This window comes from Dendronephthya gigantea, unplaced genomic scaffold, assembly GCF_004324835.1.
Source record: "Dendronephthya gigantea isolate DGI-Jeju-01 unplaced genomic scaffold, DenGig_1.0 000004F, whole genome shotgun sequence".
NCBI lineage: Eukaryota > Metazoa > Cnidaria > Anthozoa > Malacalcyonacea > Nephtheidae > Dendronephthya > Dendronephthya gigantea.
This window is the reverse complement of record NW_021163014.1, coordinates 2,945,908-3,010,401: the sequence shown is the minus strand read 5'-3', so window position 1 is coordinate 3,010,401 and position 64,494 is coordinate 2,945,908. Positions and strand designations below refer to the sequence as shown.

At 37.3% G+C, this 64,494-nt stretch overlaps 3 protein-coding genes and 1 long non-coding RNA gene across 4 annotated transcripts; 1 reads left to right on the top strand and 3 right to left on the bottom strand.

The window, feature by feature from the left end:
- Window positions 1–7,307: 7,307 nt before the first annotated feature.
- On the bottom strand, window positions 7,308–9,100 carry LOC114515661 (potassium voltage-gated channel subfamily A member 2-like). Its single transcript, XM_028534958.1, has one exon. It carries the CDS (start codon window positions 8,879–8,881, stop codon window positions 7,487–7,489), a length of 1,395 nt encoding a protein of 464 aa, XP_028390759.1. The 5' UTR covers window positions 8,882–9,100; the 3' UTR covers window positions 7,308–7,486.
- A 9,775-nt stretch (window positions 9,101–18,875) lies between these two features.
- On the bottom strand, window positions 18,876–19,684 carry LOC114515536. Its single transcript, XR_003686198.1, has 3 exons — window positions 19,662–19,684; window positions 19,392–19,449; window positions 18,876–18,898 (listed from the first exon to the last, which is right to left on the bottom strand). It is a non-coding gene; the product is annotated as an uncharacterized LOC114515536 (long non-coding RNA).
- Window positions 19,685–24,975: 5,291 nt separating this feature from the next.
- Window positions 24,976–44,795, top strand: LOC114515529 (IgGFc-binding protein-like). Its single transcript, XM_028534792.1, has 20 exons — window positions 24,976–25,057; window positions 26,504–26,584; window positions 32,797–33,016; window positions 33,417–33,706; window positions 34,636–34,911; window positions 35,440–35,955; window positions 36,761–36,874; window positions 37,229–37,504; window positions 37,584–38,105; window positions 38,402–38,515; window positions 38,608–38,877; window positions 39,292–39,813; window positions 40,200–40,313; window positions 40,710–41,026; window positions 41,556–41,697; window positions 42,042–42,155; window positions 42,454–42,779; window positions 43,277–43,418; window positions 43,966–44,082; window positions 44,585–44,795. The coding sequence occupies exons 2-20, from the start codon at window positions 26,524–26,526 to the stop codon at window positions 44,605–44,607; spliced, it is 4,476 nt and encodes a 1,491-aa protein (XP_028390593.1). The 5' UTR covers window positions 24,976–25,057; window positions 26,504–26,523; the 3' UTR covers window positions 44,608–44,795.
- Window positions 44,796–52,889: 8,094 nt separating this feature from the next.
- On the bottom strand, window positions 52,890–54,051 carry LOC114515531 (adrenocorticotropic hormone receptor-like). Its single transcript, XM_028534794.1, has one exon. It carries the CDS (start codon window positions 53,876–53,878, stop codon window positions 53,021–53,023), a length of 858 nt encoding a protein of 285 aa, XP_028390595.1. The 5' UTR covers window positions 53,879–54,051; the 3' UTR covers window positions 52,890–53,020.
- Window positions 54,052–64,494: the final 10,443 nt, after the last annotated feature.

Genomic DNA, 64,494 nt, shown 5'->3' with positions numbered 1-64,494 from the left:
TACCGCTTGTTGATGTGTCCATGCATTTAGACAAAATTCATTTATATAATACTTTTCAATGTCTAACACAGCTTTTTAATTACCAAATGTTGAATAAAATAATATAAATTTTGCTCTTGTTAATAATGTATGTATAATAAAGGAATATTGAAACTTAAACGACTTTTTTAACATAAATATTAATGCATGCATTATAGTTTTGCAAACCCGTGCTGATTGCATGCAAACAATTAAGTAAGTACTGTATTTACTCGTTCGAGTATGTGGCTCATTTAAAATTTTTAAAACTTCAGATGAAGCGCTTAACCCGGGGCTGCGCTCTTGAAAAAATATTTGTTCCCCATTTTGACAGCGAGCATTTGGACATATCACAGAAAACATATAATATATACTAAATATTTTTGTAATTATTGACTAAATCTTTAGCTTCTTTAAAAGAAGAATTTTCACAGGATTTTTTTGAAACAAGAAATAAAATCCTTGTGTTGTGAAGGAAACATTTAGTGGCCAAGCATGGAAAAACGTACCGCTTGTTGATGTGTTCATGCATGTAGATAAAATGAAATTCATTTATATATTATTTTTCAATATCTAAGGCGGCTTTTTAATTACCAAATATTGTATAAAATAATATGGATTTTCCTCTTGTTAATAATGTATAAAGAAATAATGAAACTTAAACGACTTTTTTAATATGAACATCACTGCATGCATTAGTTTTGTGGCCTCATGCTGATTGCATGCAAACAATTAAGTATAGTACTGTATTTACCAATTGCAAAAACCAATAGATTTTTAAGATCTTTTATTTTTGCTGGTATCAGAGAATTCTCTATCAAATAAATTTGTAGCTATATAGTTTTTATATTGTATTCTACTTAGGTTTTAAAATGTACATGTAACACATAATTCAGCTGTAATAGCTGCAAAGTGTTCATTTTATTAAATATCTATCTACTTATCCACTCGTTTGAGTGCGCGGCGCTCTTTAAATTTTTAAAACTTAATATGAAGCGTTTGATCGATGGCAGCGATCAATTGGGGGCGGCACTCCTTAAAAAAAATATTTGTAAAAAGTAACAAGAACTTTAAACAAAATAATCAAAATCTTAAATGTAGCTAAATGTCCCCACTTTGACTGAACCTTTCACAGAAAACAAACTCCTCGCACAAGTCACTGCATCGAATCTCTGCCTTCATGACTGACCTGCGCCTTACGAGAATTCTAAAGACCGATTTAACAATAGCGTCTTCAACAATTCTGACAGTGTATCGATTAAGCGCCGAATTTAAAATAATTGGTGCTGCGCTCATTCGCACTTAAACGAGTAAATTCGGTATTGCTACCCAAAAACCGTACACTAATACAGTCTGTTTCATGATTCCTATACATGGATGAAACAGACTTTAGTGGACGATTTTTGGTAAGCAAGATTTTCAGGTGGTAGACAGATAACAATGCATTCCTAAGATTTTTCTTTAGACTTATGACGTAATTAATTGGCCTGAAACATTATTTTATGGTTGCATGAGTGAATGTAGAAACTAAAAATAACTATACAGCCTAATGCTACTCATAGAACAAAATCCTGTTCATTTCCATGACATAATGCACATTAGTCAAAAGTATGCTGATTGCCTAGGAGACAATAGATTTTTAATTACAAGTAACAAATAATTAAAGTGGCTCCCTAGCATCTTTTTGAAAGAAGCTGAAGATTTAGTTAATAATTATAAAGGATTTTGACTTTATTGACGAACTCTTTAGCTTCTTTAAAAGACGAATTTTCTTAGGATTTTTTGAATCAAATAATAAAACCCCGAATTTTTGTTGAATATTTTTGTCCTATAATTTCACATGCGTGTGCAGGCCACCTGTCACTGATTAGCCCTTTATGATTATTACAGGTGGCCTGCACTGTCTGTATGTTTTGATCTCTCTCTATCTCTGTACATGGGTATAAAAAGCGCAAAAGTAGAATTGAGCAGTCTTTATCCCCGAGCGGGCGCGGAGCGCCTGCGAGAGTACTAATTCCGCTCGGAGATTAGGAATTACACCCGGAGCCCGGTAGAACATAGGCGAATCCAAAGTTGTCCAAATTCTATGTCATGGACGGTCGACGTTGGGTGGTTTTGTAAGTTATGCGCATGCGCGAGTAACGTCTGGTAATCAACGTTCTGATTGGCTAAGACAGAAAATTTGTATTTAAATGAGAACGTCAGATATTTAACTGTCATTTCGTAAACATTTTTGTAAATGCGTTTCATAAACTTCGTGCAAAGAAAGTAAAACGAGAAGAAACAAGATATATGAAGCATGACAGATAGCAAAGATGAACGTGGATACGGTCAAGACAAAGCCGTGTAAGAGGAATAATTCATAATCTGCAAGCTTATAAATGTTTTCAAAGACAAAGGGTACGTGTTTACTTTGTTTATTTCGTATTTGTTTCGCGGTAAGAATGAGCCGTATTTGTATACTTTTCAGCTTTGTATGCCGCTTATTTGTTAAATTTTCAGCTTTTTATGCAAACGCATAAACCTGTGAAAAGCTATTACACCTTTGCTTTAACTTCAAAAAGTGTTTTTGAAAGTGTAATTTGAATTTCGGTATCAAAAATACACACTAATTTATAAAGTAAAAAACTTTTAGCCGCCGGCGTCGATTGCAAATACAGAATAAAATAACATTTGAAGTTTTTTCTTTGTCTGTGAAGATTTTGTATTGTTTTATTCGCTTGTAACTTCGATTTTAAACCGTTACTTAATTGCTGGCATGGTATGCAGCAAAATTGAACGGGCAATGTTTACACTAGCTTTATGATTATTTTTGTATTAAATGATGGAAACATTATCTATAATATACTCGGTAAAATATAAAAAGACTGATTTGGGTTTTGTGTCATTTTAGTTTAGGTCATAAGTTTAGGGCAGGTTAACTCAGGAAATCTGTACTTGGTTTGAAATAGCGAGGGGTTGCTGCATGCATGTATTTCTAGTAATAGTGATGCACGTACGAATAGGCAGGTTAAATTTTAAAATCATTTAAATAATACTTATATGAAATCAACCATTGAATAGATGCATATTATAGGGTTGCATTCTTTTGATGTTTTGGTGTTTTTCTGGCATAAAGTTAATTATACAACAATTTACAAGGTTTTAAAATTTTACGCGCGTGAATGTTGGTGCAAAAAACGCAACAGTGGAAAGCATCCTTTATTATCGCTAGCCTCCGGCGCATTTCAACAAACAGCACAGTGTAGTAATAACGTCAGTTGTTTTCCACCTCTTAGAAAAAAAGGTTTGGTTTGCACCAGCGATGTGGAAACCTTGCTAAAGTGTTACGAAATGCGAATATAAAATTAGAATGTATAATAGCATTGCGAAAAATAATAGGTCAATATTGATGAAGAAATTACATGTGAAAAATGTCACATAACATGACGTGTAAAGTTTAATATTTCTATGGCCCTTCGCAATGACAAAATTACTTTTCCTGTCATGAGGTGACAGCCCATGGGATTTCCTGCCAAGCAATAGTACTCTTGTACAAATTTCAAGTGTCACGATTCAAGTCTACAGGGTGTCTCAAAAAAAACCGAAAAATATTGAAATCACTCATTGTTAAAATTTGAATGCTGTGTTCACAAATTTTAGCCAGTGGGGATTTAATATGATTAAATTTCAATTAGTTATTGCTTCAGAAGAAAATGGTGCTAATCTATCTATAAGTAGGTTATTCCCCGGAGGTTGATATAGGCACTTTTACATAGCGGTATGATTTATTAGCAAGATTCTGATTTCCCTTCCGATATCTTTCAAGGGACATGAACAAACTCTATCAGATTAAATCAATTTTTTGTTGGCGTCTGTGAAGTCACATAATCAGCGGTAAAATACCCGAGGACACGTTCCAGACCAACGTGCATCCAATCAGTATATGTACATGCTTTGTGGCCGTTGATTAAACGCGTCAACTGCGTAATGGGGGGAGCGACGGCTGTATATTCATATATTCGAGTATACCATAAGGAACGCCACTTTTGAATTTTGAAAGAAACCAATGAGCACCCCCCCCCACACACTCTATTAGGCTCTCGCTACGGCTGAGCCGTTTATAGATCTCCTTTTATGATTTATTCTTCTCGCATTAATTTAGTTTGTTAAGCATAGTGTGATAACTCATAATGTATCGAGCCATTTTGCAAAGGAACATTGGTTTTCGTTGTTGCAGCCTTTGCCGTCCTTGGGTGAGCAGAAATACCATCGGTTGAAAGTGAAACATAATTAAAACAAACATGAGATAAAAATGTGATTGTAGTAAAAGCCTATTTTTTCAGTTACAATTGCAAAGGCCAATGCATTAATTTTATGGTATTTCAAAATCTTTTCTTCTATAAACTATTCTGTTAATTTAATAAAAACTCTAAGTCTCTAATCGCTTCTAATAGCTCATTTTGTGCACAGGAATCGATTCGATCATGTTTCGCATCTATACACTTATAAGTATGACACACAGCATTTACATTATATAAATAGAAATTACTTTATGCATGTTGGCGAGTGCGTACGATTTTTATGCACGAGTTGTGAAGGATCGTAAAACGAACGGGTGAGCGTCGTGAAAGAGTGAGTCTGCGATCTTTCACAACGAGTTCATGATGAAAATCGTACAAACGAGCCAACCACGAAGTAATTTGTTAATTGAAATTAATGTGTATAGAGATCAGTTTGACCACGACACGCTTTTAATATACAAAAGCACAGTCAGCAACAAAAATCGATAATTTATGCATTAAAACATATTTATTGCCGTCCAGTTCCTTAATTTCCTTTGTAATTTTGTTCAATAGAAGTTAGATATTCTTTCCGAAAGATTTGAGAATGTGCGAATGTGAAAATATCTTGAATATGAGAATTGTAATATATTTTCACTGGTCGCTCTGCCACACAATGCCCTGAGCCGATTATTGCTAAGTATGGGGAGAAAAATTTTCAGCCCAAAGCAGAACGTGGCGGAGCAACCGTTGTGTCGCAGCCGAGGGGAGGGGGGTGGGTGAAAAAACAAACAAAACCAAAAAAGCCTGTCTCCAACGCTATTCTTATGTGTCTTCGTGGCAAATGACGAAAAAACTTCCGTGTCACTGGATTTTATACAGTTGGTATTGTCACACGTGTTTTTACATCCATATTAATTAACTTCCGGCTGAAAAATCGGGCTTTTCCGGCATTGTGTCGCATAACTCTCAGTGAAAATAGTAATATATTTTCACTGGTCGCTCTGCCACACAATGCCCTGAGCCGATTATTGCTAAGTATGGGGAGAAAAATTTTCAGCCCAGCCCCCGAGGCGCCGACGCACTAAAGACTGTTGTACCTTTAATTGAAGTAATACAAATAAACTATTATACAAATAAGGATTATCTCTTCAATTCTCAGAATTAGGTTAAGGGAAGGCTACACAAACCTACAACGGTAAAAGTCTACATCGCCTCATGCACCGAAGGCATATATATCAAAATTAATTAAGATTAGCTGCACCGACAGCGAATTCGATAATAAACCTCCACCTGGCCTCATGCACCAAAGTCGTATGCAAGTTAATAAAATTTAGCTGCACCCACAGCGGATAATAAACATGCATCCATTTAGCCTCATGCACCAAGGCGTATCACAGTAACAAGGTTCGCTGCACCGACAGCAAGATCGTGTAAATCCAGATAGCCTCATGCACCAAAGGCATATCAAACTTAATATACATTTACTGCACCCACAGCGGATTCGATAATAAACATGCAAGCATCTAGCCTCATGCACCAAAGGCGTATCGAAGTTAATAAAAATTAGCTGCACCTACAGCAGATCCGATAATAAACATGCACCCATCTAGCCTCGTGCACCAAAGGCATATCAAACTTAATATACAGTTACTGCACCTACAGCAGATCCGATAATAAACATGCAGCCATCTAGCCTCATACATGCACCAAAGACGTATCGAAGTTTACAAGGTCTGCTGCACCCACAGCGGATTCGATAATAAACATGCAAGCATCTAGCCTCATGCACCAAAGACGTATCGAAGTTTTCAAGGTCCGCTGCACCCACAGCGGATTCGATAATAAACATGCAGCCATTTAGCCTCATGCACCAAAGGCATATCTAAAAGCGAATTGGGTTCGCTGATTCTACGCTATCATACACGAAAGGTGTATAAAAGTTTACAAAGCGGACACAGAAGCATGCTCGAGCCATATGTATAGCATAGAAAAACATAGATAAAAGAATCAGGCGATTACACCAGCACTGGGGCGTTAAATAAATACATACGAGCCATCTAATATGTGTCAGATGAGCGATAGTGGGAGAATAACGAGTGTAAAAGTGTAAAGCGCACTTAACCATCCCACTACAAGTAACTGGTAAACGAGAACGCCGTCGTAGACAGTGTATAAGGCGTACTAAGTTTGCCCCTCTCGAGAATCAGTACAAGCAAGAGATATTGGTCAGTCCAACAATAAGGATATACGAAAATAAGGTATTGTAAAAAGAATATAAAACATATAAGAAAACTGTCACGGTAAAATAAGTCGGCACTGACATGCCACGCATGCAAGCAAGCGGATCCGAGACGAACGACGATGGTATAAAAAGTAGCTATATGGCGTAAATGTCTAGGCATGGTTTGAAAAGGCTTTGAAAGGTTGGCTAATAAGAGGTATCTAACCTGAGGCTCTACGGGTTGTACGGCGACTGCTACATTTTGCCGATTGGGCGGCACTTGCTGATCGACCGCAGGCGGCTGGTGCACATGAGGAGGTTGAGGAGCGACATGCATGCAAGTCATCCACATCAATAGGTTGCGGCTGAACGGCTTCTGCTATAATTCTTGCGGCTCGGCTGCGACAAGGAAAGACTGCCGGTGACAAAACCAAAAAAGCCTGTCTTCAACGCTATTCTTATGTGTCTTCGTGGCAAATGACGAAAAAACTTCCGTGTCACTGGATTTTATACAGTTGGTATTGTCACACGTGTTTTTACATCCATATTAATTAACTTCCGGCTGAAAAATCGGGCTTTTCCGGCATTGTGTCGCATAACTCTCAGTGAAAATAATGTTTTGAATCTTACTCCTATATTTCGACGCCATCATGAAAGAAAATGTAAATTACAGTTCGGATTAGATATTTGGAATTAAAATTTCTCGCTTACGTTACTTTAGTTAAATTGCCCCCAAAATGAAATGCGACAATTTTTCACGTGTGAAGAATATCGTACGTCCAATCAAATTGCATGAAATTAATTTACACAATGAAATACGATTTTTATTTCATCATTCTGCTTTGCAAAAATCTCTATACGCATATTATAATTACATATATCAAGGTTTTAAGACCATTCCTCGCTTTCTTTCCCTACAACCGATACATCAATAAATACATAAATCAATAAATAATTAAATATGAAATAAACTATTGTTTGTTCAAGTCACGACAACTTCCGCGAGTTCAATTTCTTCTATCTTTTTTGATTCAATTTTGGGGCTGTGCTGTTGCAACTCATTATAACCCTCGCTGATGCATGGTGCTCCAGGAGTGTTACATACCTTCACTCCACAAAAATCTGCAGTACCATCCAATTCCTTGGTATCCTCTTTGTTTTCCTCCCATTTATCAGACATCGCTTCGAATTCTCTGTATTCATGTTCACTCTGGTAGAAATACGTGAAATTTGAAACGATGACGGGGACTGGGAGGGCAATGGTTAGTACACCTGACAGAGCGCATATCGAGCCTACGAGCTTGCCTTGCCAAGTTTTTGGATACTTGTCGCCATATCCCACCGTTGTCATGGTAACTACGGACCACCAGAATGCCCCAGGGATGGATGAGAAGTTGTTTCCTTCAGCATAATATATAGCACTGGAGAAGAGGACTACCACGATGATCATGAAGAATATCAGCATTCCGAGCTCTCGCATACTTGCGCGAAGCGTTTGGCCAAGTATCTGCAGACCTTTGGAATGACGCGACAATTTGAAAATTCGGAACACGCGGACCAATCTGAAAACACGAAGAACGGCAAACGAACCACCAGTAGCGTTATCTAGCGGTAATGTGATATAGTAAGGCAATATAGCAACCAGGTCGATTATGTTGAGGAATGACCTGATGAATTTCATCTTTTCGGGGGCAGAGAGCAGCCGAGCGAGGTACTCAATTGTAAACCAGGCAATGCAAACGATCTCTATTGAATGCCAGGGCTCATCTTTCTTATTTGAGCACTTGTCTTCCTGGCAGCTGAACATGGGCATGCTTTCCAAGCAGAATGTTACTATGGATACCATGATGACAGTCAGCGAGAAAAATGCTAGAATCCTAGCATACACTGAACTGTCCGGATGCTCAAACAACAGCCAAACGCGACGCTGTAGTTTGTTCTTTGGCAACACAGTCTCCGCAGCAGGCGTATGGCCTGGAATCTCGAACAATTGATTCATGGCAACCGAACCCAACTCAAAGAATATTATTTCCCCAGCGATTATTTTCACAGGTACGTTTTCGGGTCGGAATATACAGCCGTCGTTTTGATAGTAGCTAAGAATCGCTTCGAACGCTGAACGATTTCTATCGAAGAACAATTCGGATAACTCCGGATCGTAGAATCGCTGACGTTTCTCGGCCGAGCCGAGCAATGTGTCGGGAAATTTTTCGAGGGTGCTAACATACGTTTGGAATCGTAGACCGCTAACATTAATGATGATTTTAGCGTCTTGGTTCGGTTGGATTTGGTTTTCAATGTTTGAGTTCATCGTATTCGTTATCATCGGGCACAAAGGATTTGGTTCAATGTTTGGCAGCAGCGGTGTGTCTGTCATCGTTGTTGACAATACTAGCCACGTCCAATTTAAAAAACATATACCTCTCGATACGTGTTTGAGCAAAGTTTGCGAGTCTCCCGTGCGTAAATGTCGTCCCAGGCCGTTCTTTGGAACAAATCTTGTAGTATTTCAATAAGCAACAGTATCTAGCTCTCAACTCGTCTAGGCTAAGACCCAAACGGCTGTTCGGAGCAATATCTACACCTGCATGTAAATACTGAAGTTAAAAGGTCGTGGGCGATCTGGTTTTGAATTGCAAATGAGTGTTTTGCTTGAGCATTTGAATATATAAGTACTGTACATGCAATTATATTCTACACCTTTCCATCGGTTCAAATGACAAGTTCGAAAACTGCTTCGTTTTAAATGCTTACACAAGATATCCAAGCATGTAACCTATAATTATACTGTTGTATCTAGTGGTAGGGCGGTATATTTCCTCGGTGAAAGACAAATTTATAGAAACAAACAACTCCACTGGCAACATTAACTATTCATATTTAATTTGTAATTTTCTCTACTACAATAAAGTGATTAAATTATTCATCGCTCTCTAAAGCGAAGCTTGTAAAAAGTTGCAGGGAAGCAGGGCATTTCAAAACAAAGCTGAAGTCAATACAAACAATACGCATAAAATAACTAAAAAGTAAAAAAAAAATTATTGCCAATAATATGTCATTTAATTATAATAATATGTCATTTGTTGTTGTAAGCGATATTAGCAGACGTTGTTCTACAGTATAACTACAAAGACGAGAAATCTAATTATGCGGTGAGAACACGGCACTGTGAAAGATTATCTGTAATTTTAAGCGCTAAGCCTCGGCTCCCGTTTTCACTCGTTTTAAATCAAAGGAAGCGGGACTTTTTAATGAAAGCGTTTGAAAAGGAAACCATCTGTAACGATAGCGTTGAGCACTTGTCTCAGCTGTCAGGCTTAGTATCATCCTTCTGGTAGGAAAAGAGCGGTTTAATGACAGAGTGCAAAATATAATAATGCTAATCCATCCATACATTAATTATTCAGCGATAGCATACTCTACACAGGCAGGAGAAAACAATACCCCAGCATCCATGAGTAAAATATATCTGGGGATGCTTGAGCTATACGAGCAGCTGCCGTCGCTTGTCTTTACGTACGTGTCATACGTGGTTGGCTTTCTTCACTTTGTATACTTCGAAAACTTTGTATACTTTTTTTACTTTGTATATACTTCGTTTATATACATAGGGCCAGTTATACGGGGGAAAATAAGAATGATGACTTGAACAAGACACGAGCTGTTCGTTTCTACGAGCCTAACAAGCCCGTCTTGCATACTAGGGAGGGTCTTATCTTAGACGGGAATGAACGAGCATTGTGTATCGTCTATACGACGAGGTCGCTTCTTATTTAAGCTGCGACTTATTTTCCCTCGTTTAAATGGCCATATTGAATATGGGCAACCGAAGTGTTGAATTTGCCAATGCAATGTTTTTTTTGCAGTGATATATAGATCGCCTCAATCGTGTAACAAATATTAGAATAACTGGTCAATTTAAACTCACTTTTCAAATTCAATCTTCCTTTAGATATCTGACAGGAATTTGACGATGAATTAAACCGGTCATACGTACCTTCTTTTTATCTATATTTTTTCAGGGCTAAAAATTTAAAGCCTAAAGCCCGCCACACACGTGAGCTATTAGCTGAGCTAAAGACCTGGGACCGGTTGTTCGAAAGGTGTTTAGCTTCAACTGTGGATAAGTTAAAAATAAAAAACCAAATTATCTATTTATCGAACAACTGAGCTAAAATATTTCGATGTAAAAGGTTTAATTGTCAACGGAAGTACATATTAAATGCATAAGATGCAGGTTAAGTCATTCACAAGACCTATGAGAGTATTTTTAAACTTTGGCTTATCCACCGTTTAAGCTAAACGCCTTTCGAACAACCGGCCCCTGACGTGACTGTTAGCTCAGCAAGTTACTTTCGTGTGCGGATAGGTTTTCGTGAGAAATTTGCCTCGAGAGGCAAGTTTCTCACGTGTGCGGATGGTTTTCGGGCAACCCTGTTGAACCTTACAACCCATAACCTATGGTATGTTATCATATTTCCAGAAACATTCACTCTCCAAAACAAACGAATACCTGCTACACAGCGTGTTCTTCTTCGAATCGCCATGGCGCCCTAAAACAAAAGCTATAAATCTTCTCAACTCTTTTATATTTTAATAACTTATACAACTTTTAATTTACTCTTTAAATTCGGGTAAACTGGAACGGTACCTTTGTCCTTGATAGGTAGGTATAGATAGGTAAGTAGATAGGTAGGTAGGTAGGTAGGTAGGCAGGTAGGCAGGTAGGCAGGTAGGCAGGCAGGTAGGTAGGTAGGTAGGTAGGTAGGTAGGTAGGTAGGTAGGTAGGTAGGTAGGTAGGTAGGTAGGTAGGTAGGTAGGTAGGTAGGTAGGTAGGTAGGTAGGTAGGTAGGTAGGCAGGTAGGCAGGCAGGTAGGCAGGTAGGTAGGTAGGTAGGTAGGTTAGGCAAGGTAGGTAGGTAGGTAGGTAGGTAGGTAGGTAGGTAGGAAGGTAGGTAGGAAGGTAGGTAGGTAGGTAGGTAGGTAGGTAGGTAGGTAGGTAAGTAGGTAGGTAGGTAGGTAGGTAGTTAGATAGGTAGATAGGCAGGTAGGCAGGTAGGCAGGCAGGTAGGTAGGTAGGTAGGCAGGTAGGCAGGTAGGCAGGCAGGTAGAAAGGTAGGTAGGTAGGTAGGTAGGTAGGTAGGAAGGTAGGTAGGTAGGTAGGTAGGTAGGTAGGTAGGTAGGTAGGTAGGTAGGTAGGTAGGTAGGTAGGTAGGTAGGTAGGTAGGTAGGTAGGTAGGTAGGTAGGTAGGTAGGTAGGTAGGTAGGTAGGTAGGTAGGTAGATAGGTAGATAGGCAGGTAGGAAGGTAGGCAGGCAGGTAGGTAGGTAGGTAGGTAGGTAGGTAGGCAGGTAGGCAGGTAGGCAGGTAGGCAGGCAGGTAGGTTGGTAGGTAGGTAGGTAGGTAGGTAGGAAGGTAGGTAGGTAGGTAGGTAGGTAGGTAGGTAGGTAGGTAGGTAGGTAGGTAGTTAGGTAGGTAGGTAGGTAGGTAGGTAGGTAGGTAGGTAGGTAGGTAGGTAGGTAGGTAGGTAGGTAGGTAGGTAGGTAGGTAGGTAGGTAGGTAGGTAGGTAGGTAGGTAGGTAGGTTGGTAGGTAGGTAGGTAGGTAGGTAGGTAGGTAGGTAGGTAGGTAGGTAGGTAGGTAGGTAGGTAGGTAGGTAGGTAGGTAGGTAGGTAGGCAGGTAGGTTGGTAGGTAGGTAGGTAGTTAGGCAAGAAGGTAGGTAGGTAGGTAGGTAGGTAGGTAGGTAGATAGGTAGATATAGATAGATAAGTAGGTTGGTAGGTAGGTAGGTAGGTAGGTAGGTAGGTAGGTAGGTAGGTAGGTAGGTAGGTAGGTAAGCAGGTAGGTAGGTAGGTAAGTAGGTAGGTATAGGTAGGTAGGTAGGTAGGTAGAAAGGTAGTTAGGTAAAACTTTATTTAAAACCAAGAAACACTCTAGCTGGTTTCCATGAGGGGCGTGTTTAAATTATTAAAAAAAGTTAATAAGACTATAAAACAGGACAATATACACATAGACAGTTTCACACATAGATAGATTATATGAATATAAGTAGGATACGTTTTAGTGTCCAACAACAATTGATTTAAACAAACGAAGTAACTCGGCTGATTTTGCTTCGTTTGGGAGCCGATTCCAAAGCATATAGCGCCGCTATATTTGAAACTTTTTAAGGTACTCTCGATTCAGCCTAAGGAAACTTAGGTTTGTTGTAAAGTTTTGGAGATGATAATTAGTTTGATCCATTTCTCTTCTCACAAAAGACTCCCGGAGAGCCGGCGCAGTGTGTTCATTAAGTATCTTGTACATCAATACTGACTTGACACCAGGCCATCTAGTTTCAAGCGTGTCCCAAGAAAGATTGCTAAGAGGATCGATTGATGAAGTATCATCAATTTGCATCTGTTGCACAGTGAAATCTTGAAATTGAAAAACGTGACGTTAAGCCCACCGCACACGAGAACTATTTATTAACTGAGCTGAAGACTTGGCAAGGATACTGATTAACTCAGCAAGTTGTCGTGAGGAATTCGCCTCGAGAGGCAAATTGCTCTTGTGTGCGGATGGCTTAAGCTCGCTGAAAACAAGAACTATCAGCTGAGCCAACGACCTGGGTTACCTCAGCTTGAAAAGCATCCGCACACGTGAAAAACTTGCCTCTCGAGGCGAACTCCTCACGAAAAACTATCCGCACACGAGAGTAACTTATCACTCCACATAAATTTAAATATTCATTTATTCCACTTATTTTTCCACAAAACGCAACAATATTCCTGAGCGTTGCTTAGTAGGCAGGAAGAAGCAGTTTGACAAAAACGCATAATTATATTGCCTTTATTTGAAAAAATGCGTCCAACAGATGCTTTTTTTGGTTTGTCGGATATATTTTTTTAAAAATCAGTAATAATTATATACGCATTTATGGTCTACCCAAAAGCCAGAATTAGATTACATTCATTATTTGTTACAAAGAGACGTATATTATCTCTGGAAATGATGCCTTTCTTTAAGCTAATTACAAAGATGAATATAATTTTTAACGAGCAACTGACCATTAAAGCCTACCGCATACGAGAACTATCAGCTGAGCTAACGACATCACGTGGCAGTTCGCTCAGCCCGAAAACACAAGTGGATTTCTCACGAAAACTATCCGCACAATAGAGAAACCTTCGGAGGTATTAACAGCCTAGCGAGTTGTTTAGTTCAACTGATAGCTCTCGTGTGCGGTGGGTTTAAGCGACTCGTAGACGACGTCCGTAATCTTATCAACTTAATAAATTAGTGAAAAATTATTTATTAGTGAAAAATAGAGATGGTAAATTATTTCATCATTTTAGGAAATATTTCGCCCAATCTCCTTAATTGACAAGTATACATACATAATGAACGTATATAATTTATTAAACACTAAAATTACTTTTGCTGGATTTGTTACTATGGGCAGTAACGTTAGTCAGTTGAAATTTTCCACATTTATTGTTTTCCTGTAGTTATAAGTCCAACACATTCGTGCAGTGTCGCTACGCGAGAGCAGTTGCCACTCTCCGCTGTTTTTATTGTAATCAGACTGGACATATTATTGCACGATGTATGTTGCGAAAATTGGAGTCTCAGACGCCAGGCCCCTCCCACAACCTGGCCACAGCAAGCCAAGTGACAAGTGAACTGAAAGCTATTGAAAGGCGATTTGTAGTGTATGACCTAATCGGACTTTAGTGTGTTTTCTCTTCGAATAAGGATATGCCATTCTGGTGGATTGTCTGCGTATTAAACCATTATGTATTGGTACTAGCTGCTTAATTAGTCCGATTTAATATACCTTATTGCATCTACACTGGTATAGAACTGGGTATAAATGAAATCACTTAAAAAAAATATTTCGAATGAAAATCTATAGACAAAGTTTACGTTTGACCCCCTTTCTGCGATATGTCACAGTGGGTCGATGGCTTTGAAAGCGGGGTATCTAAACAAAACCCTCCCGGTTATGCTGGGTCAAAGTTGTTGTCTCTCTGTTGGCTGATAGGGGATCCTCCTATTGATTCCTCATGTAATTTGTCTTCTAGCGCTCATTACTGTACTGGTGGGAAAGGTCGACCTCGTTAGATAGGGAACAATTTGATTCCGATCTCCTACTATAGTGGACCAGGAACTGCGTGAACGAGTTTCTGAACTGCATTGTATTTACAACAATAGAGAGGACAATGTATGTCTAATCGTTTGCGTAGAAGAAGAAGAAGAAGAAGAAGAAGAAGAAGAAGAAGAAGAAGAAGAAGAAGAAGAAGAAGAAGAAGAAGAAGAAGAAGAAGAAGAAGAAGATTAGCAGCGGTTAGGGACCAGTTCCTGGTCCAAAAACAATGTCTCCTGTGCATTATTTGTCGACTTTATCCGCTAGACTCTTTTACAAGGCTTGGGAACTGGCCAATTTCCGTGCTTGGTAAAGTAGTACTTATTTCGGCATACAAGGGGGGGTGTTAGGATTTCATTCCGTGGGTGTTAATGCTTTCTTTTCTCTCTTTTCTTGCTTTTTCTCCAGGCGAATAGTAAGCACGAGAGTGTTGGAGATTTGGGGATTAGTTTTGGGGTAAAGGTTTGGGAAATTTGAGGGAAGTGAAAGGGCATTCCTTTGGTGGGTTAGTCCATGAGACAGAAGGCGTTATGTGGGGCTGACCAACGTTTTTTCCCATGACTGAATTTGACTGAGCATGAACAGAGTGTTGTGAAATAGTATACTAAGCTGGAATCAAAGGCCACTCCCTTCTTGCTCAGTGGCACAGGTTGGCACGAGTTTGAGAACGACCCACTGAACACCCGCCTATCAGCCGTCGGGGTCGTACTCGGACTTCCCATCTGAGCCAAACTGTTCCACTCTGGCTGAGAGGACGCTGACCAACGTTTTTTCCCATAACTGAAATTGATGGAGCATGAATAAAGTGTTGTGAAATAGTATACTGTAATGTGATACTAGTCGATTTCGTTACGTGCCCGGTATGACGTCAAAACCGTAATTAGTTCTCAGATCATTTTTACATTTTTCAAAAAATTGGCATTATAGAATTTTTATATTTTATATTTTTTTATAAGTAAAATAATGCACGAAAAAAAAATTGGGGGTCACCGTTTTTGTTTTCCAACTATCCGAGGCAATCGGCCATTTTGGAGTGAATTTTGTACACGTATGTCGCCATAGCAACGGACGATTTTTTACTAAAACTAATATGATTCAAAAGCAAAAACTTCAAATATATAAAAACCTCAATATCTCTAGAATAAATCATAAAAATGCGTTGTTTGAACGTGTCAAAGTGATGAACGATGGAATTTTTGAAAACTGTAACGAGCCACAATAATAATGGGAAAGTCGTGCATGACCTGATGAAAAATGCAGGCTAAATGATAATATCTCGTGTTGTCAAGTCAATACAAATAAGCAAAGAAGTGCCCTGAGTAAGAAGTTCTTTTCAGAAGCGTGCACTGGACAAACCTGTTCGTTTATACCTCCCAGTATAACAATGCAGGTTCGGGGGAGGGCGGCAGCTCTTTCAGGCTTACTTACAATATACCTCAGTCGTTAGTATCGGAACGTCCAGAAGTGTTTTTGCCCATGTCAGGCAGTGGCTATACCACATTTGATGCAAAGTGTTTATATTAAATGTATACTAGCTACTATACTACATTATAATTTTGGAATTTATTTGGAAAGCGTATCCTGCTATCCCCTATAATGAAAATCAAGTTGGTGTATACGTAAAAATTAAATGGATTTTTCTATATGTATTTTAGATACTTAGGCCCATAATTTTGTTCTCAAGGGATTGGGGTGATAAGAGAGTAAGCCGTCATATACCAAGCAATCAGATGAGATAGACATAAAAAAAACAATTAACCATGCAAGAATATAGAACTATCCCTCAATCAAAACTTTCGTTAAAACGTCTTTATTTATAATTCAATACAATGCTTGAAAAACATATAACCTATAACATCAATTGATTTTACCTGTAAAAAGCTGTAATGTTCACAAATGTAATTATCTTAGCTTTTCAAATGCTCACCATGCGTAATTATTCTTAAGAAGTTTTAATTGATGTAAAACACTGAAAACCGAGCTCCTATCCAAGTGAAAAGACCGTCATAGAATCGTTACGACTTGATTAAAATATCCCATTCAACAAGTTTGAGTGTCAGTCAGCTTTCAAAACACAGGCGACGGTGGTTTTACAAGCATTCCATACATATAAAATTATATAGACTTAAAACTGTATTAATGCGATTACCATAACACTTCATGTATTTAGCAATATAGTGCAAAAACAGATCGTTATCAATTAAACGTGAGATTACTATAAGCAACTTGCAAATGTTCCCCCAGTCAGGGAATTATGCATGACTAAAAACAGTCACTATAATCCCCTGTTTATTCACATTATTCAGTTCAGCCCGATGGGTTTCTTTCGTAAATTCAATTGCTCACAAAAAACCGTCAAACAGAACTGAATATATGAATAAACATTCCAACAATCAACGTTGATACCTCTCGAACGTTTGCACCAACGATGTTGTCGAGGAGAATCCAAAATTATGCACCACCATGTAACAGACCTTAGCCGGTCATCTAGGCTATGCAGATGTGCATTCGTGAGATGTTTCGTAACTCCTAAGCTTAGATCGGCAAGGAAAATTCATCTAACACATGCACGTTGATCCATCATCGAGGGCGTAGACGGGCCGGATAAATACTGGCTTTGAAAAGCATGAGAATAAATTATCAAAACAAGAATAATATAAATCGTAGTTTTATAGTTTTAAAAAAAATTATTCAAATGATCTTGTGATTAATCGGTTTTAAAATTGATAATTTAAAATTGAAATTTATTAAAATTGAAATTTATTAATTGAAAGTTATTAAAATTAGGGAAAATATAAAACCAAACAAAATACCCGTCTAGAAAGTGAACGAGAATATTGAAAACGAATGTGCATTGCAGATCTAGAGAGAATGCTAACAGTCATTACGTTCAGGTAAATCTATATAGGGCTTAATAACATAATTTTTTTATTCAATCTTGCTAATGAACAGCCTCATTTCATCCTAACGAGGTACTCTAACGAAGCGTGCAGCGCAGCTAGAGTTAGCTATTAGTCATTATTATGCGACTCAGCTTTCGGCTTCGGTTGATAACTACAAACTTCGGCTTGATAATTCTTCATAATGTTCAACCTCATTCAATAATTGTTAATTATGAGATTCGGATATACCACTTATTAATCCCCTCCCCCAATCTGAATGCTCTCGATACGGCCCTGATTATGCATGACTCTTAAATACAGACTACACGCAGTGGAACTTATCAACACACAAAGTGCTCTATGCAAAAACATATCGATAATTACACCAATCAGTACATAACATATTCAAAATATAATTTACCATCTTATAATGTTAATTTATGGTTATACACGGAACATAAAGGAAAAATGTTTTTGCAGATTAAACAATTCGAATGTGTTACTACCGATATGCAATAATTAATACAGTCGTATATAACACACATACTTTCATAATTATGGTGTGTGTGTGGATAACAAATGATAAATATCGCATGATAAGGCATGTACAAAACTTCTGTCTTCCATCTTTTGACACTGCTCAAATCACTGCACAAATTAGTTAGCATTGCAACTTTATACAAATCTCTCACAAACGCACAACATGGTCACAAACAAGCGATAATTAAGTCATGCACTCGACGTCATGTGTCAAACACAACAGCCCACCATTCAAGTTTTTGTCCGACATTGGCAATTTAAAGTAGCACTTAATTAAGTAGCTAATCACCCTAATGCAAAAATTATCGCCACATTCGCAAGTGCAAAATAATATTTACTTAATTTTATTCTAACTAGATTTAAACGACAAGAGGCATTCACAAATTGCCAGTGGTAATGATTAATATGCTTTCTGTCCGTCGCATAACAATTATTTTCACATTATGTGTGCACTTAGCCTCGATTTCAACCCGACTTTAAATTCGTTCCTACGCCTCTGTATAATACCGATAGTAAAATAGATAATATCCACCTTATTTTTCCCTCTTCGTCACAATCTATATACTTGACTGTCCTCCGTGTTATCGGAATTGCGTAACAATCATTTTCGTATTATGCGTAGGCTATACTTCGCGATCATAGTTTTTTTGTTTGTTTGCTTTTTTCAAAAACATATTTCGCCTCGCCAAGTGATTTCAACTCTTCCTTCTATCGATTTTAATTTAATTAGGATAATTTATACTATTGAGATTAAGTTGATGAAGCTAGACCTACCATACCATATTTATTAATCAATTGTAAACTACCTACCTCAGTAACTTGCCGTAAATGTAAATGGTTTCATTCTAAAATCAATTTTGTAAATATTTTTGTAAGATTTATTTAATAAAGTAGTTGTAAACTTTGTTGTCGCAGGAAATGTGAAAGACACAAATATTCAGATGTAATTCCTCTATCACACTTGTTTAAGTTCTAGTGGTTTGATGCCCATACAAATTAATAGCTATCTCAGGTCAACAAACTATAAACATCGAACAGAAGTTTAGGAACTGAATCCAACAAAAATGGATCGTTTGAAAAGACCCTTACTGACATTGAGAAAGCATGTGACAAGCAGATAATCTAGTCCAGTTGACAAAAATATGTCGCTGAGAAGTCTTTTCAAGAAGGTTTATTTTATTCCACGGGTATGTAGGACGTGGTGTGGGCGTGTCATAGGCTTGAGTCTAATACCTAATTTTATAGTCATTTACTCGAAAACATATATTATCATGAGATATCACCAAATTTTGTGTTATTTCGTATTTTTATCGATTTATTTTTAAAATTGTATGTTACCTCTACCATAAGCGTAGAAAGCTTCCAACCCCCTAACTTTAAATTCGTTCCTACACCTCTGTAGGTAAAATAAATAATAATCGATTGGTAAGTTCTTTCTTGTAATGATTTATGTGGAAAACTGAAACTGAAATAGACTCAGTTTGAAAAGACTGTCCAACGCGAACCGATTTGTCGGGGCAATTTTGGTAGTCGATGCAGCGGTAGTAGTTAAACTTTATAATTACGATGCTTTCTTCATACTATTCAGTGCTATTGATGTTTGCTAACCTTTTACTTTCCATGGCTTTTGGTGTTCACGTTGTGATGACGAGTAGGTAAAAGGTTTTACTCAATATTAGGAACCTCAAGGGGCGACGACGACGCGGCTGAGACGCTGTTTAAAAAATTAATATAATAATGCTATGGTAAATAGTTGTTGTAAATTGTTATTCGAATAAATTTACAAGTACATGTAGCGCTTGATGCGTCTTAGATGCTGACGTGAAAGCCAGAGATTTCCAGTTGTGAACAGAATACATGTGGACGACGTCTGAAACTCGAAATATAATTCTTCATTTCTTTACAATGGCGATTATATTGATAACTTCCGTCAACGTATTCCCTTCTCACATGTTTAAGGTCCTTACTCGTGCATCAGTACCCCACTTGAAAATTGAGTATGTTTAAACCAGAGTTGTTTTACCTGAAATATGTGTCATAAACGCAATTTAATGCAAGGTTTTCGTTCACAACGTAACTTGAGTGTTATTTTTCAATTAAAGTACTATTGATCTTGCCTACTGGAGTGATAATTATTGACACCATGAAATGGCACATGACATTATATTTACTTTACCTTGTTTCCATATAAAAAAGTTCATTGTCTTCCACTTGACTAAGCTAATATGTACCAGAACCTGGGGTGGGAATGTACATAAAATTATATAATCTACTGAAGTTTCACAATAAGAGAATTTGGACTTAAAAACTACTCCGGATTTCGGAACCAAAGAAACAACATAGCTACATATACCTTTATTTAGAGAGAGATCAAGTTTTCTCGGTTCGGCCGGGTTATATAACTTGTACGCATTATCTTTTTTAATTTCCGTCAATAGCTGAGGTATTTTTTTGTGCTTCAAGGCGACAATCATTTACAGTACTGTCCAGAAATTAACTAACAAAACCAGTAATTGACTTTGGTCAGACCGAGGTTGAACCGCAGTGAGCCCGCGATGTTGAACCTCGGTCGAACTCGGTGTGACAGGCATTTCTTAGGATGTTTTCGAGTTGATTATTGTGTTGTCGTTCTCAGCTGTTCATAATAGGGCGATTTAGCATCAGGACGTGAACGTCAAAGACGACGTGAAAATAGCGAATAAATGGCGTGATGCGCCCAAATATTGACATGCCACGCCATTTACTCGTTATTTTCACGTCGTCTTTGACGTTCACGTCCTCATGCTAAATCTCTTTAATACTCCGTTCGCAACCGGGATCGTATTTTCCCCTTGCGGTCGTCTGCGGTTACCATCGTTGATCGTTCGACCGTCACCGAACCGCAATCGCGGTGTGCAGATTGGGACGCAGAAAGCTTCGCACAGCTGGTTTTCCATAGCGATATTTTTCAGCGATATTTTTGAGCAATTTGTTCCAGATGATTGCTGTTGACAGCTTTAGAATAAAAGTAATTATCCCTAGTGGAAAACTGGCCTAAACTGTGTGGTAATTAGCAATTGATTGGGGTTGACCTTAGAAAACTCGTACTACCCTGCTACTACCTATAAGTTACTTAGAGGTCGCGGTCAATATGGATTGTATTAACATCCTTAAATGTGCTAATTATTGATTGATGCACAATGATGTACAAAAACGTTTGTTGAAACCTTCTGCCAAGAGAGTCTGCTCCTCACCTAAACATGCCATAAAACATAGGTTCGTTCACTACACCAGCCTCAATTTCAACCCTCTGAACTCTCCGTTCTTTCCTACGCCTCTGTATAATACTGTTGGTAAAATTGATAATAATCATTCGTAATAATTATTCTTTCTTTTCAATACATGCAGTTGGAAAAAGCTGTCCAACGCGAAGCGGTTTGTCCGGGAAATTTTGGTAGTCGATGTAGTGGTAGCAGTTAAACTTTATAATTATGATTTAGTCTTTATATGAAGGGTCCTTTTACTTTTCATGGCTTTTGCGAGTAGGTATAAGTTTTTAATGGTTATTAGGGACCTTAAGGTTGTAGTCAGAAAGTGACGACGAATAATATATACTATGGTAAAGAGTTGTTGTAGAATTATCGTAATTCGTGTGAATTTTACGGGTACGTGTAGCGCTTCCTGCGTCTCGACATGCAGATTTGTCGGCTTCTAAAAAACTAAAGCTCCCATGAATACTTTGTGCATCAGTACCCACACTTGAAAATTGAGTACCGTTAAACCAGAACAATTTTACCTAAAATCTGTGCCATGAACGTATATAGTTTAAAGCAAGGTTTTCGTCCACATTAACTTGAGTACTATTTGTCCATGAAAGTACTAATTATCTTGCCCAATGGAAGGATAATTGACATCATGACACAAATCCGAAATGATATAAGTCTTGTTAAAGTTGTTAAGTAATTACATTTTTTGCAGAAAAACACACACAAAATCTTAACACTTTATCCAACCCTATGCATCTTATGCAATTGCAGCTTTTTGATTTATCATTTGAATTATTTTAAACCATTTGTCTTTGGATCGCTAGGTTTGTCTTAGAAAACAGAGTTACCTAAACTGGTTTAAAAAGCTGCAATTCGTTTATCTTTATTTCACGGTGAGTATCTGCATGACAACTATATAGTGCTTTGCCGTATAACATAATAAATAGCTGCTGTGAATTAATAATTTCTTCAGCATGCATGTGATTAAACTGTTAAAATCCGTCATTCCTGCATGTTAATAATCACATGCATGTGGATCGCCATTACGAAGGCGTTCGCTGAGTGCACCACAAGTTCTTTCTGGTTTCTGCCGAAAGTTGGCAAATTTAGCACTGTCAAACTTTCGTAATACACTGGCAGTAAAAAAACTGCTCAAAACAAGTTAAATGCTCTCAACTGTCCCTCTAACAATATGTACGAGCGAATATAGACTAGATTACATGCTAAACTATATGAAATATTAATAGAATTATTTTGTTGTCCCTCCTTTGGCCTTGATGACGGCCTTACACCAGCGTGGCATACTTTCTGTTAAGGTGGTAATCTTCACGGTGATCAAAAGAAACTATGGACAGTCTTTACAGCAACGCATAAATCATGGACGCTTTATGAATGAATTCCTTTCTTGCACTATATCCCCTTGACATTGTCCCACAGATTTTCAATAAAGCTTTAAGATCTTTTGACTGTGCAGGCCAATCCATTTCTGTCACTCCCTCTTTCTGAAACCATTGTTTGACAATATCTTGGAAGTGTGGCAGGTTGCATTACATTATTGAAATATTGTTTGGAATAAAAGAATTATACAAAATGCCTATGAAGCCCTCTCATATATTCGCTTCTTTTTTATGAATTTGTATCTAAACAGTTCTTTTTCACCGCTAGTGTACAATAAAAGATATATTGTCACGATTCCTGTTATATACGATAATAGCAACATTTGAGCAGTTCTTTTTTACCGCCAGTGTACTATCACGAACATTTGCCTCAACTTGTGTCCAGTGCCTCGCACGCTGTGAATGATGTGCAATATGACATGCACTCATGGTCAAAACTAAACCTTACGTCAACCGATACGTTTTGCCAAACAATACGGTGACTGCACTTTTAGGCCTTTGTCTAAATGCTGCAAAAAGTCCGCAAATGATAAAAGTAAATAAGAGATTGAGGTACGAGTATCGAAGTACAGATCGTGATAGAAACTTGTTTCGCATTCACTACAAGGGATACAGCGACAAGCATTTGAGTACATAATGAGCAGCCAAACAACATCCAATTAGAGAAAAAATCGTTTTAGCTGACACGTGCACTACCAAAATCTTTGAAACTGTTCAAATTACCATATATATATAGCCCCCTACTTTTTTACCATTTTTTCTATGCATTCAGCATTCATCGAAGAATCTTTGCAAAGATATTTTTTTTTTTAATATTCTTCCCAATATTATAAAGTGAATTCTATACTGAGCCATAATCATTGCACATGCATTAATGCATGCATGAATATACAGCGTGTATAAAAAAAATTCCAATGCAAGTTTGGCGTATATTTACGCAGAATATATGTGACAAAATTGGTGGATTTTTACACCATTTTTTTAATTTTTTTACTTGCTTTTCAAATTAAATCCATGTACACGTCATTCTGTTAAAAATGAACCTATATTCGGGCGACAAAAAAGTTGTTAAAATTGCATTCTTCCGCCGTTGGGAATTGGACATTTTTCTTTTGAAAATTTGTCAAACAAAGCTTTGAAATGCTAATTATCACTGTGAACAGAAATACAAATTTATCGCATCTTACGCAAAAAACAGTGTAATTGTCCTTCTGATAGGTATTCTGTGGTATATATGGGTTTTCTTATTTGGATATCCGCGCGTAACTTATTAACTGATTCGCATGCATCATTCTATCAAAAGGAGAAAATCACACACAAAATCCGAGCAACTAAAATCGCAAGTTATATAGGCTCGTTTATACTTGCAATTTATGCTGAGATTTTATGTTTGATTTTCTTCTTTCGATAGATGTTAACGAGTAATAAGTTACCAATGTTCTGATGTATAAGAGCTCTTATTTGAACATCAACAACTAATTCATTTGTTCACATCTATCAAAAGACGAAAATCACATATAAATTCGGGTAAAAGGGCCTTTAAGGTCGCGATTTTGGTTTTCAAAACACCACTTGTATTAATTCCATTAATATTCGTTCGTTCTCGTTCTACGGTGGAAATTAAATATTACGAGGAATTAGGGAAATTATGACACATAAAAGCCTGCCTTTAATGATTGCCGTCATTTTATTACATAACGGCAAAGAATTATTTGAGCTAAAATGGATTATATACCAGACGTATTATTGTGTACATTTGCAGTGTCCTTGTTATATACTATCGTATCCTGGCAGCAGGAAAATAGCCAGTGCATGATCAGAAGAGAATGGTAGTTATTCCTTGATAAGTTTATAATTATTGTTCCAAAGCATTTAGGTATTTGCATTAGTTGTCGTTTAGAGATAATAATATGTATAAAATTAGGAACACTCACAGCTGGAATATTCTGTAATATATCTGTTATGACGACTATCAAAAGAATTTGACCGAGTTTGCCTTCGACATTTTTGTGTCGCTATGCTTGATCTAACCTTGTGTGGGAAACGTGCCGGCAAAATCGCAGTTTTTCGAAGGAATTGTTTAAGTACATAAAATATTCAATTACCTTTTTTCAAATTTCCACGCAATGTCAATATGTCACGAAATTGTGTACAAAATTAGAATATTTTTAATCAGTTTACTTATTAGTAATTTTTCTAGATTAAGTTAAATCAGCTAGACTGGAACCAAGCGTGTCTATTTAAACATAACCCAGCATTAGCAATTATCATTTGTGCTCGGACCTGAGCACCGAAAGGACGAGAATCTGAAACATACGCGAGAAATTGCGAAGAAAGACAATCTATTTACTGCTCTCTCACGGTAATTGTTTTATTATAGACTAACCGGCGCGTAAGGTAGTGCGTTAATTCGTTATGTGATTATATAGATGAACATGCTTTATCTGGTGGTTAATCCCCACTGCTTGCATGGTTTTAAATTCCTTTTGCATAAAAAAACCTGAAGGCTTATCATATTAGCCCTTTTGGATGAGGCCTTATAGATATGCCTCGAAATCTCTTTTCAATGTTTCAACATTGTTTCCAAATTTACAAGGTAATGCGTGGTGGTAATACAGCGGTAGGATTTCCTATAGGTTCTTTTAAGATGCTGGGAAATTATTATGATTGTAAAGTAAAAGCCGTATAATATTGTTAATATATTAATATCTTAGAATCTTAGCCCATCGTTAGCTTTTTGTAAACGGTCTATCGGGCGTCTGTAAAAATTGTAAGGAAGTTAATAGCACAGAGTTCACGGGTAAATTTAAGTGGGCATGCAGGATTAATGATATCGCGTAGAGAATTGACATGCCTGTCGCTTTGTTGGCGCAGCCATTTGGGATTCGCTTCTTATTACTGCAGTGGTTTCAGAACTGCTTCATTGACGGCCATTCCGAAAGTTGCCGGTGCATTTGCTCGCAAATGCAATGTTGTGAACGCGCTAGACTTGGTTGGGATAAATTCAAAACTATAGCAATTGCTTGTCCGGAAACAAGCAGTTGGGCCGTAGCCAATCCCCAATAAGGAAAATCAGCAAATAAATTGAGCTTTTAATGCATGGATATGGTGAAATTGATCTAACACCAGTCGAACGTTCATCAGATCTTGCAGTGTAAATAACACCCAAAGTATCTTCGTGTAGTTTTTTATAATTTCTAACGTTGCTTGAATTACGAAGTATATATTTACATTGATAAAAAATTACCAAGGAAATATATAATTTTTCTACAAACGTTGCTATGCAAATGACCATCGTAATATGAAAAATGCATTATTAACTAACTATTGAGATTCGCTTTGAATCATCCCTTGGGCTTGAATGCACGGATGATCCGAAACTACTTGAAATCAAAAAAGGAACGCGCGGAATGAAAACAAAAACTGAATTGGATTTATATTTTGCTTCAAAGCAATATTTGCACTAAGACGGGTTATAAACTAATAACCCTAGCTGTCAATCGATCAATTTAGAGGTTTTTATTAAGAATTTTATTTTTGCGTAAATTATTTCGGCTAGTGAACAAAGACCATTATCACGTCAAGTACGAATTCATAATCCTTTTTATATCCGTGCGGTGTTTTTTTTCTATAGTCGAATGTAATGATAAATAATTATTTCTACACATGCATGCACCACTCCCATGTTGACCCATTTTTTCTTTACTTTCAAGTTTCAACCTACGCTTTGTCAGGCTTTGTATAGCCGAGTGACAAATTAGTTTACAGCGTTCTTATAAGTTTTTGATATTCTTCTAACTTCCCAAAGGACGCGACAAGTTAGCGAAGATGTTCAAGCTCCTGTTCTGCATCGTAATCTTGGCAGGCATAGCCGTTCAGGAAAACGCGGGTAAGTGTCAGTATTATCGCACATTTCTCATGATTGAAACGTTATCGAAACTTTGACCATATTTTAAGCCCATGCTGCCGAATTCTATGAAATTCGCGGTATAATCACGAAATTGTGTGTGAATTTCCGGAAAACGTGTGTAATGTAAAATTTTATAAGCTCCATCTCTTGCATGTTAACACGAAACAATCGAAAGACACAAAATTCAAAAAAGATTATTATTAAGTTCCATAAAACACGAAAATACATTTATATTTATATATTTATATGTGAAGTTAATTAGTTCCCGGCAACCACGTATATACTATCCCCTTTATCGCACTCCTATTTATTTGCTCCGTTGGGAAGTCATTCAACAAATCATAAGAAAGAAGCAACTGGCCGATCTCATGGCCTTTTATATATATATACCCTAACCCAGAATCATGGTGAAATTCCCTGGGAACGAGGTTGGCATGCATGCGGGAATAGACAATTTGTAACAAATCCGCGAGCTAATTTTCAAAGTGTGTCCACTTGTGGTCAACATACGCTCATGCATACGCTGCGTTGGCGACAACGTGTTTTAAGAACCTCGTACGTAACAAATGTATTTTCCCATGTAATACGTTTCTTTCGTACATCCTTCCTCAAGCTGGGAATGCACATTGGAAACGCATCACAAATTATTTATGGGATTTCTGACCGGTATAAATTATTGTATATATTGGAAAACGGAACAACATGTCCACATGATTTTTTGCATGTTGATATAATGGTACGTGCATCGACTTGTATTATTTCTTGGTAAACACGGAAAATTTCATGTTAAGCAATTAATTCTTTACTCTGTCTTACATTCAAATAATTCTTTATTATTTCTCGTAAGCGGCTCCGTATGGGATTATACCAGCATTACTCAGCCATATCACATGATTTGTGATCTCTAGACCTCCATTTGCCAATACGCTGTATAAGCCTGTAAGTAAAAAAATATACAATCAATTTAATCATTATAAGCTAAGGTAAATGTTTCCATAGCATTTTCCATGAATCGAAATTCTAAATTAATGGTCCATACAGCCCCAGTACTATAATATAATTAGGATTACAAGAAATCGCAAAAGGACTCTTTAGATGGTGATTGTATATTATTGGCGCAATGTTTTAAATGTACTTAGCTGCTCAGGCAAAATATACTATTCTCTCTCGTTTATGAGGAACCGCTTTCTTCCGCTGTGTTAGCTGTCCTTAAACGTACTCTTCACCAATTCGAAATAGTCTGGAATCGAATTAATTTTTATTCGAATATGTATTCAATTAGTTATTGTTATATAGGTGCTGTGTATTTTAGATGTGATTGGTTCATTTGTAGTCACATGACTTTAAATAAATGCAATGTTTCCCGCCAGGGAAACAAGTGAAAAATTGTTGCCCGCTTCTTGTCATAACAAAGTAAAGTGGGCTTTTTTAAATGTTCTTGTTCCTATATAACGAAACACTGAATGTACACTACCTCGGGAATTAGTGAGTTTGGTTTTCCCTCGAGTCTCAATGTTTCACTCGACTTCGTCTCGGGAAACATTCAGACTCTTGGGAAAACAAAACTCACTATTACCCTTGGGAGCATACATTAAGTGTATATTATTCACAACAAAATTTCAATACACAAACTACGTTACAACATTTACTCTACAATTTGAGGGAAAACCATGCAGGATTTAATCAACAAGTCCTTTGACCCCGATTTCCCTGTAATCATTCCCTGTTAATTGTGCGACGCATGCATTTTGTATTATTGCAATAATTAAGAAGATAATATTAACTTCAATGCGTGCTGTAATGATAGTCCGGTAAAATCGAAACCGTTCAATATATAGTAAGCTTTTTACAATTCATAATCGTAAAATGCCCCCCAGCTAGTTTGCCCTTTATGAGTGTAATTTTAAAACAAACGACCAGGGCCAAGTGCTAATTGAATAAGTATATTGAACGTTCTACCAATATCATGCGGCTGTTACTAAGGACGCTTTGAACGGTTCATTGACGGTATGTACAAGTTGCGATAAAGTATATTCCTAATACAGTATTGAAGTTAAGGACGTAAAAAGGAAAGTTGAACTCAAATAGCTAGTTTTCCTTAGGGTTTTAAAGCAGTATGTTTTCGCAGCATGTTCGTTTTTGGTGCAGGCAAACTTGCCACTTGATTAATAATTTTCATTATTAAGCTATGGCATGCCTACATGACTAATGCAGCTACAAACACGTGTAACAAATTAAATTGTTATAAGTGTTCAAAATGGTCATTTCATACAACCAAACGTTACATCCCATGCTTCATCTTAATGCATATTGTAGAAATTAGGGCGGTTTTCCACTAGGCGGAATTTTTCGTTTGAACGACATTATTTTTAAGATTGTGAGATTTCAACCGTAGCGGATTTTCTTCACCGGCTACAATATTAAAAAAAATTCTTTGTAAAATTCTCGTTCGATCGATGAAATTCAACCGAATTGGAAAACTGCTTTTATTCCATAAAATTTGGAGTTAATTCAATAGTTGATATGACATGACCATAATTAAATGCAAAACCTTCATAATAAACTAAAATTAAATATGCATTCCGATTTTAAATCAATTAAGGGAGGGTACAACGGGAATGCTGTTAAATTCGGCTATTGGTGAGCGAGATTTTTCAGTCAGGCCTTTAGGACATATTTTTTATGCTCGGCTCTCGTGATAAGCAGTCAGTTTGGTAAAATCTGCAAATATAATAAGAATTAAACTTTCGACCACGCACAAACAAGAAACATGCAGACGATTAACTATCTGTGTGGAATGTAAACAGAGTGATAGAAATAGAAAAAGGCATGTATATGGTACGGAGATTATCATTAATCAAAAGGACAAACCTTTAATGCACAAATTTATTAAAACACCTATACATGCTAACGAAAATTCAAAAATAAAACCGCGTCTGGCTTTTGATACATGTTCATTATTAATATGGACATTTAAAAACGGTGGATAAGTCAATAACTCTTATAACTCTCTTGAATAAGTCAACTTGAATATATTGCGCTGAATATTATGTAGTTGTAAAGGGTATATTTGTATTTATTACACTCCATGGCGTTTCTTCAACTTTCATTTTAACACTTTTACTGCCAGTGGTCTAGACAGATCGATAAGTGATAATCGATCAAAAACGAAAATCTCCGTCTTTGGCGGTCAAGGTGTTTTAAAAACTCTTCACCAGAATTGCCATAGCAACTATGGCAGTTGCCAGAAAAATTGCACCGTTTAACGGTTTGCCTTACAAACTTTGACCGGTTGTATGAAGCCCGTTTACCTTAAACGGCAGATATGTTCAAAAAGAAAGCAAGTCTATCGTTTTATTAAACAAGCGAATTAAATGTTTCTGACCTAAAGACAAAAGTGCGATAGCTGCCAAATTTACATCTCTCAAAAGAAGAATTACATTGCAAGTTGGGAGAAAAATTGCACCGTGTAACAAGGCCTTTTAGTTATTTTAAAGTACTGGCAAACACATGCATGCAGCAACGACTTGCTATTTCAAACCAAGTACACAATTTCCTATATTGTCCATGGCATAGAGTTAATTTGGACAACTTTGGATTCGGCTATGTTCTCCCGGGCTCCGGGTGTAATTCCTAATCTCCGAGCGGAATTAGAATCCTCGCAGGCGCTCCGCGCCCACTCGGGGACTAAAGTCTTTATGAAAAATAACAAACACATTCTATTGTTGGAATGACTACATGACTACCAGAATCTAGCTTGCAATGCAGTCCTTAAAATCGGGCAAGGCGACAACGATGAAGACCACCTGCCGGTTTGCCTATGGTTTTTGTGAACCGCCCCTTTTCAGTTCCAGCGTAATTTGCCAATCCACAAACAGTAAATATTACGGACGGATGGACGGACGGACGGACGGATAACTTACTTTTCAATAAAACAAATTTTAAAAGTCATATCCGCGTTTTACCCTATCGGGTAAAGTCTCAATAAATTCTCCGGCAATGTAAATAGGTATGAACTATCTGCGATCGTATAAATATTTCGCAGTAGAGACTTGGCAACTTGTGAGACGTTTCATCGAAAGCATTTCGGCCATTTGCATGATCTCCTGTACAGTAATACAGCGTGAAGATAAAATAACTAGAGCGCACCTACGCTCATCTTTTATATTTATATTTGGCAATATTTTCTTGCACGTAACTATCGTATGTAAAACGGCTAAAATATGATTGTTTTCCAAGGGATAAATCTTTAACACCATCTCTTGCTCGCGTTTATGAATCAGTTCGCGTTTCGACTTTCGAAAATCATTTTGTTTGAGAAGAGCGGAGCGAACGCAATGGTGAGTAAATTTCGCCCAGACCAGACGCCAACAAATTTGAATGTCACAAATTAAAAATATTTGCCCATGATTGACAGCTGATTCGACTCGCAGACAATCATCAATTCCCGTCCACCAGTGGGTAGGGATTCTAAATTACATAGCTAAACCCGGCAGGCGCGGTTTTTCGCCGTTGTCGCCTTGCCCAATTTCAGGGACCGCCTGCCATGCAGACTAACCGGAATCATGTTAGACGTATAAGCGGTATTACACTATGCAACCTTCCTTGCAATTTGCAATGCCATTATAGTTTTGAGCGATATTAATTTGTAAAGAGTGTTCCAAATGCTCAGAAAACGTTATCGATCATAAGAAATATTCGCATTCGTCAGCTTTAGATTTGGTACATTTGCATTACAATATAATTCCATTGCGATTTGGTAAAGTAGAATTAAGACCCTCGGTAGAATTGCATTGCAAGTTGGAAGTTGCATAGTGTAACTGTGTAACAGCACATATGCTTCATCCGATACCTCAAAGTCATCTCAAGTTTTGTTAAATCTCGGCTAGGTGAGAATATAATCACTATAGCTAATTATATAAACTGGGAGGACGGTTCCCGTTTTTGTCAGTATCTGTCGAAAACTCAGAGACAAAAGTTGCATAAGATATCCTTTAACATGATGTTTTGAATTCAATTACTAATCATGACAGCCGATGTGAACTCAGATAAAGCTGCAATTGAGAAAGTCAAAAAGAAAAAAAGGGAAAATACATTAAGCGTGAATGCCATATTCACCCATGCTTTCACTACGTTGCGTAAGTGCAATTTCAAATGACAACTCGCTATAATTATTACAGTTATTGGACAAAGTGATGTCTATAATTTGCGAAACTGGAATACCAATAGCTTTAGGGTAGAACCAGAGGATATTTCAAACGCAACTGAAACTTATATTTCCATCTTCGTGTGTAATTCTCAAGTTTCTAAACTAGGCAGGTAAAAGAACATTAGCATAAAATTTTTACTGCAGAGAGGTAACTCCTGAATACACAATTATGGCCTTCTTAGACAATTGTGCAATGACTTTGACAAAGGTGCAATTTTTCATGGAACTTGCTATACAATTCTTCTTTTGAGAGATGCAAATTTGGCAACTGCATGTACTTATTTTTTAAATGGTATCAAATTTTCCTCTTCAAAAGCTTGAAATATTTTCACTGGCATAAAATAATTCAGTGGACTGAGAGCCTGGTTTTAAGCTTTTATGGAATATTATTATCTTATGTTTTGGATTTCACCGGGGATCAGATAAGAGTAAAAGTTTTCATCTCTTCTACCCCGTTTTGAGCTCGTGACTAGAGTAGGTTAACGGATTTCATCCTCAACACAGAAGAAACTTCGCCGTTAAACCCGTAAATGATTCCAATTATATTACAATCACTCAATGATTCCAATTATACGCAGACAATAATGCCTACACAAGTGGAAGAACTTTGTAAGGAGTAATTTTGGTGCGTGCATGTGTAATATATATAGCAATGAAGACAAAAAATTTTTAGTAGAGAGTGTGTCATTGATTAGGAGAGGATAATGTTAGTAAAACGTTGTGGTGTTTTTCCCGTTTGTCATGGTCGGCAATTTTCTTCCAGTACAGAGGACTCCGTCTTCCAGTGGTTTTCGCATCACAAATTATAAGCTTTTCGTTTTATGCACTACTCTCAGTTTTATGTTAATTGTCTGCTGACAATGTTGTCCACAGAGCCCGCACGAGTGGGAGAAATTTAGCTAATTTGGACCAGCGTGCTTCATCACGATCACACAGAAGATTTACCGAACTCTAATATAATTCAATATGAAATTATTTATAGCTGCCGGCTCCTGTCGAAATGCGAATTGGTGGTCAAGTTTTGACCGAACTGGTTGGTCCAAATGTCCTTCCACATTGCCTTATATACGTGGTTTGTACAGGAATAAAGCGTCGAGACCTAACCATGATTGGATATACCTCCTTGAAGAAGCGAGTTGTTGTGATGGTGGTAAACCAAATGCTCAATGTGTACAAGCCAATTGGGCGCGCAGTTTTGACAGGTATATTAACATTTTAATTTTCCTTTCCATGCATAAGACGCCGTGTAGCGATCTCATCCAAAACTCCACAGGAGCGTGTTCGAGCAAAGACAAACGAAAACAGTGATTAAATATTTAATTTATTTTACTTGTGTTCACTTTTGTTTGCTCGTGTTGCATTCGTGATCACTCGTCTTCGTTCGTCTGGAGTTTTAGATCAGATTGCCGCGTGTAACCGGCAAGGACAGCAACATTCTGTTTAATGCCTCTGTATAAATCAATGTCAATTTGCTTTTACAAAAAACTTCCGACTGCATAAACTCTGCATAAAACGACTTGGAAATTGTCTTTGTCAGTGTCTCCACGCATTCTTTTTCTAAATTTCTATACAATTTTATTTTACTACACTATATGTACACAGACAGCGTACTTGGAACCTATGCCCAACAGGATATTACCTCTCCGGACTTTATCGCTCACATGGCCATAACCTACACAATATTGAGCATGCGTGGTGCTGCAAACCTCGTGGAGCCCCGAATTCTTACAAATCATGCTACAATGAAAATGTTGTGACGAAATTTGACTGGAATCGTAAGGGCATGGTGTCGTGCACAAGAGCCGGTCACTACATCACGGGTCTTTACAGATCTACTTGTAACTACATGTATTGTATTGAATATTTCAAATGCTGTCAAATGCAGCAGACCGGTAGGTGAAATAAGTAGACTTATCATACACACGCTATAGATAACTGCATGCGCATTAAAACGCTGACGTTGAAAAGTTCAAACCGGGTGCGCGCAGCTGTCTCTTTTCGCTTAGGAGTGCTGAAGTGCCTAGGTTTTCATTCGTTTTACATAGTGAGTGATACTTGCCAGCTTAAAAATACATAACTTCGAAAAACATTATTTAACTTTATAAGACTTCATTCAACGTAGGTATATAGATCACTACACTCTTTCAGGATATATTTCAGTGGTCTATTTCAGTGCATGCACAATAAAACCACAATAAAATTAAACACGTTTAGAGAAGACCAGGTGCTTTTTGCGATTTTGTTTGTTCTTGGGCTTACCGTTTATGCAGACGTTAAGGTAAAAATGTTAGCAATATCAAGTTCCTGAATGGACGATGGAAAGGGGCTGGGCGAGCACTGAAAGAGAGTTCAGCTTCAAAGATTGCCGCATACTTCAGATTGCATGGATAAAAACACATTTTGTATGTCTTAAATTAATGAAAAATTACCCGTATATTAGTTTAATCAGGAATTACAGTTTTTTAAATGCTAACTAAGATTTTAAATGCTTCGACGTGAGTATCTATAGCCAAACAGAAAAAGGGCGGATCACCTCTCGGTCTCATCATTTTGTCACCATGATTATAAGACATGAAAATCGGCAGATATTCAATCCAACTTCACGGATCAATAACACATCTCGTAAGAGCGAGAGGAAGATTTAGAGCCTGCTTCGTAAAATTACAAAATTAAATTGCTAGTACTTCTGCATTTAAAGCAATTAAAGATCTTTAAAATACCTTTTTATGAGTTACTCCAACAGACGAGGGTTGGTGCCAGATCGAAACGATTCAAACATCTATAGTAATGTCTTCAATGAAAATACCATTTTAAATTGCAGCTGGTTCGAATTCAGCCACATGCAGTGCAACAGGTGACCCACACTATCGAACCTTTGATGGAAGACTTATCCACTTCCAAGGCGAATGCCAATATGTCTTGGCAAAAGATGTGAACAACCAATTTTCGGTGCTTGGCAAGAACAGGAAGTGTGGAAATAAGGTTTCATGCACAAATGAGGTCACAGTGAAAGTGAAAAATCTTGTTATCGTTATCAAACGCGGTGGAACCGTTACTGTCTTCGGAGTGGTCAAAAGATTACCATACTCCAATCAAGGTAATAATTATAATAAATTATAATAAGTATAATAAACCGTATCAACCGTATTTTTATTAAGAGTAGCCATTCCTGAATTCATCTAGTTTTCATAAAGAAAAGTGCTAGGTTTAGGGATCAAAAATTAGACGCAATAAAAGACAAAATAAACGGGTTTCAATGCTCCTATTGAGGATGAAAAAGAGGATTAACACCTTTAAAAAATAAACGAACATTGACTGCAGAAAAACAATTTTAAATATCTGTATCCCTAAACTAATCACTCTAATCACATCTTGGCAAAAATGAAATGAACTGTATGCGGCTTTCTTGGATCGATGATCCAGGTTTGTTCTATCAAATCAAATTAATTGAAAAAATTTAGTTTCTTTTCCATGTCTCAATTTAAATAGCACAGTTAAAGAAGCTTTTTTATAATCCAGTTTCGGGTTGAAATGGAATTGACGTTTTTATGATTCACAAACTTTTTAAGCTGGTCCCAAGTGATATAATGGGTTTGGGCGAACATAATGTAAGTTCTATCTTCAGGTGTGAACATCAAGAGAGTTGGAAATAAGGTCCTAGTGACGACAGATGTTGGTTTAACGGTGAATTACGATTGCGTCTATAACGTTTATATCACAGTTGCTGCAAAATATCGTGGGAAAACACGCGGAATTTGCGGAAACTTTAATGGCAACCCGAACGATCTCCTCAAATCTGACAACCGAGTGACTGGAAATGATCAAGAGTTTGCAAACTCCTGGAAAATTGACAAATCATGCCCTGATTCGCGTCCACCCATAAATCCTTGCACGACGGCTGGCGCTCAAGCCCATGTAGCAAAGACGAAATGTGCTTTACTGAAACAAGCTCCTTTCTCGGCTTGCCACAACCATGTGAACGTTAACTCAGGTTTCATCCAGGATTGCGAGTTTGATGTTTGTGCTTGCAAAACCAATCCTTTGGCGTGCGTATGTGAAGAATACTCTGCTTACGTTACCACTTGTGGTTATGCCGGAGTCAACATCCAGTGGAAACATCTTGCACAATTCCGTCATTGTGGTAAGTTCATGTAATGGCAGGTGTATGTTAGATATAATTGATAATTATATTATTTGGCTATTCCAATCAAAGAGGAGTTGGCACAAGCTAAGGTAGTTACAGGAACGTAACTAAAACGATAATTGGAGGCGTGGGGTGAATATTCATATTTTCAGTTCTGCCCGGCGGATTTGTATCCTAAGCTATTCCACTTCCAAAAGAAATCCGTCGTGCAGAACTGAATATATATGAATATTAACCAGGCAATTAACGTTCTTGTCACGTCCCTTGGTAGCCACGATGAGTTTTGAATCGAATATAGTTGCAAACAGTCTGATAAGATCATGTGCTTAAACATATAAATTTTATTCTTAATAGTCGTGCAAAATATCAGTAAAATAATGCGAATTTACACGTAGGGTTTTTTACACGTAAAAACCCTTGCTCTTCGGTATAGTTTTAATGTTACTATATTTCATATTCACCAGATTATACATCAATTATTACGTATAACTAAAAAAAAATAATTTCAAGGTAGTTTCAATCAGCGTGTTTATTTCGAACTGATCAAAGCCGAAACTAGATGCGATAATAGGCGGGGGAGAGGGGGTGCATAATTATCTTATATATCCGAGTTGGTGACATATTTAATTTCTCCTCTACGTATAATTATGCGTTTTCAGAACAAAATAATAATATGAATATCTACCCGAACCGTTTCGGTCCTGCTTGCAAGCATGACGAGAACAGTTTCATTTTTAGTAATTTATGCATGCATCATAATTATTTGACATCTGAAACCAACAAAATTATCATTTGTATCCAGGCTCGGCATGTGCCTCCGCTCCGTGTTTGAATGGTGGTGTTTGCAATAATCATGGAAGCAGTTTTAAATGTACATGTCCTGAAGATTACCACGGTGACCGCTGCCAAACAGAAGGTATTCGTATTCTCTATTTGTCAAATTAGTTTATATTTAAATAAATGCAATGCTTAAAGAGAACTAAAGAGAAAGTACATCGATTCAAGAGAGAACTTACACCGCAGTACTAGAGGCGTAATTTTATTTAGGATTACTAGCAACAACAATGACGCGTCACTTGCCCGAGCTCAACAATAATATAATGAACTAATAGGTAGTATACTTACTACCTACTCGCCACGCATCATTTTATATAATTCAACACATACATCATGCATACATTATTATAACATAGCGCTTAAAGAAAAAATAAGTTTCTGCATCAGAGAATTTTTAACGTAACATTACAAAACGAAGTACGTCCTATTTTAGTTCAGGCAACATGCAGTGCCACGGGTGACCCGCATTACAGAACTTTTGATGGAAAGACATATAATTTCATGGGACAATGTGAATATGTATTGGCCAAAGATACAGAAAACAAGTTTGTTGTGTTGGCAAAGAACAAACCATGCGGTAGCTTGTCTCAAAAAGTAACGTGTACATTCAGTGTAACTGTTAAAGTGAAAGGATTGGAAATTAAACTACTTCGCGGAGGACTGGTTCAAATATCTGGAAAACATACGAATTTGCCTTACAATAATCAAGGTGAACATGAACAAAGTACACAAAACTAAATTTATTAGCAGGAGAAAGATTACTGAAATGCTGCATTTTGCTCTTTTAGGTGTGAAGATTGTAAAACACGGTCTAAAAACTGTCAGAGTAACAACAGATATTGGATTAAACGTACAATTTGATGGAGTGTACAATGTCTTTGTCACAGTGTTTGGTCGATACAAAGGGAAAACGCTTGGACTGTGTGGAACATTCAACGGAAACAAAAACGACGACTTTAAAAAACCTAACAACCAGATAACCACGAACGCGCAAGATTTTGGAATATCTTGGAAAGTCGACCAAAACTGTCGTGATGGCGGACCTGTCGGGAATCCGTGTCAAAACGCCGGTGCTACAGCTCAAGAAGCCAAGAAGAAATGTGCCGTGATGAGAGGACTTCCGTTCTCACCTTGTAACAATCTTATAAAGGTGGACTCAGGATTTATCCAGGATTGTGAATATGATGTCTGTGCTTGTAAGGGACATCCTCTCTCGTGTTTGTGCGAAGAATATGCAGCTTACGTTGACACCTGCGCATTGGCTGGTGTAAATATCAAGTGGAGGCACTTGACGCAGTTCCGTGAATGCCGTAAGTCTTTTTCTTCCAAATCTGTTCTTAAACTATGTATATATACCAGAAACTTAGGCGTTTCCTTGGTTTTGTGATATTTTTATCTTAATATAGGAAGTAGAAAGGCACAAGTGCCACAATTTGGATGCAGGAAAAGATCACATGAATACTTACCAAAATCGACCGTTCAGTTACGCTCTTGCCCCACAAGTCATGAAATCACCTTAATTTCAAATCATGCTAATTGTTCACCGAAATGTGCATCAAAACGTATTTCGTAGACTTTTTGCTGACATATAATTCATTTTTTGCAGAGACTCCTTGCGCTTACGCTCCTTGTTTGAATGGTGGTACCTGTACTAACGCTGGTCAATCTTATCGATGTACCTGCCCAGCCGGATTCAAAGGTTCTCGTTGTGAAACTGAAGGTAAGAACCATCAATTGTCATAAAAGCGAATAACATATAGTCTTGATTAATAATGAATACAGTTGATGACTTTATTTAAATATATTGTATAGAAACAGCAAAATGTAGTGCTACAGGAGATCCTCATTACCTCACATTCGATGGTAGACGATACGACTTTATGGGAGTCTGTGAATATGTGCTTTCAAAGGACGTGAACAACAATTTCCTTGTCTTAACCAAGAACGAGCGCTGCAACGGCCATCGTTTCAGCTGTGTTTTATCCGTCAGTGTAACAATAAAGGGGTTGAAGATTAAAATAACAAGAGGAGGTCATTTTACAGTGTTTGGTATTCGTAAAAACGCACCCTACAGAAATCAAGGTAGGAATATGCGTCCCTCGACAAATTATTGGACAATTGCATGCATGCACTGAGCACATGCATGCATGAATATATAGTCTTGAAACCTGTTACATGTCAATTTATGCATAGAAGCAGGAGATTTAAAGTTCCGCCATTAAAACCAAAAAGTAGATTTTCCTTAAAGGAAATTAATTTTTATATGCTTATTTTGAGCATTGCCTTCTTACTAACTTTTAGGCAAGGAATATCGATATCAAACTGCCATTATTATTTTTAAAGTGCCGCATATTAAAGAACGGTGCTATTTCAGACGATCAAATTAATTGAAACGCAAATATGATCAGACTATTAAAACTAAGATACGTGTGGACGGGGCCTCATCAGCTCAAATTTAACATGTTTGTTGTAACTTTATCTTCTGCTTATATATAGGTGTGATAATAACGAAGGAAGGCCTAAGAACTATAAAAATCCAATCTGATATTGGCGTCTCAGTACGTTATGACGGAGTTTATAATGTTTTTGTCACGGTGTCTGCACGATACAAGGGAAAGACAGCTGGTCTTTGCGGGAACTACAATGGTAATGCCAACGATGAGTTCATAGACGTGAACTTCCGGCGTAGCGCCAGCATCCTTCATTTCGCTGATTCGTGGAAAGTGGACCGAAGCTGTCCAAATTCAAAACCATCACCCAACCCTTGTCCTACTGCAAGCAATGTCGCTCAGCAGGCAAAGAAGAAATGCCAGTTACTGAAACAGCAGCCATTTGCAAAGTGCCACAATGCAGTGCATCAGGATGCGGGCTTTATCAAAGATTGCGAATTTGATGTTTGTGCTTGTAATAATCATCCATCCTCATGTCTGTGTGAAGAATTTGCTGCCTATGCAACATCGTGTTCCCTAGCTGGAGTTCCTATTTCCTGGAAAAATCTTCCTCAATTTGCAGAGTGCAGTAAGTAGCTTTGTTGCTGTAATACTATAAACATATTGAGGTTGACAATTAAATGCCTCTCAAAAAGATGATTACTCTATTATTGTATAGAGTGTTATTTTAAGAATATTTCACACCAAAATAATCAAATGCATCTTTTGCCGTCCGAAAAGGGAAAAAGAGCACAAGTATAGCGTACAGAATAAAAATATTGTCCGAAATTTTCTCCCCTTGTTGAACAGAAACTTCCATGTCGCACTCACAGAGACTGTGTAATTATCTATCGTAAACATGCATTAGCATCCCCTATTTATGGGCAATATACTCCAAGCTTCCAAGTTTCGCTGCATGCATGAACAATACTCCTTGTCTTTTTTTTAATTGCTGCAATTTCTCCCCTTTCAAAGATGCTCCATGTGCATCAGGTCCATGCAGAAATGGCGCTATCTGTACAAACAAAGGCAAAGACTACAGCTGCGCTTGCGCTGCAGGGTACAGTGGAAATCAATGTGAAACACGAAGTAAGTATGCAAACTTTTGGAGAAACAACGCCCAGAGAAAACTACAAAAATACAAAAATGTGATCAGTCAACCCAATGCGCTAAATTTTTTGTTAAAGAACGGGAAACAAATTGTAGTATCTAAAGAACTTGCAGGCATAAAAATTCAGCTTTACTTAGTATCGCGTTTTGTCAACAAACTACGACACAAACACATGTGTCTGCTAAGCTCTTTCCAGTTTTTGCTCGTCAAAGTCCATCCCTTCGCAATCAATCTGGTAATGTATATTTAAGTTACCGAAAGGAATTCTTTATGCCCCAACATGCTTTATACCCTTCACAGTTGGGGAACCAGGACTGATATCGGCGCCTTCAATTTTCATAGTCCTGGGAATTCAAAATTTATTGCCATTTTAGCTTGCACGAATCCTAAAGCATTAGGAATGGAAAGTGGAAAGATCCCAGATTCACGAATAACTGCATCTTCGGAATGGGATTCCAACCACGGCGCAACCAATGCGCGGTTAAATTTCGCTAAGAATTCTGGATCATGGTCGTCAAGATATAATAACCAAAACCAATGGCTGCAGGTTGATTTCAAATTCCGTGCTACAATTACCGATATTTTGACTCAAGGCCGTGGCAGGCACAACCAATGGGTACGAAGCTACACTGTTTCATACTCTGATGATGGTCATAATTTCAAACCCTACCAAAGAAGCGGTCATGATAAGGTACAATTATTTTGAATATATTGCCAGGGGCGTGCTGAGCGTGGGAGAGGGGTATGTAAATTAATACGAAGTTGTCAGTTTTAAAACAAAGGTAGTTGGTAATTTTCGAATTCATAGTACGGGAACAATGGTCGACCGCCCGTAGATAAAAAAGGTGACCACCGTAGCACATTTAAGTTAATTTATCCATGTATCGCGACTTCTACAAACAACAAGTTTTACCCCACTTTCATCATATCCCTTCACATGTATAATTGTGAGAATTTGTGGAATAGTGAAATAGAGATAGTGGAATTGATCGGTAAATCCTGGGCGACATGTCCAACACCCCAGTTGGAAAGACATTGGTACTCCACTGTAAATATTCCAGATACACTATTTTCCTCAGAAGTGAGTAAATTAAGGCCTCGTGCGCCATTATCTGTCACAATTGTGAGAGGATAATTGGTTGGAATGGTTGAGATGATCTCTTTAAATGAAATTTTATACGAAATGCACTGATTTTCTTCTACAATTCTGTATATTCTAGGTATTCGTAGCGAACGTTAACCTTAAAAGCATCGTGAAAAACACTCTCCACCCTGTTATCGTGGCTCGTTTCATCCGAATCCATCCTAAAACATGGCAGGGTCATATTTCCATGCGAGTTGAATTCAACGGATGCTTTGAAGGTATAATTTTTTTTATCCAATTAGTCCTACAAACGCTTCAAGCTAAAAAAGGCAATTGTAACAAAACATACTAAATGCCTGGATGTAAAAAGCCTCAATGCGACCTATAGGAGCTTCATATTCTAGATTAGACCTAATCACCAACAATTCACAGTACTTTGCTTTATAGTGTTTTGATACATCTAATTTTTAATCAACTAAAATACCTAGATGTTATTCTGTGTATAATAAAATTCCGTATGTTCCAAAAAATAGATAAACCGTTTTAATGCCCAAGGAATCTTCCGATTGGTTTAGAAACAACTTGCACATATTATATATATTGAACACGTGCTATTTTCCAGGCCAACCATGTGCAGCAGAACCATGCCTTCATGAGGGAAATTGTGACAACGTTGGCGGAAAAGTTGTGTGCTCGTGTCTTGCCGGGTATTACGGGAATAGATGTGAACAAAAAGGTACCAAGATGTATAATATTATAGTAATTCTTAGATACTTACTATAGCGTATTGGAACATCCGATTCGTATTGGGAGCAAATATCGATTTAATAGAACGTAAAGCCCGTTTCTAGAGGTGCCCAAATCTGCTGCAATATCTTGAGCAGTCTCAAAATAAGAAATGTAATAATTTGAATATTATTGTAAATCAATAAGGAAAATATCAACAATAATTGCAGTAATTTTATAAAATTTGTTGCTTTCAGATGCATACTGAATATTTAGTAAGCCGCTTATGTTTAACCTTTTTCTATCAGAATGCAAGAATGCTGTACGTCTTGGTGTCGAAAATGGCGAAGTATTAGACTCCCAATTATCAGCTTCGTCAGAATGGGACGCAAACCACGGGGTAGTGAACGGCAGATTGAACTTCAAGGCTCAGGGACGCCGGCAAGGCGCTTGGTCATCAAGGTATAATAATGGCCAACAATGGATTCAGGTGAACTTCGGTCTTCAGGCCACTGTGACTGAGATTCTTACCCAAGGGCGCAGCAATGCAAACCAGTGGGTGAAGAGCTATTCAGTGTCTTACAGCAAGGACGGCCTGAATTTCTTCACATATCGCGTAAATGGTCTTGTGAAGGTAAATTTATTTACCATAGTTTTTGTCCTGAATATTTATGCTGGCCATGCAAAAGAAACTCAATCGTTTCAAAGCATCGCTAAATCGTTTAATTTTGCTAGTTTTATCTCTAATGAATGAATATTAATAAAAAAATGAAAAAATATATGATATGAAACGTTTCCTATAACGTCACTAATTTGAAGCAATTTTCACCTGTTACTTTCTTACCATTTTTGTTCTCGTTAGAACACAGATCAAAAGGAGGCGGTACATGTTTTCAGTCTAGATACACGATGAATACATCAGCCTTCCGACAAAATCAATAGATGACGCGCTACGAAAATATAGCTAAATGCCCCCCCCCCATTAGCGGTAGCCCTGGTTTCCTCCCTCTCCCCTTCCCCTCTGCTAGTAATAAATTAGTTCCACTCTTACTGTGCCAAGGTAATGTACGCGTAAAGGCAACTGCATCCAGATACCAATTTTTACTCATTATAATATATCTTTTTACCAAGGTTTTCGGGGGAAATAATAATAGAAACACAATTGTTCGCCAAAGCGTCTCTCCTGTTATTGTTGCTCAATACATCCGCATCCATCCGAAGACTTGGTATAGGCACATATCAATGAGGGTTGGTTTTGCCGGCTGTTTAAAAGGTTCGTGCTCTCTTTGTAAAAATTTTACTACAAAACGTACTTTAAACTTAAAAATGTAGCTATGAGGGGTCAGGTGGGGGATATAATTACATTTCCTGGTTGGCTAATGGTCATGTGTAAAATTGTCACTACGTCTTTCCGAGGACATCTTGAAATATCGTAGCCCGTGTATCATTCAGATCATTACAATAAATCGTGGGCTGGGTTTCAGTAACAGCCGTTTATCCTCTGTTTACAAGCTTATATAGTTTAGCAAAGTTTGTAGTATATACATACTGTAATCAAACTTTAAATTCCTAACTATAACTGATCAAGTACTTGATGAAAATTATATATGTTATTTTGTTCTGACTGTTGTAAATCCATACTACATTTTAACTAAAGATGGATTAATAAATAATTGTTATTATAAATACCAGTCCTACTGCCACCACAGCTCATTCATTGGTTATTGAAGATGTAACTGATGCAGATGTTACATAATTACCGTTCGTAATCAGGGAACCTATTTCATCCTTTATGTTAACAAAATATTCCATTTTAATAGAGTGGCCATGTGAGACAAGACCCTGCCGTAACGGTGGTACATGTTTGGATTACCGTGGGGGTTACCTGTGCTCTTGTGCTAAAGGATGGGCAGGCAAGAACTGTGAAGATAACGTTGGTAAGAAGATGTAATCTCAGTGTGTTTCATTTCATAAACTATAGATTTTATCCATCATTTCTTCCGTGTTAACTCCTAAATCGAATTCGAACAGCCATTCCCGTTGGGACGTTGCAAATCGGTTCATGTAATGACACAATTAAACACCCCTGTAATCCTACAGGTGTTCCATTTTAATGTACAACTTGAATGTATAAAAAATGCAACCTTTCAATGTATTTAACGTAACTTAACAAGCTACATTACACTTCACGCTTCGACAAACTCTAAAACATCCTTTCGTTTTTCACACCACATGTCCTCTAGCTCCAGGCCACCGCGAGTGTCAATACACCATGAGTTCCAAAAAAATCAAAAGTACTGCAACATTCGCCGTAATAGATAAACAGCGATTGTATTGATAAGAAAGGCAAATTTACGAGCCTTGGGCTCCCTCAACGCCCCCATGCGTTACGATGAATAATATCATCAATAACTAAGATGATATCTGTTGTTTTTATAGGTGATTGTACACCAAAAAAATAAACGGAAACTGTCTTATTTCCAGGAAGTGAAAATAGTTAACACAACGAGATATATGCACACAATAATTATGCACAATACAAATACATGTAGTCTTGGAACATTCTTAGGTATCTACACTTGTAGAAACTGATTCAATAAAGTCATGATTTTGAAACGTTATATCTGGCAACAACTTAATATTTGTCAGGCACTATCAGTGCTTCAGTGAATTGGAATTTTTCATTGATTAGAATTAGAAGTAGTGCGCCGTATGTCAAAATTTAATTTTTTTCAGTTTTAGAGTTTAGAATTGGCGGAACTAATTTTTATTTCAATTATATCTATATAATATATATGTGGGACCACTGAGCTATATTTAGATGGACGACTTGCGCTTTAGACTGATTTTTGATCGAAGTAACAAGAAGACTGTTAAGTAGCTTTTATTTTCTATTTACGCGAGGTAGGAGATCTTTTACAGTAGGTTAACTAATGTTCATTAATGTTCAGTTTCTTTACTGGATTCTCTACTCTCCACTTGATCTTCTGATCTTCGTCGTTTTTTGAGTTCTTGTCTTTGGTCGTCTGTTCCGTCAGGTTGAGCTTCTTAACGTTTCACATGCTTTTTACTCCGCTAGTCCACTGAAGGTTGGGGTGTTGTGCACGCCCTTTTATAGTAACGGTTGAGGGAAACTTGCAGACGTCATCAACCAGAGTGGGCTGATCCTTATCCAACCAATCAGCGTTGTAAGTTAGAAATGTGGGTTGGTCTTAGAAGCTCGTTCCAGCTCTCATATCTTGTTTGTTTAAGGCGTTGTCGCACTAGTCGAGTTGGTCTTCTGCTCAATCGATCAATACTTAAAAATGTTCACAACTTAAAATGTTCATCATCAACAACTAGTAAAATATACCAACAATACGTCTGTGAACAATATCTTTTAACTTAAACTATTTTCACTCTTATTTTATCGAATTGAACTTTTGATGACGTAATCTATTACATGCTTGACCGAGCAACATTTTTAACACAATTGATTGACATAAGAACTTGAATGGCCTACAGCACGCACACTTTTTTAAAGAATGCGACCATTAAGATAAGTGAAGACTTAAGACTGTTTATCCAGGTATTAGTTCTGAGAGGATTATAAATATTTTCACCTTATTACTTATTTAATCCCACGATATGTCATACATGAAAGGGAAAGGCGATTAATGTTTGCTAATGGCCGAAAATTATATTTACTCAGGCGTCTTGTGGCAAAAATCATTCACTAATCCCTGTCATGCTATTGATATTCCTATTTTTACAGCTATTTTTATATGCATATCTCTAAACACAATAAAGCCTTGCGTAACAAGACTAATAAATCGTCACAGTCAGAAAGGTCTCAAATTAGTACAAATGCAAGGTTTGGCTGCGAAATTTTGTAAAATACGGAAAACATAGCAATGCGAAGATGGCATATTTTGTATACCATTGTATTACGTGCGGAGATGTGTAACTAAATTGGTTGCACACTTTCTGCCTTAATACAAAAGTATACAAACTTCGTACGGCTATATTTCCCGAAATTTGCAACAATTTCCAGCCAAACTTGACAAAGCTTAATAAGTTCTTTCCCAAAATGTCGTTTTTATCGCCGGGGTAAGACATTAGTCCATTCCTCATTCAATATACCAGCCGGTCACTGGGTTGCTGGGTGTGAGTGATTACAAATGGAAATAAAAAAAACAAATGTGGTAACACCGTTCAAATGGCAACAAAAAACGCAATACAAATTCACTTTCGATTTGAGTTCATTTTTGTCTAACTTTTTGTCTGTTTCTAAGGACTAGGTAATCGTTATCTGCAAATGTTTTTGTCTAATTTTAAAGGCAGAGTTAACAATTCAACGGTACGAATGTATTCGATGCAATTTTCCAAATGGACATACTTCCTCGTCGTAATAATTATGTTTATATTATTTTGTTTCGTCAAAATTTATCGTATTTTGCTATGGAGAAAGGGTAGTTCCCGTCAACATCCGTTTAAAGATTTCTACTTGGAATGGAATGACTATATAAACGAGGGTGTAGTATACTATCAAGAATTTTTTCCTGAAGGAAACGCCAAACTTGATGTACTATTGCTGCATGATATGAGCTTTAGCTCAAGAAACTGGGTTGAGTTAAATACCATGAATATTTTGGCGTCGCATGGCTATCAAGTTATTGCATTGGATTTGCCTGGTTACGGTAAATCTTTGCATAAATTTGATACAAGTGATTCAAGTAGAGTTGAATTTTTAGAACAGTTCATTAAGAAGTGTTTCACCTGTAATTGTTTCACCTTCAATGAGTGGTGTCTTTAGTTTGACTTATCTTGCTGCATCAAAAGCATCAAGAGCATTCGTTGCTATCGCAGTGGTTGGTACAGAAAAAATTCCTGTGGAATATTTTCAAAATTTCCCACCAACTTTAATTGTTCGAGGATCAAGGGGTAAACTTACTGACTCAAGTACCTGATGGCACTTGAGGCAGCTGGGGATTAGTTTATAATTGCCTCCTTGTGATTTTCACGTTGCAAGATGTCTGTTTGTGAATATTGCAATATCATCTTAACTTATTTAGGTATTTTATTGATTGTTACTTCATTTATATATAAAAGTAACTAAGATATTCCTTGAAGTCTGATGATCTACACATAGAGGCATTATATTGTATACACCTTCTTGGTGATTTCTTGGTATGTTACCAATGTTAATGATAACAATATAATATGAGCATATAAACTTTAGTCCAAAACCCCTCTTTGTCCTAAAACCCCTCTTGTCACACTATTTAATTTAGAGACCACCATTAAAGACCCCTATATTGTTAATTTTATAGATAAATATCCAGCGAAAACATCGTACAAATATGTAAATTTAATATCCTTTTACAGCGAACATAACAAGAACGTTTTATATACGTAACATGCGCCTGCTATATGTGCGTCCATCTAATAGTTAACTTAAACTTTATATAATCATGCAATAATGTTGAGTGTCTATATTCAACACTCCCACTCACTCAGCATTTACTACACTTGTACAAGTCCGAGTCTTGCTCGAAGACATTCAAACTGTCCTCGTGTTAAAGGCTTCGTGAAGATATCAGCAACCATTTCTTGAGTAGGACAATACTTAAGTTCGATTGTTTTATCTTGTACTTTCTCACGCACAAAGTGGAATTTAATGTCAATATGTTTGGTGCGCTTGTGCAGAACAGGGTTTCTTGACATTGCGATTGTCCCTTGATTATCTTCGTGAAGGATTGTTGGACTTGAACAATCTAGTTGCAGATCTTTGCTCAGTTGTCGTAACCATACACTTTCTTGTGTTGCCAGGCACAAGGCGATATATTCAGCCTCAGCAGTTAAAAGTGCAACGGTGGGTTGTTTCTGGCTTGCCCAACTAATGGCACCGTTGGACATTAGAAACACATTTCCTGAAGTTGATCTTCGATCTTCTGAGTCTGCGGCCCAGTCGGCATCGGAATACCCTTCCATGTTTTTGTCACTCGTTTCGTACTGCAGCTGGAATCTAATTGTTCCTTTCAGGTATCGAAATACTCGCTTAACAGCGGTAAGGTGCGCTTCGTTTGGAGACGAGTTAAACTTTGCCAGAGTACCAACTGCGTGAGCGATGTCTGGTCGTGTTGCAATAGCTGCGTAAATTAAGCTTCCCACCATCGATTGATAGATAACCGGATCTACAGATTTGCTGATACCATCATCTTTGACCAACTTCACGTTCACGTCCATCGGAGTTGATACAGGTTTACAATCTTGTAAGTTGTACTTGTTTAATATCTTGTGGATATACTGTCCTTGGCTTATTTGCAGAACACCGTCCAGTGATTTGATGTTTACTCCAAGACAGTAATGTAGTTTGCCCATATCTTTCATCTTGAAACGGGCAGCGAGACACGCCTTTAAGTCGATCATTTCTTGCTCGCTTTCGGTTAGAAGTATTAAGTCATCAACGTGCACAGCAACTACGGTCAGTTTACCATCGACTTTGCGAATAAACACACATGGATCGGCTGTACTTTGCTCAAATCCCTGGGATAGCATAAATTCATTGAATGACTTGTTCCAGCATCGTGGACTCTGCTTAAGTCCATAAAGAGATTTCTTTAGATGGCATACCAGGTGTTCTTTTCCTTGGACAACATAACCTTCAGGCTGCTCCATATAAATATCTTCTTCTAGTGTCCCGTTCAGGAAAGCCGTGACAACATCCATTTGATGGACAAACATATTTCTAGAGACAGCGAAGGCCAAAAGAGTACGGATAGATGTAAACCGAACCACAGGTGAAAATGTTTCATCAAATTCAATCCCGGACTTCTGAAGAAAACCTTTCGCTACCAGACGTCCTTTGAACCGTTCAATCTTCCCATTTTCATCATGTTTGACTTTAAATACCCATCTACAGGTAATTGCTTTTCTTCCTGGTGGCAATTCTACAAGTTCCCAGGTCTCATTTTCCATTAGGGATTTGTATTCAGAATCAGCCGCTGTCTTCCAGTGTACACCGTAGTCACTTTCGAGTGCTTTTTTCAATGTTGTCGGTTCTTCAACTTCTGTTACATAGAGAGCTGTATGCTTCGCTCTTGCAATACTAGCATATTCATCGTGATAATAAACAGGCGGTTTTCTCTCTCTTGTTGAGCACCTGATGTCAGTTGGTTTCCTTTTTGATTCTTCCTCTGAGCACGCATCATTCTGATTTTCGATATCCAGTTGAACTTCAGTCGTAAGTCCAAAATCAGATTCGTTAAAGGTGACATCTCGACGGATGAAGATCTTACGCTTGTCTTCATCATACAATCGATATCCTTTTTGTGTCAGACTATAGCCAACAAATCGCATCTTTACAGCTTTCTGGTCGAGTTTTTGACGTGAGGAATCAGGTACATGGGCGTAGGCAGTGCAGCCAAAAACACGAAGGTTTGAAACATCTGGTTTTTTACTGTACCATCGTTCATATGGGGTGACTCCAGTTGCAGTTGTGATAACACGGTTCCTTATGTATGCTGCTGAACAAACAGCTTCAGCCCAGAAACCCTTGGATACTCCCGCGTGTAGGATCATTGATAATGCAGCTTCCTGGAGGGTCCTGTTCATACGCTCGGCGATGCCGTTTTGCTGTGGTGAGTAGGGTACAGTTGTCTCGTGATGGATGCCCTTTTCTTTGAGCAAATTTTGGAATTCAGTCGACATATATTCACCTCCGTTATCTGTCCGCAAAGTTTTGATTTTGCAGTCCGCTTGATTTGTAACAACTGCTTCCCATTCTTTGAACTTATCTAGGACTTCTGATTTGTGTGCAATGGGATAAACGGTTACACACCTCGAATAGTCATCAATGAACGTCACGAAATACCTAGCACCACCAAAACTTTCAATCTTCATAGGTCCAGCAACATCACTATGGACAAGCTCCAATCGTTTCTTTGATTGTACTTCTCCCACTGGTTTGAAAGGTGCTCGATGAGATTTTCCTTCGGCACAGGCTTCGCAAAAGTCCAGTTTCCCAGATCCCGGCATGTCGGTGCCTGTTACAATCTGTTTTGAAACCATCAACTTCATCTGTCCTGCATTCAAGTGAGCCATCCTTTGATGCCACAGCTTAAATTTATTAGTTGATCCTTCTGCAACTGACGCCTGTTCTTCTTGTCTTTCTATTCTGCAATCCAAACGATACATGTTGCCAACAAGACGTCCTCTTGCTACGACTTTTCCTTGAGGATCTTTTATCCAACAAAGAGTATGACCAAATTGCACCACTTTTCCTTTCATCGCTGCTGCACGAGCACTAAAGAGATTTGCAGCTAATTTGGGAACATACAGGACTTTGGTAATCGTTGATTTTCGTCCATCTTTCTTTTTAGGGCCAAGAAGCATGGTAATGGGTATATCGCCAGTGCCAAGAGCGTGAACAGATCGGCCATCTCCAAGAACAACTGGCTCTGGCTCTGAAAATTCCTTATAGTTCACCAGTAGACTATAATTTGACGTCATGTGCTGAGACGCACCAGAATCGATAATCCAGCAATCATAATCTTTTGCAACATTCAATCCAACAGCAAAAACATTGGCGCCACTCCCATCATCCTTACCACTGTCCCCATCAGCAGGAGAAGCATTATGCTTTGATTTATCAAATTTCCCTTGATTTTCATTACGTCTATGCTGTTTCTTCCTCCTGTTCTGAGCGCAATTTCGAATAAGGTGACCTTCCTCGCCACATCCATAACACTTGACAGGCTTTCGATCAGACTTGTTGTGTTGTAGCGCAGATTGGCCATCACTACCTCCACTACCACTAGCATGGCTTTTGCTTTGCTTGCGTTTTTCTGCTTCATTTAACAATGCTGCATGCAGTTGACTCAGGTTTAATTCATCTCCTTTTGCAGTCAGTGCCGTAACCAAAGTGTTATATGAACCTGGCAGGCTTAAAAGTAGAGCGACTATGTGTTCATCCTCCGGTATTGTAGCTTTGATAGCAGCTAGTTGATCAGTGATCACTTTCATTTTTCGCAAGTGTTCATCAAGATGGTCTGATTCTTTCATCTTTAAGGAGAAAAATTGTTGCTTTAGATACAGCTTGTTCGCAATCGTATCTCGTTCAAATCGATTTTTCAACGTGTCCCATATTTCTTTTGGAGTGTGGCATTCGGTTATAAGATAAATAAGATCGGATTTAATAGACGTGACTATGAGAGCTTTTGTCTTCTTTTGAGCCTTTTCAAACGACGCTTCTGCCCCGGAACTGCTTTCCGATGTACTTGGGCGAATCGACGTTCCATCAACATGACCGTACAGTTCCTTAGCTTCCAGAATTGCGGTCATCTGATACTTCCATATTTGCCAATTTCTCGCACCTTCAAGTTTATCGATCGATAATTTGTCTTCCTGGGCCATTTTCGTAAAATATACAGGTCAATAACGCAATAGACAGTTACCTCACAGTTTGGCGATGACTGGGCCCATAACCTGTTAATTTTATAGATAAATATCCAGCGAAAACATCGTACAAATATGTAAATTTAATATCCTTTTACAGCGAACATAACAAGAACGTTTTATATACGTAACATGCGCCTGCTATATGTGCGTCCATCTAATAGTTAACTTAAACTTTATATAATCATGCAATAATGTTGAGTGTCTATATTCAACATATATCAATAAAAAAACAATTTCAGACCCAACCCTACCCCTCCACACTTTTTTCATCTCTATAATTAATATTACTAGAAATACATGCATGCAGCAACCCTTCGCCTCGGTTAAGCGAAATGAGTTAAGCATAGGGATGGTGACATGATAGTTGGAAAATTTTGTGTGGGTTGGGGTGTTTGGAGGGTACTTGGTGTTGGTATGTGAGAAGAGAAGAATGGAAATATATTTCTGGAAGCGGAAGCACTGTAGTCATAGCAACTCGCAACCAACATCGCAACGGCCGTATATTTTCAAAGAATTAAAGTTTACCCTCATATTTTTGTGAAAAAAAGGCAAAAAATACGACAAGATTCTAACCATTTTCTGGAAGTTAAATTACTCATCTATAGTCAGTGTTATGGTGAATTATTTCAATTATTAATTACTATGAAATATAACACCAAACGTCTCATACGACTTCCAAAGTTTTATGTTTACGCCTCGACTGGTTTTTGCACGCGAATATTTTGAAAAAATGGAGTTTTTAAACGAAATTATAATGTCGTCTATCATATTACACATTCAGATTTGTAGTGAAATACGTTTGAGAATACTAAAGTTGTGTTTACCACAAAAAATGACTTTTCATACCTGCGCCGGGTCTTATTTTCAAGTGTAAAATCTTCCGACTTCATTATACACGGTGAATTCGGTCGAAAATTTAGTCTTGTTTTTTTTTGTTAAACCGTAAAAAGTCCTGACCACATTCGACTGATTCGAGTTTCCCTCTGATGTAATTAAAAATAGTATATATATTCCATATTTATGAAAATATAAATAATATGAAAATATATTCATAAGTTTCTTCAAAATTTTGCGAAATGACAGTTATGCATGTTTAAAAATACAAATATTTGTCTCGACCAATCAAGAGCTTAGTACACTGGCGCATGCGCATAACGTAGAAGACCGTCCATGGCGTGAGGTCCATTGCATAATGGCGGACAACTTTGATTTCGCCTTTGCACATCCTGGGTGTAAATATCCGAGCGGAATTAGTACCCTCCCCCGGTGCTCCGCACCGGCTCGGGGAAAATAATGAATAAAAATGCTAACAGAATTTACTATCATTATGGAATAATTTCCATGTATCCCGGTTTTAATTTTAATATTCGAATCAATTTGTAACTGTCTACACTGACAAAAGATGCTAATCACAAGAATATTGCTTTGATCGTGTTAATAAAAACATCCAGAATTTGTAAACCTCCTTTTTAACGTTTTCAGTGACATGCGAAATCCTTTACTTCGAAAATAATACACAAAAGGATCTATAATTGTGTTTAGAAGAACCAAGGGTGCAATAAAACTGAATGCACGATGAAACTGAGCAGGATGTTCTTCCCTATCAATGACTAAAAATAGTGCCGTTGTTGGCAACATACATGCTCCAAGACTCCCGGCGATGAGAAACAGCGTACGTAACGTTTTGAACTCATGCGAGGCTGCCTGAAGTTCACCGGTTACGGCAAACGCCTGCTGTTTCACACGTTTCGCGTGTTTTCTGCCTAATTTGTACATATACACGCACAATGCAATTGATGTTAGAACGTAGAATACGACGATGTTCCGTGCAACACTCACATTTGGTACCAGATCGGAGATTAAACTCGCTGTAGTCTTGACAGCGACAAGGAGGGCGACAAACCAAATAGCGCCAACCATAGTTACGGCTCGTTTAAAGGTCACAATGGTGGGATACTTCAAAGCTTTTACTGTGGAGATGAAGCGATTCAGGGTTAAGAGGAATACGCTTCCAGTGGTTGCCAAGCCAAAAAACTTGCCTACTACGAGGAAGGCTTCAAACGCGAAGTGGTACATGTTGTAAATCATAAGAGGAGCTGCAACGCAGTCTATCATGGTATCTGAAACGGCTAGGCTCAAAACAAAAAAATTTGCCGGAATCTCTGCGAAGCCGTCGGTCAAAGTAATGGAGGATATCAAGAGAAGATTTAACACGAACCCAAGCAGTCCGAATATTAGCACAACAGCAAAAATGCAGATAGTTTCTTCTTTACTTAAATAAAGGTATAGCATTTTTTTGGCTCGGAATGGATTGACTGTTAATTCAAATGCTCGAAAGTTTCTTCCTTTTAGACCTGGCTTATCTCCATTATTTTTTCGTCCTTGCTCACTGGGAGATAATCAGCAGCTACTATTTCCGAAGTATTCTAAACTGCTTCAAGACTTATATCGCCCCAGGTGATGATTTATACATGATTAATGCAATTTGATCCTGGTTTTAATGTGTTCATTTAAAATGAATGAGAATTTAGCAGATGTTCTTTTGATGGCCATACAATGACTTTACTAACGAGCTCTCGTATGATGCCGCTTAATGAGGTCGAACTTTCAAATGTAGTTAATGTGATAAAGTAATGTAAAACCGAACATTTACTTATGTGCGATTTTTTACTCGTAAGACTGATTCTCACTTAGTAACAACTGAAAACTAAGTGAACTAGTGAATGAATATCCCTCATACTAGCCTTGACACCAAATGTTTGGATCATTTTTATTAAATTATCGATCAGTTTTACGATTTTAGTCGCTCCATTAAATGCCGACCCACACCGGACACGATCCGGCAACGCGACGCGATTTGTACGAGTTTTTCAGTTTTAAAAATTTTCTAATTTTGACAGTGTTATGTTATTCTTGGTAATTGCTGATCGATAGTATATTTTGACTCGTCTGGTACCAATATCGCTCAAAATGTTCTTTCAGAATATAATTTATTGGCTTCTGAGAATGAGAAATTTTTGCGTCGCCTTAATAGAGAGTCGCATCCAATGTTTGTGTCGGCCTGAAATCTTTGCTTGCCCAATGTCGTTTTTAAACGATTTTAAACGAGAAACTTCATTTTAGCCTCATATATATACACATATATGCTGTTAGACGTTTGGATGAAAAACATACAATGACCGGTCATTACCCTTTTTTTAATTACGCATTTTGCGTCGCTATAGATAGAAGGTGTAACGCTGAATTTAAAGTGGTTTCTATATATTTGCTAAATCTGAAAAAATTGTTCAACAGTACCCGTAGTGAAGAAACCTTTTTGCAAACATGCATGCGCGAACTGCATGCGCAAAAGGTATTTTACAAATACTCTACAAAAGAGCTAAATTATAATAATTAATATACAAAGACGTTCGTATCGAAAACTAATATGCCAAACAACAGGTCTGATCGATATTCCTTTTAGCAAACATCGCGTTCAGGTGAAACGTTTTTTTATGCTCCACCTCTAGTATTTAAGTGAAGTAGAAACTATCTTCATTATTGCAGTTGTGGTAATATTTCGATTCGTGGGGCTCGTGTTGGTTTTCTTTGTGATTTTGACGAATATTTTGACCGACGGCTTTCCAGACCGCCTGGCAAATTTATTTGTTTTGAGCCTCTATAGCATTTGCAGACATCTTGTGGGAATGCGTGGCAGCTCCGCTTATGATTCAGTACAGCATGCAGGCATAACAACTCGTTTAATGTTTCGAAATTGAAACGGCGTGGACAACCAAGCAGAATCATTTCTAATTTCGATTATCCCAGAGCCCATGCAGAGCCTTTGTTTTCTCGCCAGAAGAATCGCGGGCTCGGGGAACAAGATTACTCACTCGTGAGATATTATTTCTGTCAGTCGAACATAAAATCAATATCTATTCGCCATCATGTAATATCCTACATAAAATTATCTACATCGTTACCGTGTAATATCCTATAGGAGGTCTACATATATTTACGCCACTGCCGGATTTGGTGTGTTTAGCACCACTGTAATTAATGCATGCAACACTGCATTAACACCTAAAATTTTATTGTAAAAACTATTGGCAATTGTAAGCATAAATTGTCCCGCCGTTCTTCAAAATCTTACATACGATAAGAAATGTATCGGCATATTAGTTCTATAGGAGTGTATTAAATTTCCATAACGCACTATCATCCATATAAGATTAGACCTCAGTAAACACTTGACAATATCAAAATATATACTTGGTAAATTTCAAGTATATAAAACGTAAGCAAAAAAAGAAGTCAAACATATTTGATGTAAGAAATTCGAGTTGGTTTAAACCCAATAGAAAATGGTAGAAGGTGTAATACGGGTTTTTGGGTGCAAACCGTCTGGGAATTGGTAAAGTTCGTTGGCGCCGTCCTCAAAAGCCGTGCATCAAAGAAAAGCGAACCTTTCAAATTAAAACTAGACAACAATGTATTGAGAAGTAATTGGAATAAATAAAATTGAAATAAAGTATAATAGTGGCTGCAATCACGCAGGTGAGAAGACAAAATATAGTTTGTACTCAGATAAAGGACAAGTTAAATGAAAAAAAAATTGGAAAATTAAAATAATATTGTTTTTTAAGAACATGTCAGTTGAGTTTGATTTACTGGAGATTAAATTTGTCGGATTACTACAATACAACACAGCTAAATAAACATACATTTGAAAGAGTTCCGATTTTTTACAATGTACAATAGAAGTGTGTATCACAGAGAGAAAAGGTAAAAATGAGGCAATTTTGTGGGCAACACAATATTCAGCTGCTAGATATTCAGCTGCTATTATGTTGTGGGACCAGCTGAAATCTACTTCAGAGCCTTGGCCCTTGGATCAATAACATGCTAAAATCAAAAGACCTCAGTAAACTTTAAATAAGTCGTTTTTCAAAGTATGGCACATCAGTGGGCTCTTATAGATCTCAACACAAAACTACAATCATAACTCAAATGTTAATCATGCAGCTTCTCCTAGAAAATCAGCGCCTAGAAATCTAGATATCTGTTATATTAAGGCAGAAAACGCATCAGAAGTCCGATGCCCGTATCGTTTACCGACTGCTTAGAGCCATCAAATGCCCATCATAGTTGGGCTGCCGATTTCAAGGCTCGAAGTCTGGCGGATGGCATGGAGTGCTGGCATATGTTTATCTCAAAATTTATGCAGTCTCAAGTCTTGAAGTAAACTGAACTAAATGAGATTTGACTGTAATTACGAGGTATATAGCTAGATGTAATAAGGCATATCAGAAATGGCACCAGTGCCTATATAATATAAAGACAATCGGGGCATTCTTTCTCTGATTCATTTACTCAAATACTCAATCCCAGTGACTGTCGAATTAATATATTATGTTATACTACATCATTACAGTAAGGGCAGTGGAGATTAGTATGGCCCTGAATACAATAAAGCCAGTGGAGTTGAAATCCATCAGTCCCTTTCCAAAGTCGAACTTTTCATGTGTCAAACCGCAATGCAAATGATCTGAAACAAAAACTAAATTTAGCTCTTCAAAATTATAATCAGCACTTCAAAAGTTCGACGTCTAAATCTGACCTAACCACTTTATATAATTGCGGTAATTACTTTGGCGGCTTGATTTTAAATCGGGTATTGTATATTGGGCAAGTTCATACAGTTGCACGAATATGTTTTCGATTATATTATTTTGCTTATTCTTGTGAGATAATCGATGAAACTTTATGCCAATTATTTGAACCATACATACTGTACATATATGTGCCTGCTGGGACCTTGGGTATTACCTGTCATTCCTAAACTTATACCTGTTGTTCAAAATCAAAATTTTAACCGACAAGAAAATAATTTGTGAAAATAATTGCAAGAATCCGCCGGCCTGACTGTCTCAACAATATCGTTACGGTGAAACAACGCTAACACAGTCCTAATTATCTATTCTCGCCTCCTGCTTCAATATATAAGAACGCCGCGGGTTCTCATTAGAGTTAGTTTCAAGCATGAATTCGTCAGCAAACATAACGAATTCAACCAATTTTATTGATTTTGGAGAATGTTCTCCCTTTGCCACGGTTATCATAGCTGGATTCGGTTGGGGAGTATTTGCTGTAGGATTATTTGTGAATATCGTTCTGCTTTGCCTCGTTTTGAAGAAATTGTCAGCCGGGAAAAGGCAAGACAGACTTTTTCTGTTGATCATAGTTGCCGTGAACTTGCTTAGTATATTTGGAGGTTTGTTAGGACAATTGTTGGGCAGGCTTAATATTGTGCCATCTGCGAAGAGATTCTGTATAATCTATAATCACATCTTATTTATATCTTTTGTCAACAACTTGGCCTCCATGGCTGCGTTATGTTTCATTACTTACGAGAACATAATAAAATTTCCAGGCAATCGGTTGCTTGGCTTCCGGTTGTCTGTCAAAATCATTGCAGCCAATTTTATTTTATCGGTAGTTCTCGTGTCGACAGCGCATTCTGGCCTCCTTGTAACCAGCATACAAGGAAACGGTATTTGCGAAACGCATAGAAAGGCATTCACTGGTGGAGAACAAGCCTCAATCGCCTGTCTTATATTCCTAACTACCATTTGGATTACTATTTGCTCAAGGATTATCCGCACAAGCCTCCACAAAATACATTCCAAATTGAAAGAGCATCATCATGAGACCGAACAAGTGTTACAACAAGCATCGCGGGCGAAAATAATCAGTTTTCACAAACAAGCAATCACAATGTGTGTCTGCTACTCCATTTTTTGGATGCCACATGGAGCTTTGGCTGGGTTGATGAGCACTGGGTTGTTTTCATATTATTCCTGTGCGTATTTTTCTGGTCTCGTTGCAGCACATGCTACTACTGTGTCGACTCCAATAATATATTTAGCTATTGACAAACGATTTCGCATAAAGTGCGGTTGGGGAATCAAGCGGTCAACTGAAGATCGGAGAGAGTGAGGACGGATTAAGGGTCGCACAAAACTTCTACCTGAACAAGCTTAAAACGTAGCCAATGGACGACTTGCGCTTTAGACTAATTTCTTACCTCGGCGATAAAAAGGACATTTTCTGAAAGAGCTTACTCAAATAAGTAAAACTGCCAAGTTTGACGGCGAATTGTTGTAAAATACGGAAAATATACCTATGCAAAGTTGTCGATTTTTGTATACTTTTGTATTACGACCGGAAGTTTGTAACTAAATTAGTTACACATTTCCGCACGTAATACAAAAGTATACAAAATTTGCCAACTTCGCATGGCTATATTTTCCGTATTTTACAAAATTTTGCAGCCAAACTTGGCAGTTTTACTGATTTAATAAGATCTTTCAAGCTAGGGTGATTTATTTTCCTCTAGTCACTTCGATCAAAAGTTAGTCTAAGGCGCAAGTCGTCCACTCAAACCAGCATGGGATTCTTTATTTTCGGAGTGCATATTGTATTTTAGATGTATAAAAGTTCAGAATGTAACAAACTGACTTCCAATTTCACTCAGTAGCTATAACTTTGGTCTTCAGGCATGTATTAAAAAAAATTGTTGTTATTTATAAACCAATGTCTTTTGAGAGCTTGTAATATTTGTTCATTAGTGTAAACGGTTCATTTTGTGTTAGTGTTACTTGTCCGCTTTTATGTTCAATTGGTGTACGACGTGCCAATGACATGACCGTAATTAACCAGGGGTATGGCTGTTTCTCTCGACCCAGTCTTTCGCCCGAGGTATCAATATGTATCGTTCGAGATTTCGATTTTGTTTGTCCGGTAGTCCGCAAAGATGTCGTGTTTACAGGAGTCCGTCTTGAATCTTTCAAGGGGTGTAAACAATATATTTTTCTATTGCGCGCATGTTTTTTCAGAATATCATGTGGTGATTGTGGGCGATATAATTTACTAAAAGTCAATAGCTTCTAAAACTTGGATTTTCATCCCAAGCAATGTCCCTTTTTTTGACTGCGGGTTTTAATGAAGCCGATGAACGTTTTAGTGTTTATTCAAAAGGTGATGTGCTTTTTAATATGACGGCGCTCTTACAGCCAGGCAGGAACATTCCTAAGAAGACAGTTTGTTTTCATTCAAAAGCCCTGAATTCCAGCTTTGTAGTCTTAGAATGAGACATATATTTTATATGTAGAAAATTTACCTACTGTTATATGTGCCACATCTAGATCTCATGCACACAGGCATGTAATAAATAACTTTTCATACGAAATATGTAAATCATATGTTAATATTGACACACAAGCACAGAAACTAAATATCACTGATTCACCCATTGAAGCACAAAGTATCATTGATTTGTCCGTAGTGTAAAAGGTCAAGGCACAAAATAACAAAAATATATATATATAAATCAAAACCTGGTAGCTATATAAAATTTTGGACAAGAGCTTAAAGGTTTCGTTATAACAAATTAGGACATTGAAGCACATTAGCATTAGAAGGTTGTATGATGGCCTTAGTAAAGCACACAATTTTTTTTCTTAGATGCCAGAGTTTCAAGCTTGCTGCTCTAAACCTAGCTGCTTCAAACTTAAAACAGTTATTTCAATGATGTAATGATGGTGACTCACCCAATGATCTTAGGAATCATAAAACTAATTTAATATTAGCATGGACAACCAAAGAAAGAATTTCTTAAAATAAGGTTCAGATACAATGGAACTATCAATTGGAATAACCTACCCATTGATGTAAAAATGGCTGGTTTAAGAGAAGTATAAAATCAAAAGTGAGATGAAGCTGATCTTTTCTGAATAATACCAATTCGTTTTTATGCCTTTATAGTTTTTCTATTTATCTGTCTGTTTTGTATTTGCTTATTAATACAAGGGTATGTAATTTCTGCACTGCCTGTACACATCTCTCATGAAAAGCAACTTAATGTTGATGCAGGCTAGAATGTCATAAATGTATAATTATGCGTATGTGCATGTGGATAACAAATGATAAATGTCGCATGATAACGCATGCACAAAACTTTTGTCTTCCATATTTTGACACTGCTCAAATCACTGCACAAATTATTTAGCATTGCAACTTTATGGTGCATGCATATACACAACATGATCACAAACAAGCCATAATTAAGTCATGCACTCGGTCATGTGTCAAACACAACAGCCCACCATTCAAGGTTTTCGTCCAACATTGGCAATTTAAAGTAGCACTTAAGTAGCTAATCTCCCTTAATGTAAAAATAATTGACACATTCGCAAGTGCATGCAAAATAATGTTTTTATGCGTATACTTCGCGATCATAATTTTATTTTGTTTTCTTTTTTCAACAACATATTTTAATTGCCTCGCCAATCCAATCCTATCGATTTTATTTTAATTAAGATAATTTATACTATTGAGATTAAGTTGATAAAGCTAGACCTACCACACCATATTCATTAATCAATTGTAAACTATATATCCCAATTAACTTGCCGTAAATGTAGATGGTTTCATTATAATATCAATTTTGTAAATCTTTTTGTAAAATTTATTTAATAAAGTGGTTGCGAACTTTGCAGTCGCAGAAAATGTGAAAGACCCAAATATCCAGATGTAATTCCTCCATCACACTTGTTTAAGCTCAAGTGGTTTGGTGCCCATATAAAATTATAGCTATTTCAGATCAACAAACTATAAACATCCAACAGAAGTTTAAGAATTGAATCCAACAAAAGTGGATCGTTTGAAAAGACCTTAAGACCCTTGCTATCTTTAATAAAGCAAAGACACGCGTTTCGTCGGATACATTAAGCAAAAACTGACAAGCAGATAATCTAGTCCAGTTGACAAAAATATGTCGCTGAGATATCTCTTAAGAAGGTTTATTTTAACCCACGAATAAGTAGGACGTGGTCTGGACGTGTCATATGCTTGACTCTAATACCTAATTTTATAGTCATTTACTCGAAAACATATATAATGAGATATCACCAAATTTTGTGCTATTTCGTACTTTTATCGATTTATTTTCAATAATTGACATGTTACTCTACCAGAGGCGCGGAAAGCTTCTAACTCTTTAACTTTAATTCGTTCATACACCTCTGTATAATACTGTTGGTATTATACATAATAGATAATAATCATTCGTCAGATTCTTTCTTTAGATAATAATCATTCGTCAGATTCTTTCTTGTGATGATTTAGGTGGGAAACCGCAATAGATGCAGTTTGGAAAAACTGTCCAACGCGCCGGAACCGTGGTAATAGTTAAACTTTATAACTACGATGTTTTCTTCTTACTATTCAATGCTCTTGATGTTTACTAACCTTTTACTTTCCAGGGCTTTTGGTGTCCACGTTGTTATCGCAAGTAGGTAAAAGTTTTTATTCAAGATTAGGCGACGACGATGACGCGGCTGAAACGCTATTTAAAAAAATATAATTATGCTATGGTAAATAGTTGTTGTATATTCTTATTCGAATAAATTTACAAGTACATACATGTAGCGCTTGATGCGTCTTAAATGCTGACGTGAAAGCCAGAGATTTCCAGTTGTGAACAGAACACATGTGGACAACGTCTGAAACTCGAATATAGATAGGAATATAATTTTTTATTTAATGGTCATTGTATTGACAACTCCCCTCAACGTATTCCCTTCCTACATGTTTAAGGTCCCTCCTCGTGCATCAGTATAAAATATGTGTCATGAACGCAATTATTGCAAGGTTTTCCTTCGCGACGTAACTTGAGTGATATTTTTCAAAGTACTATTGATCTTGCCTACTGGAATGATAATTGACACCGTGAAATAACACATGACATTATGTTTACTTTACCTTGTTTCTTTATGAAAACGTTCATTAACTTCATCTTGACCTAGCTAATATGTACCAGAACTTGGGGTGGGAATTTGCATATATGATCTACAGATATTTCATAAGAGAATTTGGACTTAAAACTACTCCGGATCCGAAACCAAAGAAACAACATAGCTACATACCTTTATTTAGAGAGAAAACAACCGAAACGCAATCGCGATGTTAGGTTATTTCTGGACAGCATACTGTACTGTATACAGTGGCGTAGCCAGCCTGACGATTTTGCCCCGGTATGTAAATTTCGAGTTATTATAATTATTCATATCTTTAGAAATTTAGTTTTTTCACAGTCAATGAACACCAAAATATTGGCATAGCGGGACTAATTGTCAGGCTGGCAACGCTACTGGCTGCATACCAGAGATGCAGAAAGCTTCGCACAGCTGGTTTTCCAAACCGATATTTTTCAGCGACATTTTTGAGCAATTTGTTCCAGATAGTTGCTGTTGACAGCTTTGGAACAAAAGTAAAATATCGCTTCACGTGAAAATTATCCCTAGTGGTAAACTGGCCTAATGTTTGTGGTAAATTGATTGGGGTTGACCCCAGAAAAATCGTACTACGTTACTAGTACCTATAAGTTACTGAGAGGTCGTGGTCAATATAGATTGTGTTAACATCCTTAAATTGCTAATTATTGATTGATTCACAATGATGTACAAGAACGTTTGTCGAAACCTGCTGGCAAGAGAGTCTGCTCCTCACCTAAACATGCCATAAAATATAGGTTCGCGTTCACTATACTAGCCTCGATTTCAAACCCCTGAATTTAAATTCGTTCCTACGCGTCTGTATGATACTGTTGGTAAAATAGATAATAATCATTCGTAATATTCTTTCTTTTCAATACATGCAGTTTGAAAAAGCTGTCGAACGCGAAGCAGTTTTGTCGGGACAAATTTCATTGGTAATCTATGAGTGGTAGTAGTTAAACTTTATGATTATGATTTAGTCTTCATAATTTATGATGTGCTCTTTTACTTTGCAAGGCTTTCGCGAGCTTAATTTTTGAAATTGTCTTTTATGTCTTCATTAAAAGCAATATATAAGAATATCATTCAATAATACAATTGCTTACGTGTCAACTTATGTCGTTCTCTTGCAAATCTGGATGAGATTGCTTTGCCCTGCGAAGCGAAAAGATCGGTTGGATTTCTCACAAAATTTGATGCAATTTACACAGCTGAATTTCATAGAATTCATGATTAAAACACTTACTAAAACAGAACAACCCTACAGGTAAAACTGTAACGAAATAACGTTAAAATAAAATTGACACGGTTAAAAACAATCTTTCTGCTCGGGTCCGGGTGTTTACTTTTCAGCCTGCGAACGGGAATGGTAGCATTCCTGACGTAATCTTTTATAATGCTAACCGTCGATTGGGTAGAAGTGAACCGTGAACATGACGATAGAAATAAATCCGCAGATACTAAAACAATGGAGCAGTTGGTGTGCATGATAATGTCTGCTAACAGTAATGTAGGGATGTAGCTACTTGAAGATGAATGGTACTGCGGATTTTAAATCTGATTTTGTCTTTGAATTTTGAAATCAAGTAGAAATCATGTTATAATGATTTAGCAAATGTCCTGTTGGCATTTATTATATAATCAGTCCTTTCACACAGACATTTGACTATTATGAGACCATCTTTACGACGTGCAGGAGTACCCTGTCAGTCAAAGGACCTGGTAAGTCGGAAATGAGAACTTGTCTGCAACGAGTGTAATATTATTTACCAGAAAACATGCACAGTGTTGAATAAATAATATTATATTGTTTTATCGATCCGCAAAGCATATTTGATATTACTATCCAGGGTGTGCCAGGATGTTCCCGTGCAAAATATTACTGATTAATAAAACAGAACAGTTGATATTTTTAATGTCTGAGAGGAATTCTGAACTGCATGAGTTTAACCACAGTTAATAGAATATACATGGTTTGGTGACTAAATAAAAGTACAATACAGCTCATTAACTATGTTACTGTCTAGGTTTATGCAAGAAATTTTTCCTCTCTCGTCACGTGTTTATTGTATTTTAGCCAAACGTACCAAT

Coding starts and splice junctions, on each gene's coding strand:
- LOC114515531 (XM_028534794.1), bottom strand. CDS start 53,878: ATGCTATACCTTTATTTAAGTAAAGAAGAAACTATCTGCATTTTTGCT.
- LOC114515529 (XM_028534792.1), top strand. CDS start 26,524: ATGTTCAAGCTCCTGTTCTGCATCGTAATCTTGGCAGGCATAGCCGTT. Junction 38,106..38,401: donor GACGCAGTTCCGTGAATGCC/GTAAGTCTTTTT, acceptor CATTTTTTGCAG/AGACTCCTTGCGCTTACGCT. Junction 41,698..42,041: donor ATTCAACGGATGCTTTGAAG/GTATAATTTTTT, acceptor GCTATTTTCCAG/GCCAACCATGTGCAGCAGAA.
- LOC114515661 (XM_028534958.1), bottom strand. CDS start 8,881: ATGACAGACACACCGCTGCTGCCAAACATTGAACCAAATCCTTTGTGC.